The 69,213-nt window shown below is 55.6% G+C and overlaps 2 protein-coding genes across 2 annotated transcripts; one reads left to right on the top strand and one right to left on the bottom strand.

The window, feature by feature from the left end:
* The first annotated feature begins 34,081 nt into the window (after positions 1-34,081).
* MRPS22 (mitochondrial ribosomal protein S22) lies at positions 34,082-46,425 on the top strand. Its single transcript, XM_041004218.1, has 8 exons — positions 34,082-34,275; positions 35,005-35,168; positions 36,117-36,281; positions 41,171-41,314; positions 41,836-41,919; positions 43,341-43,486; positions 45,683-45,791; positions 46,296-46,425. The coding sequence occupies exons 1-8, from the start codon at positions 34,104-34,106 to the stop codon at positions 46,389-46,391; spliced, it is 1,080 nt and encodes a 359-aa protein (XP_040860152.1). The 5' UTR covers positions 34,082-34,103; the 3' UTR covers positions 46,392-46,425.
* A 356-nt stretch (positions 46,426-46,781) lies between these two features.
* COPB2 (COPI coat complex subunit beta 2) lies at positions 46,782-68,807 on the bottom strand. Its single transcript, XM_041004207.1, has 22 exons — positions 68,718-68,807; positions 64,583-64,720; positions 62,259-62,345; positions 61,974-62,100; positions 61,208-61,356; positions 60,301-60,447; positions 58,924-59,023; positions 58,112-58,254; positions 57,672-57,871; positions 55,998-56,108; positions 54,618-54,706; positions 54,435-54,541; positions 53,374-53,517; positions 52,157-52,287; positions 51,724-51,931; positions 49,831-49,941; positions 48,784-48,998; positions 47,756-47,848; positions 47,490-47,670; positions 47,263-47,331; positions 47,118-47,177; positions 46,782-46,993 (listed from the first exon to the last, which is right to left on the bottom strand). The coding sequence occupies exons 1-22, from the start codon at positions 68,718-68,720 to the stop codon at positions 46,898-46,900; spliced, it is 2,709 nt and encodes a 902-aa protein (XP_040860141.1). The 5' UTR covers positions 68,721-68,807; the 3' UTR covers positions 46,782-46,897.
* Between the last annotated feature and the right edge of the window lie 406 nt (positions 68,808-69,213).

The following is a 69,213-nucleotide window of genomic DNA, read 5'->3' as shown; positions in this document are numbered from 1 at the left end:
TGTCCTGGGCTGCAGGTGTCTTTGAGACAAAGCCCACTGTGGGCAGGACTGGGCTGGACAAGCGCTCAGCTGTGCACCTGCTCCCCCAGCTGCTCTGAGACCCGGGCCAGGGTCTCTGCTCACTCTCAGCCTCTGCCCTGGCTGGCCAGCCTCCCCAGAGCTCCGCTCGGAGTGGCATGCGATGGCAGAGATGCAGGGCTAGGCAGGCAAGCATGAACTTGCCAGGGACAACCACCAAGGCAACAGAACTTAAAAAAATTTCATGACACAATTCCTTAGGCTCCCCTCCCCCCTCTTCTCCCACTGCTTTCCCCTGTTTTATGGTAGTGTAGTCCTTCAACAGCAGTCCCACGCCCAGCGTTATCCTGTTTAAGTGTATCATGCTGTAGGTGTGAGCAGTGGTGGAGAGTTTACTCTGTTTAAGTGTATCATGCTGTAGGTGTGAGCAGTGGTGGAGAGTTTACTCTGTTTAAGTGTGTCGTGCTGTAGGTGTGAGCAGTGGTGGAGAGTTTACTCTGTTTAAGTGTGTCGTGTTGTAGGTGTGAGCAGTGGTGGAGAGTTTACTCTGTTTAAGTGTATCGTGCTGTAGGTGTGAGCAGTGGTGGAGAGTTTACTCTGTTTAAGTGTATCGTGCTGTAGGTGTGAGCAGTGGTGGAGAGTTTACTCTGTTTAAGTGTATCGTGCTGTAGGTGTGAGCAGTGGTGGAGAGTTTACTCTGTTTACGTGTGTCGTGTTGTAGGTGTGAGCAGTGGTGGAGAGTTTACTCTGTTTAAGTGTATCGTGCTGTAGGTGTGAGCAGTGGTGGAAAGTTCATGCCTATGGTCAAGACATGTTTAGCAGTTTCATTGGGATCCCCGTTTTATTCAGAAGCAGACTTATCTTCACGATATACTAGGCTCCATTATACAGTTCCTCTAGATAAATATGCGTTTATATGTGTTTACCTATGTATCTATTATTGATTTTTGTATTTTACGTGAAGGTTAGAATGCTGAGCAGTCATTGCTGCCTGAGCCTTTAGCGTGGGGTCCACTCAGCCCTGCCCAAGAGGTTGGTGGAGTGGGGAGCCAACAGAATGTCTTCCAGCCAAACGGGGTGCAGACTGCTGGGACAGCTAGGAATGGAAGCCCAGGTACTGGAGCCAGCAAACGTCCCTTCATGTTGCAGACTGCTGTCCCAGTTGTATCTGTGAGGGCCTTTGATCTGAACCGGAGCCTAGACAAGGAAAGCGATCAGCTACAATCCAGCACGTGGCAGAGGAGCCGAGTGTGGCCCACAGGCTCGAGGCTGCCAACACGGCTCTTCCCACTGCTGCTGTCCTGCTCTGAAGGCCCGAGTGTCCAAGCAGAGCCAGGCAGCAGGCACCTAAGCCTGCATAAGTAGCCAGCTGTGTCCCTCTCAGGCCCCAGAGATGGCCAGAGTGCTGTGGGAGGCATTGTTTGGAAGAAGAGAGGAGCCCAGCATCTTTGCTGAGGCTGTGAGAGCAGCCAGGACCTCCTTGGTTCAGTGAGCCCTGTTGAGCAGCATGCCCAGGCCAGGGAGACAATCACAGCCAGACTCTGTACCACAGCAGGAGGAGGCTGTCAGGCCAGCTACACCTCTCCTTGGGACTTCACTCATGCTCTTTCCTCTCTCACTAGATCATTCTATCCCTTGCCTTCCTGGGAAACTTCTGGGCAGCCTACAAATCTCAGTTTAAATTTCACCTCTACCCAGAAGCTTCCCTAAGCATTTTTGTCTGCTGTGTTATAAGGGCGGCAGGCCACCTGCCACTGCTCTGTCAGCCTGCAAGTGAACAGAGCCCGGCTGTAGCCCAGGGCTGGCCTCTGGTCACTGGCCACCTGACGTTCATTCGCAGATAACCTTCGCACCCCCCAAAAGGAATACAGCGGGAGCTTGGGATACAAGCAAATGACAAAGGCAAATCATGAACCAGCACTGATGGCCTTCTGCACATACTCGTACAACCAGTCCCAACAGCGCTCCCCTGGGCAGGGGCTGGAGGGACTGGGACATCCCGGGGCTGTGCATGACGCACAGTGTGTCCCTGTCCACTGCGAAGTCTGAGGACAAAGGCAAGCTCCACCCCCAGCCCAGAACCCAGCCCCACTCAGCCCTGCATACCCACCCCCAGTACCTGTCCCCGGAGGGCTCTAGCCTTGGCCTCCACACTCATCCTGCCGCAAGCCCCTCCCTTTCTCCACCTGGCCGTGGGAGCAGTGGCGAGAACCACTTCCCACCACTCACCTTGGATGTGGGGGGACCGTGGGCAGGCCTTGTCATTGACCGAGATCCAAGGGCCTCGTGTGGTCCCTGAGGTCAGTGTGGGCACACGCAGAGCAGGAGTCTGCAGCAGTGCCCACAGTGCTGCCCACAGTGCCGCCTGCATCCCTGTGACCACAGCAGAGGCCAACGGGGCCCTGAGGCTTCTTGCACCCCTCCTGACCCTGCTACCTTCTAGCCTTGGGATACTCCCCCACACCCTTTTCATAGGAAGGTGAGATTACCGTCCAGTTTGCAGGAGGACTCTGTGGGTCAAGTAAGGCAATGTTTAGCCCACAGAGGTGTCCAAGTACCCCACCTCTTGACCCACTGACACTTGGAGCAACAGCCCTGTTCCTGGTGGCCCCTGCAGGTTCAGCGTTGAGATCAGCCCATCGTGCTGGAGCTAGGGCTCAGTCCAGCACGCTGTTCCCCCAAGCAGCCCTTAGCCCAGTGCCATGGTGTAGCGTGGAAGTCAGGGAGATTCCGTCAATGCACAGGCTCCCAGGGACCAACCCGTAGGCAGAAGGGGCTGCCTGGCTTCCGGGTGAGGCTGTGGCAATGCAGAGCAGTGCTGGGGAAGGACAGCCCGGGAGGGAGGCCAGTGCTACAAGCGGCTCAATCAGACTGAAGCCCAACGCTGGCCCTCTCGGTCTCCCAGGATGCTGGCTGCCGACTAGCACTGCTGCTGCGACTAGAGAGCTTGTGGGAAAGGCCAAGTGGTCCCAGGTCTGTGCAGACTTTGCCAATGAGAGGGAATGCAAGGGGTGAGCACAGGACCAGCATGACACAGGCTTGTTCCAGGTTGGGACTCAGCTGTGGCCAGAGTCCTCCCACAGGTGGCCTCCCCTTGTCAGAGGTGCCTGGGGAGTGTGGGGGCGCAGCAGGCTCCCTGGCCCCACATCTGAATAAGCTCCGGTCACCTCTCCTCCCCAGGCACGCTCCACAGCTGCACCTCTTCCTCCAGTCTGGCCGGTTTTTGGCCAAGCTAGTCCTTGGATTGTCTTTGACCTCCATTGCAGACCAAGCTCACTCTGACAAGCCTTTGAAGTCAAGTGCCTGAGTCTCCCACGCCGGGGCTGGGCCCAGCCCCAGCTGGACGCAGGCTGCATGCAGGGGCAGAGGTTGGGGTGCGCACACCCGGGTGCGGGCTGCCGCGGCTTGGGGAATTGCAGAGCTGGCAGTTAAGCAGAATCGGACAGCAGTGGGGTGCAGTGTCTGAGGCTGGTGCCCAGGGCTTTGCCCCGGAATGAGCAGTGGGTACTTCTGGAAGGGCTAGTCCCGGGCAGTTTTCAGGAAGTGCCTCCCATGTGGCATGTGCTGACCTCTGCCAGTGGCTCTCAGAATCCTGGGTTACACCACAGTGCCCTGTAGCACATGTAAGAATGTGCATCGGGGGGCTCCACCTGGGGGTGGCCAGGGTCCAGATTTGCATTTCTAACCCAGCGAGGAGTAAACACTGCTGGGTGGGGTCACCACTTCCTGGGGTCAGGAAGAGGCAGGCTGATTCCACAGAGGAGTCCAGGGCATCTCTGCCTGGAAGTCATACTGGCCAAAGCTTCGATGGCTCCAGTCACCGCACCTAGATTACCATTGGAATCCTTCCTGGGGAGCCTTAAAGGGGGGCCTTTTCACACCCATTTTAGAGAAGGATAAACTGAGACAGGACTGAGTCACTCCAGGAAACACCTGCTGGCCAGTAGCCGTGTGGCCCCAGAGCCCATGGACTCCATGGACAGAGCAGCCGACAGCAGCCACTGCAGAATCAGTTCAGACCCTGGGAGCCTGCCTGTGCCACCGGAAGATTAGAGGGAGCGCCCGGGTACACTCTGGGGCAGGGTCAGACGGTGGCCTCTGCAGGGACTGAGATGGGGCATGCCCCGCTCTGTCATATCTGAGAATCAGCACTGTTGTGATGTGGGCAGCTCCTTCTCTTTGGCCTTAAAGCTGCTCGGCATCTCCTTCCGCTAGACTTTACTCTTGAGTTGAAAGAGCTCCTCCTGCCTCCTCCAGCTCGTGTGGCTGTATGGTCCTGGCCGGAGCACTCACTTCAGCCTGCTGTGTGCGGGGGGAGCTGGCGCACGTGTGAGGGCCTGTGCTGTATCCGCTGTGTGTCTGTGTGCAGCTAGGGCCCGCTGGCCCTGCTTCCCAGATGGGCACTGACCCCTGACTGTGAACACATGTGCCCCGCGGGGCCAGGCAGAGATGTAACTGCTTGGCTGCAGGAAGGTGGCTGATGCTGGGCCCCAGAGAGGCACCTGGAGCACCTTGACCCAGCAGGGAGCACCTATGCCTGCCTGTGTGATCACTGCCACACTGACTGTGGGGGAGCCACCAGGCCACCAAGCACCATATCAGGGTCCCTTTGAAACAGCCAGGGCCATCCATCAGGCCCATGGGGGAAGCAGTGCGCATGGGCTCACTCCATGGTGACCTCACCCCTTGCCAGCTCCTCTGGCCTCTCCGGCCCTTGCTCTCCTGTCTGTGCCTGTGATGACTTCTTCCCTGCTCACCCTGCACCCTTGTAGGGGCAGGAATGGCCCCTGGCAGGTGGGCAGGAGGAGGCGAGGGACAAGGGGATGCTGCAGAGGGAAGCTGCTGTCCAGCTTCTTCTGGGTGACATCTCCCTCCTGGGCAAATGACAGAAGGTGAGGGGACATTGCCGAGACTTCACAGGGGGTCAGCCCACCCTGCAGTGGCCAGAGCCCAGCATGGCGCCTGGCACACACAGCAGACTTCTGCTTCCTGGTATTTGCAGACCTTTGAATGTGGGCTGAAAGCAGAAGGGGACCAAAGCTTGCAGAGAGGGCTTGATGGACAAGAAGATAAGGAGAAAGAGGCCAGAGAAGAAAGCAGGAGCCCAGGCTTTGCTGGCTGGGAGAGGACCCCAAGGAGGACAGTGACAGGAGGGGTGAGCTCGGGAGGCAGTGAGCAAGGTAGGACCAGAGGAGGGGACATTGGTTCCCAAGCCTGAGGTCAATACCTGCAGGCTCCCTAAGGCTTGAGCTCTGCTGCCCCTTGGTGATGGTGGGCACTACGTGGTAACAGAAGGGAGCAGGTGCTCAGGGAGAAAGCTTCAGAGAACACAAAATCTGGCACAGAGAAGACAGAATGGAGGTGATGGCAGCAATGCGGTTGGGAGGCCATGCTGACATTAGGAAGAGGGAATGGGCCAGGGTGCCCCCATGTCATCACAGCAGATCTGATCCACCCTACAGCCACAGAAACCAAAGCTAAGAGGGGCCAGGGTGGGGAGAAGAAACACCCAGATGGGCTGCCTTGATGCTGGAGCCCGGGCTTGGAAGGCTTCCTGGAGGAGGAGTTGGAGTGGCTGTGATTTCTTGGAGACTGTGTGTAAGAATCAGTTGGACAGAGAGGTACAGTAAAAGAAACCCCTGTGTTTTTGTCATCAGAGAGACATCCCGTCTCGGGCTGCCACGGCTGCCAGCCCGCACTAGGCTGCCCTCAGGCCCCCTGCATGGAGCAGGGCAAATTAGAGCCAACCCATGAGGGCAGCAGCTCCTTCCCGGCAGCCGGTGGCTATGCCTGTTAGGCAGCCTGCAGCCTCCACAGCCCCATGCCACAAGCAAATGGCTCCTAATGGGGACCAGACCTACCACTGCCCTCCCACCTGCCCGCCGGCAGGCTCTGTGCCTGCATGTTGAGCTGAGGCTGTGGCCCCTGGGATGCTGGCCCTGGTCAATGAGCCAGGGCCCTACAGGGCAGGAGAGCTGGGAGTACTGTAGGTGGCCCCTACTCTGCAGAAACAGCGCAGCTCCAGTTTGGGGCTGGGGAGGGTTTAGCTCTGCCCCTGCCATTCTAACCGCCTCCCCAAGGGCCCAAGGAGTCTCTGTCTGCCCGTTGCCAAAAGGGACAGGGGGTGCCTGGGGCTGCAGGAGTGGTTCTGAGGCTCTAGAACCCCATTTCTCTGACCCTGGCTTGGGCCTCTGACAGTTCTCACATGAGGTGCTGCTGCCAAACCCTTGCAGCCTCATGGCATGCCACTGCTGCCAGGCGTTCTGCAGTGCCGCGTGGGGGCTTCCCTGCCTTCCCACCCTCCGTGGTTCTCACTGTCTTCCTCTCTCCTGGCCACTTCTCTCATCTGCTCTGTCCGACGAGCCACAGCAAGGGTGAGATGGGTGAGATGCCCACCTATCGGGCACAGACACTTAAGGGGCACCAAAACCCTCAATAACCACAATAAATACGTTCAAAAGCAATATTTTTAAAACCCAAATTAATGCCAAAAACCCGTGGGGAGCCAAATTTCAAAATTCTGAAGCTGTGAACTGTCAAGGCAGCCCTGGAGGGGGGGGGGGGGCGAGGCCCGCGTAGCCCGCCTCTCCCTCCCTGCCTGAGTGCCAGCTTTGATCCCTGGCGTGGATTCCAAGTGGCCGCTGGGCAACTGGGCCCCTCCACCTACCAGCCGCTTTTCCGTGGAATCCTCTCCCATCCTGCTTCGTGGGAAGCCTGACGCCTGCGCTCAGTCTCATCCCTGGTACCCCTCCCTTACTCTTTGGAGTGAGGACAGTGGTTAGGGGTCAGGGCTGTTTCTCTGTCGCTCCCTTCAGCCCCAGTGGCAGCCCTACTCTGCCACCCTGAGCTCCAAGCTGCCCCGTCTGTGGCCGCTGGGGGCCAGCAGACCGGAAGTGTGACCTGCTCACTTCCGTGCCCTGCAGACCCATGGTGGGGCGACACGTAGTTCCCAAGGGTGGGTGACGGAATGAATGAGCGAAAGGAAGGGCACTTCAGCCATGAGTCCTATCTCATTTCAGCAAATAAGCGTTGCTAACAGGAGCCCTGTGGCTCTGCAGCTTGTGGATGGAGGGCGGACGCAGGCCACTGCTCTGCAGCAACATGGTGCCCCAGCCAAGAGGCTCTCATTTCAGCAAATATTGACCATAGAGTTTTCTCTACACTTTTAAAAGCCCTCTCTTTTTTTATTTTTCTCTTTTTTCCCCATGATTCACTTGTTCTAACAGATTACATAAAAAGGAGAAAGCCAATGCAGGCGAGTTCCTTCCAAATAAGGCAAAACCCAAATTTCTTTATTTTTAGCCACGCTTTTCCCAAAGTGCAAGAAGGCACAACTCGATGAGCCAGTCTGACAGAAAGCCACCAACTTCCAGGAATGTTTCAACAACCTGCGATGATTGGCGAGTGGCAAACATGCACTGACCCCCATCAGACCAGAGGAGGGCCCTGTCTCCAGGGTAACTCCCCACCCGGCCAGGACAGGGGGACCCTTCCAAGCAAACCCACCCCTACCGACTCAGGCTCATCCAGCTCACCCTTGCATCCCACTGGGAAAATGCAGTTCTGCTCTCCCATTGGTGCGCCAGCCATCACAGACATGTCCCTGGGAAATCTGCGCAAACCCTAAGGAGCAAGAGGCCCTCCACTAAAAATCTCCCTGTGGCCTTTTGTCAATTGCTGGCTGTATCTCCACAGCCCTGTGGCCTTTTGTCCAGCACTGGTTGCATCTCCACAGCCTGGAACCTGGTTCCTTTAGTCAGGGCAGCAGCCTGTAAGACAGGCTGGTTGAGGAGCTGATGCCGTAATAAGCTAAGCTAACTGGCATCCCATGTGGGCGCTGGTTCTTGTCCTGGGTGCTCCACTTCCAATCCAACTTCGTGTTTGTGGCCTGGGAAGGCAGAAGAGGACGGCCCAAGTCACTGTACCCACTTGGGAGATCCAGAAGAAGCTGCTGGGTTCTGGCTTCAGATGGACTCAGCTCCAGCTACTGAGGCTTTAAAGTGCATTAGCAGATGAGAGATTTTGTCCTCTCTCTCTCAGTCTGTAACAATGCCTTCCAAGAAAAAGAAAAGCAGGCTGACTGGAGCCCAGTGCCCTGGCTCACCCTCTGGTCAGGAGCCCTATGCCAACCAGCTTCCCCGTGGGATGGGCATCATGTCAGGCTAAGCTGAACCACTCGGGAGCCGGAGAGTCCACGTGCCTGGCCCTCTCCCTGTTTCCAACAGGACTTGTATGGCCTCCACCAGGTCTCCTCACAATCTTTGTCTGCTGCCGGGTCGTTTCTTCTCCACGGACTCCGCTGTGCCTGACTAAGAATGTTCCATTTTCCCTGCATTGATCAAGTCCCTGGAAATCCCTGACGCCCATTCATGTTCTTTCCAAGGATTAGCAGAACAACCCTTGCTTGTCTTTCATCACGTTCCCTCCTCAACACAGAGGAAAATGACAAGTGAGCAGGGAGCCCTGGCTAAGCCATGCCCCAAAATGAAGACTTTGGCGCAACTTGCTTGCCTGGGTTAGGGCTGAAAGGCAAGCCCGACCATCTTAAATGATGTGCAGAAAGAGAGGGGCCTGACCACATGGGCAGATGGACACAGCTGTTAAGGCAGCGGCCGCTGATCCAGCAGCCCCTTGAACGCTGCCTGGTGGAGCCGGGACGTTTCATTGTTGTTGTTGATCGTGCCTTTGAACTCGGGTCATTTAAGTATACAACAGATGTTCCTCTGTTATAAAGTCAGAACACCGAAGGGACCTAATGACTTGCTGGGGGTGGTACTTTAACTCCTTTCCATGTTAAACAAAACAATGACGCAATTTTATGCACCATAAAACCTGTCAAAACAATCCCCCCGGGCCACGGAGGTCCTTTCAGTCACCCTTCCTCTGAAGGGACTCCGAGGGCACGTGAGATGGGCACTGTGGGCTTCTCCGAGCAGTCGCTGCCGCAGCCCCGAGTCATCGAGCGAGGCTGGACGCCGAAGGCAGAGGCACGGCAGTGAGCGGCAGGGCACCTGTGCGAGTCCTCCCTGCAGAGTGGGGCCGGTGGGCGACTGGCAGCCCCGCCGACAGGCTGACAGCCCCCATGCTCAGGAAGCCCCTCCGCCATCTGCCCTCACCTATCAGATGGTATACAGTTTCTCCATCAGGCCCAGCACAAGTACTTACTGCAGTTTTAGAATGTATTTGTTTATTTTTACACTGTGTCTGGTCCATTGGGAGTGAGCCTCCTCTGAGGATGCTTCATGCAAGCACGGCTGTCTTGGAGTGCAGTCCCAGAATGGGGCAGTAGAAGATGCAGGTTTGACTGGGGGGAACTAGAGGGACGGAGGGAGGTCCCAGCCCTGCTGTGTATCAGCTCTGTGACCTTGAGTAAGGTCATCTGCCTGAACCTGATCCCCCCATTAATGAATGGGAAATCCTCATAACCCAGGAATGTTGTCAGGCTCCCATGAAAGAACTTAGTGAAAATGCCTGGTAGGGTTCCTGGCATTCGGAGGAAGAGAAAGGCTTGAGCTGTGCCCAGGTATCTTATAAACTATCCAGGCACACCAGAATCCCAGCGAGACCTTCGTGGAGCGGCAGGAACCATGCTAGCCCTTGAAGCAGTCAGTCCTACTCAGATTGGTGTTCCATGATTTGTCCAGTCCAGGGCCGGGAAAAATAGCACTGTGTCCACACCTGTGCTCAAGGCAGACATTGCTAATCAATTTCCATCCTGAGACCAAGTGGGAAGAAGTTTGGAAGCTGTTACAGGGTTCTGCAGGGCCAGTGAGGAAGGCATGTCCTGGGCGAGCAGCCCATAGCCATGTGGGAGCCCGGTCTCCCTGCATTTGCTGACACATGGGGCAAAAGGTGGGCTGGAAGTGCCCATCACCTTCCTTCTGTGTGGCTGCTTCTGCCGCTGCTGTGGCTGGGAACCTGGGCGTCCCGGCCCTGGACGTGGGTTCCTGGTCCGGAGCAGTCTCTGGCGCCCCCTGTTGGATCTTGGGTCCGAGACTGAGAGCTGCGCCTGGAGGAGCCCTGGGCTGCAGCCAAGGTCGGAGGTCACCCCAAGCCTGGCTGCCAGAGTCCTGGCCTGAGGTCAACCCGTCGGTGGGCAGCCTGCAGTTTCCCATCTGTGCCCGCTGGTGGCATCTCTGACACACATGACTGTTTATAAAGGAATTTGACAGGCTTGACCAACTGAGTCAATCCTGGAGGATGGCCAGGGAAATAGAATGCAAGCCTGTTTGGCACTGCTACAGCTCCCTTCCTGGTGTGCATGCAGGACCCACACTGATCCACAGAGAGAAGTCGTGTGGCCACTGAGCCAGGGCCAACCCCACCCTCTGTGGAAGTGGGAGATACGTGGAGCGTTTGCGCAGTTAAGGTCAGTTAGCCACCCAGAGGCAGGAGCAGCTCCGTCCTTCTTGCCTGGAGAAACCTCTGGGACGTACAGCCGAGAGGATGGCAGCTCTGGCTCCGCCCTGCCAGGTGCCAGCTCCCAATCCCTTCCTCCTGCCATAGGCTGCAGCCCTGCCCACTGGCAAACCCCAGGCCTGGCCAGCCTCCACATCCGTGGTCCTGCAGCCCTGCCCCCTGACAAGACCACAGCCTCCATGATGGCGGTCCTGCAGAACTGACACAGCCTCACCCACAGCCTCCCTGCCCCTGGGCCCCTCCCCTCCAAACTGTGGCCAGGTGCTCAACGTAAAGCGTACCTGTGAAAGTGGAGGCTGCTGCGAGTGCTGTCCGCAGGCTTTGCGAACTCTTCCCATTTTACAGGTCAGACCCGTGTTACGTGTTGTATCAGTAAGCACCCCTGCTCTTCGCCATGCTCATCCCTGCTTCTTGCCCTACACCGTGTTTGGGAGCCCCTCTTGCTGTCACTGGTGGGTGAGGCTGGCCGCATCTGGACTGGTGCAGGTGCACGCTCAGGCGCAAGGCCCCTGCCTGCAAGAAGCCAAGGGTGCCGAGGCCCAGGTGAGACCATTGCACTGTTGTCTGTAGGCCTGCCTGGCTCAAGGCATCAGAAACTAGTCCAAGTGTTGTCTGCCTCTTTGCACCAGGCAGGGCGTCCTACAAGGTCTTCTAGCTCAGATCAGATATGGAGAATTCCGGTTCTCGGGCTCGTTGGTGCTGACGCATGCTCTCACTGAGCACTGGGAATGCCACTCCCTCCTAGTCTCCCTCGGTGAGGGCATCCTGCCCTGGAATAGGGGTTCCCAATGCTCCCATGATTGGGGTGTTCCTGAGAGCCAGGGTAGTATTAACCTAACCACCCCACTCAACCTGTGGCTGCATGCCAGGCCTGGGGCTGCACCCTGGCAGGGAGGCGACAACTCGGAGCCTTGCTTTTTCTCTCTGCCCCCATCCCAGGGAGAGGGCAGTCTGTCCTGGTCGCGCTCCGACCCTCTGCCACCTGGAGTGTACACTGACCCCTGGTCACACCCTTGGAAAACATGTGCAGGCTGAGTCATCACAGCCCCTACCCCAAGCCCCCAGCCTCCTTGGCTGCTGCTCAAGCGTATTGCGATTGGCGTCCTTGTAGCCCAACTCGCTTGGTCCGGGCCGTGTCTTTCTGGAGCCCCTGTGGCAGCAGCCACAGCCGGAACTTTGATAGCCACCTGGTACAGTGGCCTTCAACCCCATCCCGTGTGTGTGTGTCCAGCCAGCCTGCCTGGGAAGAGCCTGGGCAGAGGAGCAGCAAGTGAGGGCCAACCTGGGCCAGACAGGTGGGTGAGCAGCCACAGGCGAGCACCTGCATTTCTCCCGCATTCTCGCTCTGCAGACAGCAGCTGTCTGCATCCCTGCAGGTGAGCAGGTGTGCACGGGCCAAGGCCAGCCAATACCGCCATGGCAACGTCCTCTGCTAGGGCTGAGTTTGTGTTAGGTACCCTTTCAAAGGTAAAAATCTGCTAGCTTTGTGCACTCAATCCATGTGACCCCTTGATGGACCATCTCCTGATTCCCATTTTGCCAAATATACAACTGAGACTTGGTCATAAAGAACTTGCTTGACAGCATGCTGTGAGCATGCGGCAAAGCTGGGATTTGAACCAAGGCAACTTGACCCTAAGTCCTGAACTGCCAGAGAGAGGCAGTCTGCGGGCAGTAGGACCTACAGTTAAAGGCTGCTGTGTGGCTAATGAAGCTGCAAGGGCCGAGTGCCCACAGGTAACAATGTCAGAAGTTCTATGGTTTGGTGTGCAGGCCCAGCACACTTCCCAAAGATGCTCAAAGTCCTGTATTTCATGGGAAAGTGACTCCTAAGGATAAGGAGGCTGCTTGCAGCTGACAGTGGAAGTCACCCCCTGGCCACAGGGCAGCAGGACTCTGACTAAGGCCTTGTCTGGCCCAGGCACTGGGCACAGCCCGCTGAAGTCGCCATATTCTGTCATCCCAAAGGTGCCCGTACAGGAAGAGCCTTTAACATGAGCCTACGCCTTACCCAACAATGCCACTGTTGGGAGGTCGCCCTGAACTGTCTGAAATGCAGGTAAAACTGCTCTCTGTCGCCATTTTACAATACTACAAAGGAAGCACAGACTGGCCAAACCCAGCGCAGGAGAGGTACTCAAGACCCAGGCCCAGCTGAGGAAAAAATGACCTTGGCAGGCAGAACAGAACTGCAGCTGACAGCAGTTGACAGCAAGCCAAGGGGTCAGGAGGGAATGAGCTGAGTGAACAACGAACAGGTCATGACTTTTAGGATGTCCGCTGTGCAGACAGAGCTGGGTGGAACTGTAGGGCTTGTAGGAGCCCGACCACGATGCCGATCGCTTCCGTAGTAGCCAGTGTTTGTGACTTCTCTGCAGACTCGGTTCCCTCTGTGTCGCTACAGAAAGCAAGCAGGCACCTCACAAAGGCAGTGCATGAAGGGAGCCTTCCTGATTGGTGCCTGTCCACACAGCCAGCTCCTGAGCAGGTGCCGCAGGCCAGGGACAGGTCAGAAACTCCCTGCTAGGCACAGGGGCCGCCTGCTTGGGGGACACCGCTAGGTACGGGGGCCGCCTGCTTGGGGGACACCGCTAGGTACGGGGGCCACCTGCTTGGGGGACATCGCTAGGTACGGGGGGCCACCTGCTTGGAGGACATCGCTAGGTACGGGGGGCCACCTGCTTGGGGGGACATCTGCACACGGTAGCTAAGACTATTGGCGCTAGAGGACAGCGCAGTTTCACCAGCCACCTAGTTGAGCCCTGAAGGGAAGAAGTGGCCTCAGGCGAGGAGGACCCAGCTCACCCAGAGTGGCTACCTCCTCAGGCTGGCCTTCATTCCCTCTACCCAAGCAAAGTCTGCGTTGCTGTGGGAAGATCCTGGTGCCTGGAGCTGGCAGGAGAACGCACAGCCTGCAGGTCAGAAGGGAGCCGAGTTCCGGTCTGCGTTTGCTCCGGAGAGCTCATACAACAGAAGCCAGCTTGTGTCCTCAGCTCAGAAGCTGTGCACATGGCATGCCTGCCCCCCCCCACCCCAGCGTCCGCCTGGATGCCCGCTTCTGGTGCCCACTGGGGCTTTGCCAGTGCCTGCGAGATACTGCTCTCCACAGCGGCAGGGCTGGGGCCAGCTGTGGTCCACGCTATGTGCGGCACAGGACCCCGTTCCTGGGTTCCTCGTTTTTGTTTGGTTTCTGCACTTTATTACTGTTTCTCAATCATACTAGGCCAGTCAGCGATGTGGCTCGGGGGTGGGAGGAAGAACTGGCTGTGGATAGCAGATGTACTGGGCAATCTTTCCGTCTCCCCACTATTTCTTGAGCACTTGCTGTGTATGCCAGCCTTTGCTGTATTTTCAGTATTTCCTCAAGTCCTTAGGATCACCCTACGAAGTAGGTGCTGTTGGATCATCCGTGCAGCCCACGACTCCGATGAAGCATTGCTGGCTGCCAGGGCCCCAGGGTCGTTATCACTTCTGCTGTCAGTCACAGAGAACATGACTTAGAACAGGGTGTGTGTGTGTGTGTGTGTGTGGTGCTGAGAGCACCTGGGTGACTGGAAGGAAGCAGCAGCAGAGACCGAAGGCCTGGAGACTGCAGGAGATGCTGCTGTTCCCCAGGCATTCGTGTTTCAGAGCCAACACAGCCAAGCAGTGAGGGCACAGGTACGGCTGAGCCTGCGTTTGGAATGATCCCACTTATGCCATCTGACTTGACCTTCTGCCACACTGTGGTGAGGCCCAATGGCTTAGTCCCTTCAGGGTGTTGTCACGGAGTACTGCGGCCTGAGTGGTTTATAACGTCAGGAATTCCGTCTTGTGGTTCTAGAGGCTAGGGGTCCAAGATCGGGTACGCTGCAGGTTGCTGCCGTTCGTGGTGTGTCCCTGAAGAGGGAGCTCATGAGCCAGCTCTCCTGCCTCTCCTGGTTCAGCAAAACTCCACATGCAACACCCAAATGAACACCTCACACCATCGCCTAGCAGTTGAAGTCCAGCCCTTAAGAGTGGGCATTGGGCATAGCTGTGAGACGCAGCTTGTTGACCCGGCCCTGCCTCCCACTCCAGGAAGCAGCAGGCCACAGCTCACCGACTGAAGTCCCTCGCATGGCACGAGAGACCTGGGTGAAGCTGTAGGTTCCTGGGTTGGGCCTGGTCCAGCCCTGGCTGTTGCTGATATTCGAGGAATCAACCAGCAGATGGAAGAGCTCTCTCTCTTATTAAAAATTAAAAATAGCTTTCAGCAGGATTATAAGAAACACATTTAGTTTATAGCATTCAGACTGTCCCCCCAGTTCAACCCAAATAGTTCTTGGTGGACCCATATCATGTCCTTGGACCTTGGTCAGCTGCTCCAGGGAGGAGAGAGACGGCAGGACACACACAGACACAGACAGATGGACAGAAGTTGTGTTCTAAGACAAGCAGTTTCAATCCAGACGAGGTGACGACATCAACACCACCTCTGTGTGTGGTCGCTGGGTGACCACAGAGGACTCCCTGGAGGAGGCAGCATCTGTGTGGGGTCCTAAAATAGGGTTGACATCCTGGAAGAAGACAGCTTGACAAATGGGGGCGTTAGAAGCATGGCTGTTGGGAGTGAGGCCGGCCTCAAACTGTGTTTGCAAGCTCTCACCGGGACACTCCTGCCCACAAGGAGAAGCAGTGGTCAGCATCCAGGTCACGGGGTCCTGGCTTAGCCTCCTGTCGTCACGGTGGCCTTGGACACGACTCCGAGTCTTGTTTTGTTGGTGTTTTTTCTGAAGATTTATGTGCTTGAAAGGCAGGGTTAGAGATTTTCCCCATGTGATGGTTCAGTCCTCAAATGGCCACAGCGGACCAGGCTGGGTCTCCCTCGTGGACATAGGGGCCCAACACCTGGGCCATCCTCGGCCACCTTTTCCTAGGCCATTAGTGAGGCTCTGCATAGGAAGTGGAGTGGCCGGGCCTCAAACTGCTGCCCATACGGGATGCCGGCGTGGCGAGAGGTAGTTTAACTTGCACCCCACAGCATCTGCATCCAAGCCTTATTTGTTCTCAGCCATCTCAGAGGAGGAGAGTTTCCGATGCTATGGAGAGGCCCTGGGCAGGGGTGGGGCTGGCCACTGCGAATCCCAGTGTGTCAGGCTCAGACTCAGAGAAGCTCTGTCCGGGAACAGCTGAAACCCAAGCCGTGCTTCTGTTGCGAGCTCTAATCCGGCGTGCGGCACGGCGACTCTCAGCTCGTCGCCCACTTTCCCAGGCCTCACTCACAGACAGGTGTGCCTGGTCTCGCCCCACTCATCAGCCGAAGCGTGTGATGATATGCCAAGCGGGAAGCCTCTGACTGCTCCCAGCAAGGAGCCAGCTCTCCGGAAAAGTGCAGTGCATTCTGTTGTTAATTACGAAATGTATGAACATGCGCAGTGATTGTGCAAAACTGTGAGCTCAAACAATGCAGCCAGGGCCACCCCCCCCATGTGATAACTCCCATACACACTGGTGGCCCACGTTAGAGACCCTGGCTCAAACCCTGGCTTCCGAACCAGCTTCCTGCTAACACACCCTGGGAGGAGCAGCCCGTTGCTCAAGGACGTGGCTACCTGCTTCTCAGAACACAGCGGTGGAGTTCCAGGCGCCTGGTTCAGCCTGGCCCAGCAGCGCTCCTGTTGCAGGTGTTTGGGCAGTGAGCTAGTCAATGGAGAACATCTCTCTTTTTCAAATACATAAGAATAAGCAAAGTTTTCAATATTATCAGGTAGCATAAATAGCAACTTTTCTCCTAAAAAAAAAAAAGTGTGAGCTAGCTGAAGAAAATTGTTAGATCCTGAAGGGTTTTACAAAGAATCATTCCCTTGGAGTGTTCGTTCTCAGCTCTGCTACCTCAAGACACATCCACCGATCCCTGCCTCCAGCGGCCTCTCCGGCTTTTAGCACTCCTGCCCTGGGCCGAGACCACGGTGGGCACCCTGGGGACTCTGGGAACGATTCTGGTGATGCTGAAGTTGGCAGGCTTTCATGGCCCTTGGCCTCCAGGAAGGCAAGTCTGTGACTCATGCGCAAGTTGTTGGCACTGGTTGGAATCTTAATGAGAAGAATTGTCTGAGGATAGAAGGGCACAGCAGGGCAAGATCCATCTACCCACCTGCCCACCCACCCATCCAACCATGCACCCAGCCATCTGTCCACATGTCCGTTCAGCTGCCCTTCCTCTTGTCCATCCCACCCCTGCCCACTCACCCACCTGCCTACCCATCCATCTATTCATGAGCCATCTCCAGGCACCTGCTGGGAACGGACCATGGCCAGTTGTATTTTACAAGCACTCAGACCATTTGTGTACTGATGTTGCAGTGTGACAGCCATCCCCTCTCCCCGTAGGCAGGGTCCTATTTGCTCCCCTGGAATCCCGATGGGCGTGTCTGACTGTTCTGGCCAGCAGAGGGCGGTAGACGTGATGCTCTCAGACTGGTTACAGATCCCTCTCTCCTCTCATTCCGACTGTGTCAGGATGTTTGCCCTTAGGACCCAGCCACCACGCTGGAGGAAGCAGAGGCCCGACCTGAGCACACAGCCCCTGCTGTGCTATGCTCCTGCCCTCTGGGCACCCGGCAGGGGAAGGAGGCTCTAGTTGTGGGATCATTCTTATGTGGCAATGCACAGCAAACACACCGGTGAGAGGAGCCTGGGCCCACACAGGGTGTCTCAGGGTCTCTGGGAAAATGTCTAAGTGAGCCACCAGGGAGCCTGCCTCCTCTCCTGGGGCAGCAAGCAAGGGGCAGTGACACTCACCTGGTCCAGAAGGCTTAACGCTCACAGGGAAGCAGGGGAGAGGGTCCTGCAGGGGCAAAGCCTGGACCAGGGGCTGGGTTATGCGTCGGCTGTGCTGGGGACAGGGGAGCGGTTCTCTAGCTCTCCTTTGCCAAGAACTTCAGGTCCCTCTGAGAACAGCTGAACCTCAGGATCTCACCCTGGCACAGCCCCTGACCTCTGCCCTCAACGATGACTGTGGCTCCAGAACCCTTGCTGGGATGAGGAGGGAGGCGGCAGCTGGGACAGCAGGGGGACATGTCCCAGAGTGCATCTTTCTCAGCAAGTTCCGCACAGGCCCTGCGCAGGGAGAGGCATTGTGGGTTCCAAACACTGCAGCTGATGCTGCCTGGCCAGAGCAGCAAGTCCTGGCCCCTGCAGGCCTGCAGTGCTCCCCTGACTGCTGCCGGTGGCATAGCCCCATGGAATGGGCAGCCCATCTCTGGCCACAGCTCTGCCCTGCATTTCGGGCCCCTGGTCACACCCTCTTGCTATTTTCACCTAATTCCTCGCCTCCTCCAGGCAGCTCTCCATGTATGCGGTGTACACATTTATGTCTTTCAGGACCTCTGTGCTGAACTGTGCAGGTTGCACTGGGTGGGGAGTTCGGTGACCGTGCCTCAGTGTGCATGTTACCCTGGTCCTGAGGCCCCATGCCCATGACTACAGGCCTGGGTGTGGGGTGCATCTGGGCAGATGTTCCCTGCAGGTCGAGGGCAGGTAGGGATGGCCCCACATCCTCGCCCAGCCCAGCCCAGCCCAGCAAGGGTCCCTGTGGCTTTCCCTGCTGCAAGTTCACGGTCATGGCACAGGCACAGCCCAGGGTGCTGCCCGCACGGTGAACCCCTGCCTGGGTGGCATGCACGTGGACGGGGCCAGCGTCTCCTGGCCTGCTGGCTGCTCAGTAAGGAATGGATTAGAAATCTGGGGCGGGCAGCATCTGCAACCAACTTGAGGAGAATAATTGTTGAGCGAGTTGAAAGCAAAAAACTGCAGCAAGGCACTTCAATCCGGCCAGCCATCCGTGTCATTAAATTAGGCTAATCTGAATCCTCAGAGTCTCATTTCGCAGCCTCCGGGCGAACCCTGCGCGCGGCTCTCCGGGGTTCCCGCGGCAAAGTCTCCAGCAGACATGCTCTTCAGCGGACAGTGGCAGTGACCTTGCAGCCCGGGGACACAGAGTCTGTGCCAGGCACCATTGCTCCTCACGGCCGGGAGGAGACCTCTGCAGCCCGACTTAGCACTTGGCTTAGCACTCCAGGCCTCACCTGCTCCCGTACCCGGCCAGCACAAATCCCAGGGGCCCAACACAGGGAGGGGGTGTGCCCGATGGGAAGGGTGGGGAGACCAGGATGAGACCGGGTGGCTCCATGGTGGACACCTACCGACAGCCACACAGAGGGGTCCGTGTTTTGAAGTCTGACTTTTGAGGGGACAACACAGAATTATTCGTCCAGTAGCCCTCTTGGGTTCATTCATTCATTCTTCCATCCACTCATTCCCGTCTCCCACCCAAGCCCTGTGTCCGTGCTTTTTTTACAGACCCTGGGTGCTCCCTCCTGCCCCACTCCTTCCTGTTCGCCCATGCTTTAGGGGATCGCCTGGCACAAACTCATCCTACCAACAGACTGTGGGGTAGAGAACTTGGGGTGCAACCGTCCCTGCCTTGCCGCTGCATCTCTCCTAAGCTGACCTTCTGTCAGCACACACCCCACCCCGCCCTCCCTGCTCCCCTCACTCAGGGCCTTGCGGGCTGAGGGTGGGCTGCCGGGAAGTGGGTGCCGCACTGACCTGCTACGGGGAAATGGCAGAGCTATGTGGCCTGGCTCCCCTCCCCCTTTGATCAAAAGCCTCTGAACCCCTGATGACATCCCATGGCGTATTCCTCTATTAATCAGAAAAGCCTTGACAGATGTAAGCAATTTGTCTCTGGAGCGGCCTGGAGGGGGGTGCGCGGTGAGGAGCAGGGCTCTGTGGAGGACAGGGTGGGGAAGATGCTGGGGGCAGCCTTGACAGGGGCCGAATACATGCATACTAAGCAGGCGGGAGCACGGGGAGCCGGGTGGATCAGAGAGGCAAGCGTTTTCATTTCAAAGCATATTTCTACCCTGATTGAATACCCAGCCCTCCACCACCCAACCACCTCCAAACCGTGGAGGCTGGGATGAGGCTGGGATGCAGAGGTTAATCCCACACAGACCCTGGCAGGGCTCAGATGCCGGGCGGGCACACCTTCAGCAGGCCCCTACGCCCTCAGCTGCGGCTCTTGCCTGCCCTGGGGGCAGCAGCGCTCAGCTTGGAGACAGAGTCGGCCACTCCGGGACAGGTGCAGCAGCTCAGGGCCTGCCAGGTTCTGGAGCTGCAGGTGAAGAGCAGCTGCGGCAGCTCCTCACAGGCTTAGACCAAAAGTGGATGAATCACCCTGGATACAGGGGGAGGGCGATGGAAGCAGTGTGCAAAGCGGGTGTAGGCATCAGGAAGAGTAACATGGCAGAGAACGCCCAGGTGCCTCACGGAGACGGGCTCTCCCCGCTCCGTCTCTACTCGCCCACCAAGTGGCCCCTGCTTTGCTAGCTCTTCCTCCTCGCTCTCTCTTGAAATCAGCAGCTCCGTCCAGTTCCTCCTCTGTGTCTCCAGTGCCCAGGGCCTGGCAGAGTGCCAACACATGTTGCCCAGAGGAAGTTGGATGGCACGGCACACGGAAGCCTGGAGGCAAATGTGCTGGCGTGGGGTGTGCAGAGAAGCACACGTGTGTAATGGTGTCAGGACTGTGTCTAAAGAATGCCGTTCGTCTGTAGTGAAATAGAAACCTCAGTTGTAGTTCCTTATCTTTCTGTGAAGTTTATTTACTTCTTTGTTAAGCAGAGCAACAGGGAGAGAGAAAGAAAGTGAGAGATCCTGCATTGGCTGGTTCACTCTTCAAATGCCTGCAAAATCAAGTCAGGAACCCAGAACTCCGTGTAGCCTCCCGTGTGAGTGGCAGGGCCCAGGACCTGAGACACACCGTGCAGCGTTAGCGGAGAGCTGGCCGGGCGTGGACATCTGCTCCAACATGGGCGAGCCAGCATCGCACGCAGCATCCACGCTGGTCCCTGAATCACATTTCTTGGTTCTCATTCAGATTTCTGGCACCATACAAAAGCAGCCGCAAGCTCTGCCTCCAGCAGGGTCTTCTACAATCTCACAAACAACAAAGGCGCGCTCCATGAATCAGATTTTAAAACTTGCTCTCGCGAGGTCCAGACGCAAAGCCAAGGCCAACGTTTTGATCATTCATGTCCTTCCCCTTCCAATAAACACCTAAGACACTTTGCCAAGGTTCCTCGGGTCGGCCTGTGTAGATCTGTGACTCACCCAAGCGAGCCAGGGAACATGAAAAGGTGTCACTGGGGAGAAATATGCAGGGAAGGATGGGAGAGGTCAGTGCCCCCCCGCCAGGACAGACTCCCACAGCTTTTCCTAATAAACAAGTTTCCAGGCCCTTTGAACTCCTCCAGGGAGGAGTAGGGCGCTAGCTTCACATGGAAGAGGCACATCCCGGACAGCCTCCACATGGGCTGGGAACCCCTGACGGGGACAGCCACCAAGGCCAGGCAGGAAGCAGGGCGGGGAGGCAGGCTGGCATGGCGCTCCCCACGGCACAGCCATCCTCGAGGACTTGCTGGATGCCTGACTCGGGGGTGGCCGACTGCAGGACTGCTGTGCTCGGCTCAGACTCACGGCCTCTCTTGGTCTTGGAGGAGAATTTCTTCTAAGTAGGGCTGATCCTTCTGCCCACTTCTGCCCACTTCTGCCAAAGTCAGGCCAGTCTTCCCTCAGATCGAGACAGCTATGGGCGCGTGATCATATCAAGGCAGCTATGGGCGTGTGATCAGATTGAGGCACCTTGGGGTGTGTTCAGATCGAGGCACTTGGGCATGTGATCAGATCGAGGCAGCTATGGGCTTGTGATCAGATCGAGGCAGCTATGGGCGTGTGATCAGATCCAGGCACCTTGGGGTGTGATCAGATCGAGGTACTTGGGCGTGTGATCAGGCTTTCTTAGCAGGGAGCTTGGTGGTGATGACTTAAGTGTCAGGGAGCCACCAGGGTAGTCAGTGCAAGGTTCATGGGAGACCGCACAAAGAATGGGAGCCAGGACACCAAGCGTCTCATGATGAAATCAGAGGAGACAGACCAGAGCAGAGCTGTAGCGTGGAGGGCAATGCGGGTGGCCATGTGAGGGTGACGGTGGGGGGAGGAGGCTGCGAGTTACGGAGCACTTCCTGTCTGTCACACTCCATTCTCACAGGCAACCCACGGCAGCCCTGCTGTTAGCTGACTGACACGGTGACAGCTTTATTTCCACATGCCGGCGGGTAGGAGAGCTGAGGTGTTAGGACATGGCCTGGGCTGGGAGAAGGGCCTGGCATGGCGCAAATGCTGCAAGCCTCCTTTCCTTCTGTGTCACACGTCCATCGGTCCACTCTGTCAGGCTCCTCAATCACCCTGGCGTTCGGGGACACAGCTGGGAATAGAATACACGACACCCCAAGAGTGAGGAAAGCCACTGACCAAGCAAGCAACCAGTGAGAAAGTTGTCAGATTGTAGCCTGGAGAGACACCGTGAGTACCAGGAGATGCAGCCTTGTGTACACGGTGGGTACATGAGCCTTCACTGCGGAGACGGAGCAGCCTCGGGAAGCTCGGAAAGGGGGCTGGCGTGTGGCACAGCGGGCCGAGCTGCCACCGGTGGTACTGGTATCTCCTCCTATCAGCTCCTGATGCTCCTCTAAAAACCCAGCTCCCTACCAAAAGGAAGAATAAAGTTAAACAAACTAAAAGGCCTGGGAAGGCAGTGGCAGATGGCCCCGATGGACAGGGCCCCATCACCCGTGTGGGAGTCTCGGAGGTCATTCCAGGCTCTTGCCTGCCTCCTGACTCAGCCTCAAATGTTACAATCATTCAGGGAGTGAGCCAGGGGGTAAATAAATCTCTCTATATATCTTCTTTTCTTTGTTACTCTGTCTTTCACATAAAACAAACCTTTACAAGAAAGGCAAGCTGGAAGAGAGGAGCTGTAGGAAGGACACAGATTTGATTGGTGGGCTCACTGGCCAAAGACTGCCAGGGCAGGGCCTGAAGGAGGCGGGCAAGGAGCCTGGGTCTCCACGGTGATGGGAGACTCCATGCAGCATCTCCACCTGGCAGCCACTTTCTGAGTGCTCCTTCTGAACAGAACTGTGCCCTGCCAGCTCTCGGTTCCACAGGATCCAGCCTTTTCTCCATCGGAAAGATGCAGGCCCCTTGCACCTGCCTGAAGCCATCAGGGCTGGGCTGTCATGGAGTCCAGCTGCCAGAAATACAGTTCTGCTAAGCTCCCTTCTTTCCCAGGAGAGACCTGAGACCAAACGTCCCAGGTGGCAAGTGCAGCATGAGGACGCCCACCTGCCCCAGGTGCCTGGTACCCCTGTCTCACAGAGCCTGGGGAAGGCCTGGAGCAGAGCAGCCGTTTCCCTCCAACATGTTTCTCTGGTGGGCGGGGCGGGGGCTGCTCTGCACACCGCCTCCCACACAAGCTTGGGAACAGCCCTGGGTCTCATTAGTAGGGGGCTGTCAGATGAGCTCAGCATCGGGAAGGTCATTCCGCCAAGGAGATCTGATAGGGAGCAGACGTGTGTGCTGGGGGTGACCCAGTGAGCAGCCACCCCACACCCCTTGCCTGCCAGCCGGGGGCCTCCAGCACCCCCAACAAGGTGCTCTGCAGGGTTCAGCTCTGAATGCATGAAACATGAGGCCATCTCCCATAATCAGAGCTGACTTCTGGGAAAATTAAACCCAGAAGGACCCACCAGCCCCGGGGGGGGGGGGCGCCTCCTTCCCTGCCTCCCCGGAGGCCCCAGCCTGGCTCTGACCACCTCCAGGGAGAGAGGCAGACCCTGCTCTCAGGCAGAGCCGTGACCCTGGCATGGCGCCTGCGACATGAGACATTAGTACCCCCTGAAAAGGGGTTGGGGAGATGGCCGAATACCAAAGGAAGGATGGGGAGGTGCAATCTCTGGGTCTCTGAGTCCGCAAGGCCCGATGTCACTTACTCCTCGTGGGTACTCCAAGGCTCATGAAGTTTTTCCAGGTGAGTCAGTTTGTGTATTACCCAGCTGCTTCTAAAAGCAACAGAAGGGAGTGCAGAGTCAGCTGAAGGCAGTGGCTGATGGAGACCAAGGTGGACCAGGTCAGAGTGAACAGTGGATCTGAGCCACAGGGGAACCTGGAGGAAGCTTTGCAGGGGCTGATCCTGTGGAGGGGAGCCTGAGCTGGGCCACAGCTCAACCCCAGCATCACCTGCCTGGGAGAAGGACAGGCCTGACATCCTCTCTCCAGAGTTGCCTTGAACTTGCACAGGGGGCTGGCAGCAGGGGGTCACTGAGCTAGGGCTCTTCCACATCACCCTAATTGTCCAGAGAGTCATTCGAAGGCCACAACGGGCTCCCTTTCCACTTGCAAAGACCCTCTTCTCATTGGGATTTAAAGCATATGCCTGGCTCAGGCTGTCAGAATCCATCACAGGGATGGTTCCAGAACCACAGCCAAGCACCTCCCGTCCTGATCAAAGCACAGAAGACCAGCTTCCCACAGCCCAGGGACTGGAGTGGAGAGAATTGGGGACTCCCTGGGACTCCAGGCTGCCAGGGGACCTGGCCAGGAGCCATGGACTGGTCAGGCACCCGAACGGACCCAATGACCCATATCTGTAATTAGATAAGTGGCTCTGCTGCTCCAAAGCCACAGTGGCTTAAGCCAGGCCAGGCAGGGTGGGATGGAGAGAGAGCATAGAGGAGGGGACCATCTGCCACAGGGCTGGAGCAGGCACCCACATGGAACAGAGGCCTTTGCCCAGCAGGTGGGTGGAGGAAAGGAGACTGAAACAGCCCCACTCAGGGAAGACAACCCCAAGTACATCAGCTCCTTGCTTGACCATTGGCCATGCGCCTGGTACCAAGCCAGGGCTCCAAGGGGCTGTGTGCCCTGACCAGCCTCTGGGGTGGGCGGGTTGAGTACTTTGCAAGACTTCACACAGCTGGCTGTTGGTGCAGTTAGAGTTTGAACCATGTCTGCCCCTACTCCCTAAGGGTATCATGGCTGACTCAGCGACAAGATGGAGCGCAGCCCTGTGCCCTAGGAGAGATGAGAGCCTGGGATTCGGGGCTCCTCGGGGAGGGGGGCACCTCGAGGGTCATGCCTGGCGGCTACACTCCACAGCTTCCCACCCCGAGAAAGATAGAACAAGGTGTGGCCAATCATTGCAGGTGCCGACGGCCGCCCCCAGCACGGCCTTGCTGGGGTCCTGTCAGGTGCCCCTCAGACCTCTCAGACTTTGGTGTGGTTCCTGGGACGAGCAGTGTCCTCATCTCAGCCTCCCCGGGCACTGACGGGAAGCTCCAGCCCTGAGCAGGGCGAGGTTTTCTGAGGGGCTGGCTGGTCATCCGGGCTGCTATTCTCCTTTGTCCCCATCTGCTCTGCGACTCTGCCAGCCTGAAGGGAGCACCCCAGGGAGCCTGCAGGGCTCCGTGTCCATCCCCCATAGCATGCTGCCCCAGCCTAGTGATGCCCTGAACCAGCTCACTGTCTTGCACACTCCCAGAACCCTTGCTTGCAGACACTACTGAGAAGCGTAGGTGTCAGCCATGCAGGTCCCTCCTGTAAGGGTCCTGTTTGTTTGTTTCTTTTTAAGATTTATTTCTTTTTATTGGAAAGGAAGATTTACAGAGAAGAGGAGAGACAGGAAGATCTTCCATCTACTGGGTCACTCCCCAAATGACCAAAGCAGCTGATCTGAAGCCAGGAGCCAGGAGCCTGTTCTGGGTCTCCCATGCGGGTACAGGGTCCCAAGGCTTTGAGCCATCCTCCACTGCTTTCCCAGGCTACAAACAGGGAACTGGGTGGGAAGTGGAGCAGCCAGGACAAAAGCCGGTGCCCATATAGGATCCCAGAGCTTGCAAGAGGAGGAGTAGCCAGTCAAGGCATCTTGGTAAGCCCAGGCTCACCTACAATCCAGACCTAGGGTCGCCTGGTGTTGGTGAGCCCGAATCCAGGCCCAGGGTCGCCTGGGCTTGGTGAGCCCGAATCCAGGCCCAGGGTTTCTGTGGTGACTCCTCACTTGCTGATTCGCCCTGTCGTCCTTCTTGGATGGCAGCACAAATCATGCACTTGTTGTACAAATTGGCTTGTATTCTTATTGGATTGCGTGAATGTCTCAGCGGATTCCTGCTGCCGCTGCTGCCTCCATGATCTCCTGTCCTTGTAGTTCTTCCAGTGCTGGTTAATGGTGCGTGCACATGAAATTCCCAGGGTCACAAAGGTGTTTGCCCCCTCCCGCTGGACACAGCTGCCTGAGCCTGACTCCTCACTCACTAGATGGGGACATGGGCCCCTGTAGCCACGTGCGACACCTGGAAGAAGCCGCTGGCTCCTGGCTGCAGCCTGGCACAGCTCTGGTCATTGCAGTTATTTGGAGAGTAAAGCAGCAACTGGAGGTCGATCGCTCTGTCTGTGCGTCACTGTCTGTAATTCTTTCAAATAAATTAGAAAACAAATTTAGAAAGGTACCTTAAGAAGTTCACGGAGGTTGGAATTGATACATGTTTATTTTGGTGAAAAAAATGTGGCATTCTCCCACGTGGCCATGCCCCTGCTGGGACTGCTGTCCAGTGCGGTGCTGACATGAGCCGTGCTGGCTGGACCATCTCTGTGCATGGGCTCCTGGAGGCCCCTGCCCGGGCAGCATTCCTGGGGCACGGGGAATGGCTTTCTCCAGTGGCTTTTGGAGCAGTTGTACTAGATTAGCCTCTTGCTGGCAGGCTGTGACATTCCCGTCGCTGTGGAGCTTGCTGACAATTGAGAGGGTACATGTGTACATTTCATATTATCATCATAGATTTTCTATTACTGCGTACACATGTGGCATGGTTTGGCATTTTACTGTCTTTTGGCTGTATACCACTGGGAGCCTGCCCTGTGCCATCCTACGTGTCCAAGCCCCTCTCTGCTCCAGATCTCCCAGCTTATTCTCCCCTCAGGCCCAAAGGCCCCAGTGGAACGAGAACCCGCTCTTCCCCTGTATGCCCCAGTACTGCAAAGTTGGGTTGGATGACTGAAAGTTGGTTGGAAGTTGGGGTGTTTCCGGGAGGTATCCACGTGGGACTGGAAGAGAAGCCAAAGCCCAGCAGGGCCCAGGGCTTCTGGGATGGCAGGAAAGAGGCACCTGCTTCGTTAACCTTGCCTGTCCCAGTGGGACACTGGACCCCAACTACAGGTTTGTCTGAGAGAACAGAACCCATAGAGTCATCGTCCCTCTAATCGCTCTCCATGTACACTGCTGTGGCAACAGAGTCCCTCTACACCCCTGTGACGGCAGAGACCCCCTCTACACCCCTGTGACGGCAGAGACCCCCTCTACACCCCTGTGACGGCAGAGACCCCCTCTACACCCCTGTGACGGCAGAGACCCCCTCTACACCCCTGTGACGGCAGAGACCCCCTCTACACCCCTGTGACGGCAGAGAGCCCCTCGCAGATCGAGAAAGGCCCTGGGAGCACAGAGGGAAGGGGTCATTGCCAGAGTCCCCCCAGAGCTGGTACCCTGAGTCCCTGCTCCAGGACTGTGAGGAAAGCTATACCAGCAGCCCCTCCAAAAACCCCAGTGTCTCCCAGAGGCCCTGGGCAGTGGCCAAGGGTGGGGCAGGATCTGAGAACCAGGGCGGAGGAGAACTGAGGAGCCCTGCAGAAATGAAGAGATGTGGTTAAGCTGCCTCCTGTGACACCAGCACCTCACATGAACGCCAACTCAGGTTCAGTCTGTTATGCTTCTGACCCAGCTCCGTGCTTGTGCACCTGGGAAAGCAGCAGCAGAAGGCCCAAGTGTCCAGGCCCCTGCAGCCACGGAGGAGACCCAGATGGGGTTCCACTGGGGAATGAATCAGCAGATGCAGGAGCTAAATATCTCTCTCTCTCTCTCTCTCTCTCTCTCTCTCTCTCTCTCTCTCTCGTGTGTGTGTGTGTGTGTGAGTGTGAGAGAGAGAGAGAGGCCCTTACTTTCAATAAAGTAGATAAATCTTTTCAAAAACAAATGAAGGGCTGCTGCTGGGGTGGGGTGGAGAAGGGTGTCAGGGGAGTTGAAGAGAGGATCATTTTGGATGCTGTAATTCCTGCTCCCCATCTTTCTGGGGGTGCTTCCCACACTGCATGTGCAGGACACAGCACTGAAGCCTCTCCGCCTGGGACAGTCCTCCTGTGAAGCAGTGGGATGGCCAGACCAAGTACAGGGTGCCCAGCCAGACCTGAGCCTCAGGCAACGCGGGTGGGGAGACACGCGTGCTGAGATGTGCGGGGTCTGGAATCCCTGCTCACCCAGGCACCGTGTATTTTTTTTTAAGTTTTATTTTATTTTTTATTGGAAAGGCGGATATACAGAGAGGAGAGACAGAGAGGAAGATCTTCCGTCCGATGATTCACTCCCCAAGTGAGCGCAACAGTCGATGCTATGCCGATCCGAAGCCAGGAGCCTCTTCCGGGTCTCCCACGCGGGTGCAGGTTCCCAAAGCTTTGGGCCGTCCTCGACTGCTTTCCCGGGCCACAGGCAGGGAGCTGGAAGGGAAGCGGGGCCGCCGGGATTAGAACCGGCGCCCATATGGGATCCCGGGCGTGCAAGGTGAGGACCTTAACCACTGCGCCACCGCGCCGGGCCCCACCATGTATTTTTAATTGCTAAATCAGGCACCCTTCTAAAAGGTCTGTTTCGCTTTCATCCCCATGTTCATGGAGAGGCTGAGTGGCTCCCCCAGAGGGTGCCCGGTCAGCATGGAGCACCCTAGTTCCAAGCCCTGGCCCTTGTCACTGCACACAGCTGCCACCTGCGAGAGCTAATTGCCTGCCCGGCAGAGCCCGTGTGAGGCCACCACAGAGCCGGCCTGCCCTTTCATCAGGCCAGCGGAGCTGCCGGGGCCCTGCCTTCAAAGGCCACCCTGCCTAGCACTGCCCCGGCCACAGCTCTCCAGGTTTGCTTTTGACTTCCTGTGGCTGACTCTGTGTCGCTGGGCATAGAGGCTCACTCTAGGAGTAAGAAGGCATTGCCTCTTTGTCCCCACTTGGAGGGGAGCACCGGGGAGGAGCAGGGGGGAGCATCTTCCCGGAATGACACAACGCCCTCTCTCCTATGCCATCACATCTGCCTGCCAATGCTCACCGCCACTCCACCACACGCCTTGTCCACTGCTGTGCCCATACTGCAGACGGGCACATTGAGGCACAGAGCCTCATGGCACGGTCCAGGTGGCACGAGTCTCAGGCCTTGCCAGGTTGCCATGAGGAGGGGTGGGGGGAAATGCCGTGACACATGCAGCTGCCCCTGGGTCCCAGGACATAACTCAGTCTTGCTGGGGTAGGACCCGACACCCCAGGATCCTCTTGTCTCAGACCCTGCCTGCTTCTCCATGGAGGAGGACGCTCAGGTAGCACGGCCCTGCACCAGCGGTGAGCTCACGCTGCAACCCCCGCCCCTCTGCCCTGCCTGTGTCTGTGCACTGTGTTGGGGGCCCAATGAGTCCCATCTTCTAGAAACCCAGCGAGGGTGAGACAGCTGCAGCCCTCCCACTGCTTGCCACAGACAGAAGTCAGAGGAGCCGCTGCTGTGGTGTAGTGGGTCAAGCCACTGCCCGCAGTGTTGGCTGTTGCAGCTCGGGTCCAGCTCTGTGCTCATATACCTGGGAAAGCAGCAGAAGGTGGCCAAGTCCTTGGGCCCCAGCCTCCCGCACAAGCGCTCTGGAAGGAGTCCCAGGCTCCTTGCGCAGTGCTGATCATGGTGACCATTTAGGAGATGGAAGCTGTGCAGGGGTACAGCAGGCTTCCCCTCCCACCCACGCTCATCCTCAGGAGGCTTCCTAGTGGCCCAGCCTTGCCAGAGCAACACTGGAAAGCCAGCTCCCTAAGGCGCAGTGCTGGGCTCAGATCCGGCCAGGGCCAGTTAGGCCCTGTCCTTTCCTCCCTCCCCACTGGCCCACCCCAGGGCCTGCACCTGGCAATCGCTGTGCCCACAGGAGCCCCACCCTGACCCCTCCTGAAGCACACCGGGCCCACCCCCGTCCCTTCTGACATTCACTGCCCACGCCAGCCACTGGCAAGGCATCCCCAAGTATTCTTTTGCTTGACGTCTGCCTCTTTCAGGTACCCCGGGCTTTGCCAAACGAGAACCTCCCCGAGGCCAGCGCGGGGGCTCCTCTCTAGGCAGAGCTTCACCCAAGAGCCTGCCCCAAGGTTTGGGAGCACTGAGCCTGCCCTCCACAACCCGCCACTTCCCTACCCTGCCATGAGAGTCCCAGGCAAAGCCATGCCCACGGTTTGGGGTGGCCAAGTGCCATCTGAGACGGCACTAAACAGACTCAGCCGCCACTTCTCCAAGCTGTACTTGAAGAGAGCGAGCTTTGGACAGGGGGCTGTGTGCCCAGATGTGGACTTTGGACTATGTGACACTTCTGTCTGCGCCCAGCTCCCGTCCGGCCTGGCAGACCGCAGCCTCGGGCGGGGCGGGTGGACAAGGCAGGCCGAGCTGCGTGCACAGAGGCCACGCACCCGGACACCCACCTGCCGGGCACCCCAGGCTCAGCCGCGGGCAGGAGCCGCGGGCAGGAGCCCCGCCGCAGCCCCGCGGCGGTCCAACAGCTCCACCTCGCGTCGCACCGGGAGCCTGCGCGTGCTGTCGGGCGAGCTGGAGCGGCGTCCCTGGGCTCCGCTGCCCCATGTCCACTACAGCCCGCAAATCATCTTGGCCCTCCTCTCTACGGTTGTAGATCTCAGCCCCGAGATGCTCGCGCGCTCTGAGGCATCCCCAGAATAGGGATAACGGAGCCTGTTTTACAGGAGATAGTCTCAGACCTGAGGTTTGCCCGTGGGTCCCCATGCCCACCCCCAGCCGGGAAGCCAGCTCTAGTGTCCTCCTGTCTTCCTCCTGCGGAAAGGGCATCAGCCCGCCTGTCGTGCAGATGTGGGTTCAAATCCAGCGTGTCACTCAGCACCTCTTTGGTCCAAGTCAACGCACTGCACAGCCAGCTCTGGCACCCCTTCCCCAGGAGCACCTCTGCTCAGGCCACAAGGTGAGTCTCTTCCTCCAGGGAGGCCTCCTGCTTGATCATACAGCTCCCCTGATCTCCTGCAGCCGGGTCAGGAGCCCCAAATCATGTGCCAGCAGACTGAGTGACAATGTCTGGTCCTATCCCCACCCATGCCCGTATCTCCCTTATGCTCAGCCACGCTGGAGTCTCCTCTGGGTGCACAGTGGTCTGCAGGCCACAAACTCTACACTCACCTCCTGCCTAAAGTGGACGCTGAGCCCCTCTTCCTTCACACGGGCCGGCTGAGCGACGCGCTCAATGAGTACAACCTGACGCTGAGTGCTTTCCAAGGCCGGGGTAGACAAGGTGGCATGGCTTTCGCTGGCCTCTCCTCTCTCCCTCCCTCTCATTTCCTCTCTCTCTTTCTCCCCCTTCCTCCCTCCCTCTCAAATTAATTTAAAATGTGTTCACACATAGACATGCACATGAACAATCTTAGAGGTTTATCCAAAGTTGCCAAAAATTTGAAGCAACCAGGATGTCTTTCAGTAAGAGGATGGATAAATAAACTGGTCATCCAGACAGTGGGATGGGATCACTGCTCCAAAGAAAGGAGCCACCGAGATGCAGAGAGGTGTCACAGTGACGTGGTCAGCCAAGTCGGCCGGAAGAGGCTACCTGCTCAGCTATTCCAGGAAAGATGGGACAGTGGCTTCCAGGAGCTCAAGGGAGGACAGGATGAAGAAGTGAGGCTCGGGGATGTTTAGGATTCTGAATGATTCTGATACGATGGCTACTTCATGTTGCATATTGAAGACCCCTACAAAGAATGAACTTTAATGTGCACTGTTGCCATTAGCTAACAGGAAGGTATCCGTGATCACTCAATGACATCACAAACACGCCACGTTCACACCACGTGTGAGGAGAGAGGGGAAAGCAGAGACGAGACGTGGGAAAAGTGAGCTATGAGAACTGTACTTCCTGTACAATCCCTGTGTTGCACAGAGAATACTGTTCTAGAGTTTTAACTGATTAAAAAAGACAACAGACATTTATCAGCACAAAAATACACAAGATCACTTAAAAAGAAGTAGTAACACTGAATTATAGTTTTTTTTTGAAATTTGCATGAAAATTAAAATATATGGGATCAGTGCTGTGGTGTAGCAAGTAAGGCCGCGGTCCGGGCTGTGATGTCGGCATCGCACATGGGTGCCCGCTGCGGTCTGGCTGTGATGTCGGCGTCGCACATGGGTGCCCGCTGCGGTCCGGGCTGTTTTGTCGGCATCGCACATGGGTGCCCGCTGCGGTCCGGGCTGTGATGTCGGCGTCGCACATGGGTGCCCGCTGCGGTCTGGCTGTGATGTCGGCGTCGCACATGGGTGCCCGCTGCGATCTGGCTGTGATGTCGGCATCGCACATGGGTGCCCGCTGTGATCTGGCTGTGATGTCGGCATCGCACATGGGTGCCCGCTGCGGTCTGGCTGTGATGTCGGCGTCGCACATGGGTGCCCACTGTGGTCTGGCTGTGATGTCGGCATCGCACATGGGTGCCCGCTGCGGTCTGGCTGTGATGTCGGCGTCGCACATGGGTGCCCGCTGTGGTCTGGCTGTGACGCGGTTGGCATCACACATGGGTGCCCGCTGCGGTCTGGCTGTGATGTCGGCGTCGCACATGGGTGCCCGCTGCGGTCTGGCTGTGACGCAGTCGGCATCGCACATGGGTGCCCGCTGCGGTCTGGCTGTGATGCCGGCGTTCGTGCTGTCCCTCTGCTCATAGCTCCTAAGGACCAGTGACCAGTGCACCCCACGGCCAGGGAGCGTCAGGACACTGCGCTCACACATCCGAAGTGAAATGATGCTCAGGCCCCTGACCGGGGACTGCACGCAAGTCGGGTCAATGAGATGCCCGGGCCTCCCATGAAAGGAGTCCCTGCCAGGCCTTTAACCTTTGGGGACACCAGCTATCCATCTAAAGGACTTCCCAAGTCCAGACTGGACTGAAAAACGACCTCCTGACAGACCACCCGGTTCCAAGCCCATGGGGATTACTTTCAACCCAGGCCAGCGCATCCCTCAGACAAACGGTCCCACATACCAAGCCTGACAGCGGCCAGCGCTGGAGGGAGTGGAGAGCCAAGTGCTGTCTATCAAAGGCCATTTCCCCGACGGCTGTGACATGGGGCGGTCGCTCCGGCCTGTCACTGTGGGGGCAGTGAGGGTGACAGACAGGGAGGAGCCAGGCCTGGGGCCTTCCACCTTCACATCCCTGCGCTAAGCAAGGATGGGTCGGTCTGTCATCTCAGCCTTGGCCTCTGCGATCCCTTGCTGCTCTGAGGGACCGTCCAGCTGAGGGGACAGTTGAGGGTTACCGGATGCTGTCAGGAGAAAAGAGACAGTGTTGTGTGGAAAACAGATCAGCTGATAACTCGAGCTGGAGGAACTGACTCATCCGCCCCCTCCATGTCCTGCTGGAGCAGGCTGGCTTCCCCTGTCCTTCGGGTCCCAGCCTAGTGCAGAAAGCTGTCTAACTTCTGGAAATCTCTGTGTTTTTCTTCACCCTGTGGAAGATGTGTGAACCTAGGCTTTCCCACTTATCAGCTGCCAGGAACCTCAGAGTTTAGGCTCATCTCTGCATGGAACAAATCGAATGGTCATGGACAAAACTCTGTGTGTTGGAGCCTTGACTTTGCACACAGACCTCAGCGATGTGACTGCTGGCCAGCAGGGGCCTGTGTTCTCTCTGCCATTCCATGTTCTTGCCCCTGCAGAAGTAAGAATTCAGTGCAGAAGCATAAACACGGCCACAGCAGCCCCTGGGGTTCATCCCCGTTAAGTGTGTTGTCTCACCTAGTCAGGGAAGTGCTAATTTAAAAACACCACCATGACCTCCTGTCCTTTCCCTCCCCCTCCTCCCCTCCCTCCTCCCTCCTCCCCTCCCTCCTCCCTCCTCCCCTCCCTCCTCCCCTCCCTTCTCCTCCCTGCACCCTCTTTCTCTGCAAGGAAATCTTTGATTCACAAGAGAAAAAGCGTGGCCCGGAAACAGCTGCAGGCACCACAGGCTGTCGGCAGGTGGGAGAGGCAGTGCTGGCAAGCACAGGGCCCTGTCGCAGCTGGAGCAGCACCAAGCCCAGGCCCTGGCCTTCCCCTCCCAGAGAATGAGCTCTTGGTCTGGGGCGTGGCAGCGGGCGAAGCTAGCAGGTGAGCCTGTCCAGCTAATGCACAGGAGCGTTAATGACCTGCTGCCACACCGTGGGGTAACTGCCTCCCCAGGCTCGGAGCTGCACATCAGGGCCATTGGGAAGCATTCACTCAACAATGTTTGCTGCGCACACTGAGGTCCAAGGCTGTTACAATATAACAATAAAATATGTAGAATCCCTGGGATGAAAAGTCAAGCGGATCCACGAGTGAAATGATCTCAAACTGAAAAGGCTCATGCAGGAAGGACTTCAGTTGCGAGAATCAAGTGTAAACATTGATCATGGTAGTCGTGGTGCTCGGCAAAGTTCAGCATCAGGAATTGCATTTGGGTGTTGACTAGAGTTTGAACGCGAAGTTGAAGAGGTATTTGGATTTAAACCCGGCGACAGAGAAAAGCCTGGGCAGAACGTGGAAGTTGGTTACGTAACGGCGGGCGACTCTGCGGCCAACCAAACTACATTTCCCAGAACGCAGCACTCCGCGCCTGCCCGGAAGGCTCTGGGGCCGCTTCCGGCGCTCTTCGGTGCGCTTCCGGCGCTCTGGGGCCGCTTCCGGCGCTCTTCGGCGCGCTTCCGGCGCTCTGGGCCGCAGGTGAACATGGCGAGCGTCAGGGCTCCAGCGTCGTTGTGGAGCCTTGCGCTGTGTCGGCGCGGCCCGAAGCGGGCCTCCCTCAGGGCTCGCGCGCAGCCCCGGCAGGGTGGCCTGCCGCAGCCGCCGCCCCGGCCCCTGGAACCGGGGCTGCCACGCCGCCTGCTCAGCTCCGGGCCGGGTAAGTCGGAGCGCGGGAACGCGGAGCCTGCTGCTTCGGCTTCCTCGGCTTCCTTCGGCTTCCTGCCCCGATGTGGCCCTTCCGTGTCTTGTGTAGTGAGCCGGGCCTCTCCTGCCCTGTGGAAGGCGTTGCCGGGCCCTACGTGGCCCCTTCTGTGTCCTCGCTGGTGAGCCAGGCCTCTCTGCTGGCTGAAGCCCTCAGCCTGGCGTTTCTTCCGCTTTGTTTCTGTGCCGCGCTGAGGCAGGTGAAAGCTGCCTACGACCTGCCGTTTCTTCTCTGAGCCGGCTCCTCAGGCTTCTGCAGCATGGCACTGCGGAGCACCTTTGGAGATGATCTAGACGCTAGACCTGGCCCTGTGTCTGGCCGGTTCTCTCTGAGCAGGCTGCAGCGTCACGTGTGAAGTTGGGTATTGGTACCTGGTTTGTGGTTGCTGGTGTGTGCTGGGTCTGGCATGTTGGAGACACTCTAGCTGGCACCAGTTGCTGCCGTCATGGTGTGAATTGCTTCTTCCCCCAAGGCTTCCCCTAATAAACTTGCGGGCAGAGCCCGGGCCTGTGTCCCTACACGAAGTTTTAAATGAAGTGGAAGCAATGAAAGGACCTCCCAAGTGCAGCATTGCGCAGTGCAGGGCAGACATGCTGCGAATGGTGTTTTGTGTTGACTTTTCTGCTTGGAGGTCTTACTTGCCAGTTGTGCTAGCTTCTTAAATACTGAAATCCATTTTCACAGAACCTGGTAGCTCAGCGATCAAGAAACCCACGTTTATGGATGAGGAAGTCCAAAGCATACTTGTTAAGATGACTGGCTTGGATTTGGAGAAGACTTTTAAGCCAGCTATACAAGAACTGAAGCCACCAACCTATAAGTTAATGACCCAGACACAGCTGGAAGAGGTGTGTATGTGGGAAGGTCGCTAAGTACCTTTGCCAAGGAGACTTAGAGCCACTCTTCCACACATACTCCTGAAAGAGAGGCAGCCACAGGAGCTGGGAGCGTGGCTGAATGTGTGGGCTGGGGCATGGGGTCAGGTGTGGACAGTCAGAGGAGGTTGGAGCGTGGCTGAATGTGTGGGCTGGGGCATGGGGTCAGGTGTGGGCAGTCAGAGGAGGTTGGAGCGTGGCTGAATGTGTGGGCTGGGGCATGGGGTCAGGTGTGGGCAGTCAGAGGAGCTGGAGGGCTAACGTGGCTGGGCATGGGTCAGGTGGGCAGTCAGGAGGTGGAGCGTGCTAATGTGGGCTGGGGCATGGGGTCAGGTGTGGGCAGTCAGAGGAGCTGGGATCGTGGCTGAATGTGTGGGCTGGGGCATGGGGTCAGGTGTGGGCAGTCAGAGGAGCTGGGATCGTGGCTCAGTGAGTGGCTGGGGCATGGGGTCAGGTGTGGGCAGCCAGAGGAGCTGGGGGCATGGCTTAGTGAGTGGGTTGGGATATGGGGTCAGGTGTGGGCACCAGGTCTCCGTCCTCTGCCCAGCCTGGGCATTCTTCCTTTTGCCCTCCCGGACAAGTCTTTCTAGAGGAACTCGCGCTGCGAGTGTCTTGGGCTGAAGCTTTGCAAGGTTATGAGATCTATAGCACGGCCTCAAACTGCAGGACCCGTGGCCTCCTGCAGCCGCAGACACTGAGGCCTGAGTGAGTTGAATGTCCAGTATTGGAACGTCCCTTTGTCTGCGTCAGTGAGTGCCGCTGGACACAGCGAGGCCTGAAGCAGGGTGGTCGCTGAGGAGGGACGTGGGCCGTGCTGCCGGCTTGCCGCAGCATCCTGGCAATTTACTCAACGCTTTCTCTTCTACAGAATGCAGGCAGTGACAGTGGTGCCCAGCTGACAGATAGCTTTTATTTCATTAGGCTATGAGACAAGCAGTTGAGGCGGCGAAAGTGCGATTAAAAATGCCTCCGGTTCTAGAAGAGCGAGTGCCGATCAGTGACGTCCTAGCTGAAGACCAGATCTTGGAAGGAACAGAGACAGCCAAATACGTGTTCACTGATATATCCTACAGCCTGCCCCACCGGGTGAGTAGATAGCTGATGGTAGAATGGCCTGTGATGGCGGTGGGCTGGCGGGATCAAGTGGTGTGCCCGTGTCTGAAGCTGCTTGAGACCCTTCTAGAAGATGCATGTCAGACAGAAATAGGCAAGTCTTCATGTCATCGTCGCCAGTACTCTGTGGGCTGTGACTCCGGATGTTCTGGGCTGTGCAGAAGCCCACCCCCGGTGACACAGCAGGGGGACACAGGGAGAAGCCCACCCCAGTGACACAGCAGGGGGACACAGGGAGAAGCCCACCCCAGTGACACAGCAGGGATGCTGATGCACAAGGCAGTAGGAGGAAGCAGTTCTTATTGCCTAAACCTGATTTCCTGGGCTGAAACTTTCTGACAAGGTAGTCCTATAAATTCCTTGATGGTGCCAAGAAGCTCAGACATCCCAGGGATTTTACTTTCCAGAATTTTCAGTAAGGGTGACAGATGTTTCTTTTGATGTTCGGGCCACGGCCACCTCTTCCTGGTGGAGATCCAGGAGAATGGTGATAGCTTCCCATGCCGCCCCTTCCCGCCTGCTTGTCCCACCCTCCTTGCTTGTTTTGTCCCTAAGTTGTGCAGTGGATTATTTTGATTTCATTTCACAGTTGTAGGCTTAACACTGGCTATTAGCTCATAGCAAGTAGGAAAGAGAAGAAAACGGCCTCCTGCCCCGTGTTCCCTGGGAGTGTAGACAGAGGCTCTGAGCGGAAATCCAGGGTTGCAGTCTTGTTCATGTAGGTTACTGTTTGTTTGTTTGTTTCAAGACTTATTTGTTTTTATTGGAAAGTCAGATACACAGAGAGAAGGAGAGACAGAGCAAGATATTCCATCCACTGACTCACTTCCCAAATGGCTGCAATGGCCAGAGCTGATCTGAAGCCAGGAGCCAGGAACTTCTTCCAGGTCTCCCATGCGGGTGCAGGGTCCCTAGGCTTTGGACCGTCCTCGACTGCTTTCCTGGGCCACAGCAGGGAGCTGGCACTTGGAGCGGGGGAATAGCCAGTTGAGCCCATTTCTTAACTGGATTATTTGTTTTGTTGTGTTTCTTGAGCTCTTTATAGATCTTAGACATTAATCTCCTGTCAGTTACATAGTGTACACTTTGCTCACAGTTTCTTTGCTTTTATCCTGATGTACTCTCATTTGTACTTTGGCTTTGAGCACCTGTGCTGCTCGGACGTCAGAGGAAGCTCCGGGCTGTTCGTGTGTCTGTAGAGTGTCGCTGGTATTTCCCTCTAGTAACTTGGTGGTATCGGGTCATAGTTCTAGAACCTTGAGCCACCTAGGTTTCATTTCGTGTAGGATGTGAGGTAGGGGTCTGTTTTCGTGTTTCTGCACTCAGACGTCCAGTTTTCCCAGCAGCATTGTTGAAGAGGGCGCTCTTTCTTCCTGGACGGACTTTGCTTTCAGTTTGTCAGCCGTTGTCTGTAGGTTCGTGGCCTTGCTCCGTTCTGTTCCTGTACGAGTCGTGCTGCTGTTTCGATTATGACTGCCCTGGAGTAGTGCATGCTGCAGTGTGTTGCTGTGATGCCCCCAGCTTTGTTTTGCTGTTTAGGCTTACCTGGAGGGCTCATCCTGGCTCTGGTCCCGTGGGGGACACCTCCCACCCTTCCCGGTGTGACGCTGGGCTGGGATCTCCATGGTGGCTAGCTTGGTTGTGCCGAGGCATGCTCCTTCCGTGCCCGTCAGAGGCGCTCTCCCTCCAGTGAGACACTCGTGTGCTTTTCATTGTTTGGCTTGTTGATGCGGTGTGTCACATGAGTTGATTTATGTATGACGCCTGTCCCTGCGTGCCAGTAGATCCCACTTGGTCCCAGGGCTGATCCGTGGCCTGGGGCTTAACTGCCAGTATGTTGTTGAGCATTGCTTCATCTGTGTTCCTCAGCTGCTGGCCCTTAGTTCTCCTTTCGAGTTGTATCTTTCTGGTTTTGGAGTGAAGCTGGCCTCATGGGAGGAGCCTGAGGCTTCCCTTTCAGTTGGTTTGCATGGTTTTAGGAGAAGTACAACTAGTTCTTTAAAAGCTTGGTAGATCTCAGCAGGAAGCCATCCGGTCCTGGCTTTTTCCTTGTTGGAAGAGTCTTTATTACTGCTTCAGTTTCCTAGTTATTGGTCCGTTAGGTCTCCTGTGTCACAGTGATCAGGAATTATCCATTTCTTCTAGATTTCCTCCTCCTGCCTGTTTGAATTCTGTGTGCTCCGTGTAGAGGACGCCCCCGTCTTTCCCACCACGTTAGGTACGCTGTCACCGACTAGGTCTTCTAGTCCATTCTTTGACTCCGTTGGGAATTCCTGAGACACACGAGAGAGGCTGTTTGAGGGCTAACCTGTAAACCTTGGAGCTAGTTTTGATCCTTCTCGTTTCATCTGGTTTTTAGTCTGAGAGTTTTCTGAAGATTGACAGCTCTGAGAGTCTTGCTTGTGCCTCACCGAGTCTGTTGTTAGGCTCTCACTGTAGTTTTTTCTTTGGCACGTTGACCTTTTCGTCCTATTTTGTTTGAATTCTCTTACAGACATCATTGTCATGGGAAAACTCTCACCCACGTGTTTTAGGCATCTCCTTAATTCATGCATTTGCTTCTCATTTTTCAGTAATGCATTGTCATTTTTTTGAATTCGTTTCAGGCATGACTCGGTCCCTGCAGGGTGTGCTAGGCGTGGGTGCTGCTGTGTGGGCACAGGGAGGAACCAGCACCTCACCTCTCGAGGTTGCCAAACCCTGAGGTTCAGAGGCTCCACTGCCACCCACCCCAACACACAAACCACACAGCGATCCGCGCGGTTCTGTGTGTACCAGAGGCCCAGCTGTGCGCCACAGTGTTGCACAGCCACAGACTGCCCAGTCTCTGTGCACAAGACTCCGCAGTCACCGGGTATTGGAAAACTCCCCTTAGCTCAGGAATCCGCCCCAGCTGACTGTGGTGAGCAGCAGCGCTCCCAGCGCCTCCCCTCAGGGCTCCCCGATGGGGCGGCTGGTTTCTCAGTGCCTGATGCGAGTTCCACCCCTGCAGGCCTCCAGCTCCAGGTCAGTGGGGGGGGGGGGGGCGCCACATCACATGTGTCTGCAGAACCAGGCACACACCGTGGCCACTGGAGCCTTACCTCGTGCCAGAGTCCTTCCCGGGGAGCCTGGGAAGCTCTGGTCCACCTTCCTGCTGTAGGCTTTCCCTGCTGGTCCGTGAGCTTTGTAGGAGAATGGGAGAAAGGGGTGTGCTCCTCCCTCATGGCGGAAACACACCAGACCCCTTGGCTGTGGCTTACATCCAACCCAGAGTCATTGGGTTTGAGATTCTGCTCCAGGCAATGCAGTCTGCTCCCACCTCTTTCTCCAGATCCGCTGTTATTCCAACCCTGGCTCGGTTCTGTTAATCGAGGTGGTGGTGAGCTGTGGCTGGCTGATGTGGCTGCTAGCTGCCCTGTGCTTCCCTGCCCTGGCTGGCTGCCCTGGCTGGCTACTGGCTGCCCTGCCCTGGCTGGCTGGCTGGCTGCTGGCTGCCCTGCCCTGCCTGATTCGCTGCTGGCTGCCCTGCCCTGATTGGCTGCCCTGGCTGGCTGCTGGCTGCCCTGCCCTGCCCTGATTGGCTGCTGGCTGCCCTGATTGGCTGCTGGCTGCCCTGCTCTGCCCTGCCCTGGCTGGCTGCTAGCTGCACTGCCCTGCCCTGCCCTGCCCTGCCCTGCCCTGCCCTGCCCTGGCTGGCTGCTGGCTGCCCTGCCCTGCCCTGCCCTGCCCTGCCCTGATTGGCTGCTGGCTGTCCTGCTCTGCCCTGCCCTGGCTGGCTGCTGGCTGCCCTGCCCTGCTCTGCCCTGGCTGGCTGCTGGCTGCTCTGCCCTGCCCTGCCCTGCCCTGCCCTGCCCTGCCCTGCCCTGGCCGGCTGCTGGCTGCCCTGCCCTGCCCTGCCCTGCCCTGCCCTGGCCGGCTGCTGGCTGCTGGCTGCCCTGCCCTGCCCTGCCCTGGCTGGCTGCTGGCTGCCCTGCCCTGCCCTGGCTGGCTGCTGGCTGCCCTGCTCTGCCCTGGCTGGCTGCTGGCTGACTGCAAACTGTGTTCCTAAGCTCTGTCCTCTGGTCCTTAGGTACTTGCAGTTTCCGTTGTCCTCTCTGAGAATCTCTGTCAGACTTTTGGCAACCAAGTCCGTCCGTCCTTTTCATTTCCCAGAGCAGCTCGGGTCATGTGGCTCTCCCCTATTCAGCCATCTTGGATTGCTCCCTGGGTTTGTTCTTTTCTCTCAAAAGACTTTAAACATATTTCATAAAGTAGTAAAATTGTTGGGACTTGGCCATGAGGAAGGGAAACAATACGGAAATATCTCAGCACACGCATGTCTCTCCTTTAAGTGGAGTTCATGAATCCCACTTGAGCGTTTAATTGAAGTGTTTTATTGTTGCTCAATTTTACTTTAGATTTCTGATTGCACAGTGATTAGTGAAGTAGCAGACCTCAAAGTCTTTGAGGTTCCTAGTAGGATTTTATGTTGTTGATTACAGTTTTTTTCCAAGATTTATTTATTTTTATTAGAAGGCAGATTTACAGAAAGGAGACAGATCTCCCATATACTGGTTCACTCTCCAAATGGCCTCAGTGTCGAGCTGAGCCGATCCGGAGCCAGGAGCCAGGAACTTCTTCCAGGTCTCCCATGCAGGTGCAGCGTCCCGAGGCTTTGGGCCTTCCTCCACTGCTTTCCCAGGCCACAAGCAGGGACGGAAGTGGAACAGTTGGGATTAGAACTGGTGCCCGGATGGGATCCCAGCGCTTGCAGGAGAAGGACTAACCAACATGGCCATTGAACTAGGCCTGATTACAAATTATCGTTTCCAGGTCATGATGGGACACGGGGACTCAGAGTAAGGCATCATGCACTCATGCTTGACTCTCCTCCATTTCAGCAACGTTTTATTGTTGTCAGAGAACCCAGTGGCAGACTACGCAAAGCCTCTTGGGAAGAACGGGACCGGATGATACAGATTTATTTCCCAAAAGAAGGTCGTAGAGTTCTGCCCCCGGTGATCTTCAAGGAGGAGAACCTGAAGGTAGTGTGAGCGTTTCTTTGTAGAAATCGTTGGCTTTGGCACTGCTGGACAGACAGGTAGACGTTGCTAATGGTAATGTCTTTTGGGTTCTGTTTTTTTTGGAGATTTATTTATTTTTTACTTTTATTGGAAAGTCAGAAAGACCCTCCGAACAGAAAGACTTACTCCCTATGTGGGTGCAGCAGTTGGAACTGAGCTGATCCAAAGCAGGAGACTCCTGCAGGTCTCCCATATGGCCATAGGGTTCCCAGGCCCTGTGCTGTGCTCCATTCCCAGGCCATAAGCAGGGAACTGGAAGGGAAATTGAGTAGCTGGGGTAATAGCTGGCACCCACATGGGATCCTGGCGTATGCAGGGCGAGGGCTTTAGCCAGTAGGCTACTGCGCTGGGCCCTGGATTCTTTCTTGTAACTGGCTTAACTGGACACAGATGGGGCCTCTGTGTGGCGGGTGGCACTGTGGCAGGTGGGTTCTCAGCTCAGAGTGTCTCTCACCTGATTGCATCTCTGCCGTGTGGTCCAGAACATGTACAGCCAGGACCGGTACGTTGATGTCCTCAACCTCTGTGTGGCGCAGTTTGAGCCAGACTCCAGGGAGTACATCAAGGTGAGTGCGTGTCCCGCTGACACAGGCTCACGCAGGAGTTGACGTTGCTAGCTTAGCGCAGTGAGCTTGTAAGCTTTACCAGGGAGGCAAGGGGAGGGGGCATCTCTGGCGCCTGCGGAGCACGGCTGCTTTGTCCTTCGGATCATCCGTGCGGTTCCGGGCACTGAAGCTTGGACAGTGAAAGAACCAAAGCTGCCTGCCCGTGCAGTGGTCGGGTGAGAATGCGAACGTGACGATGGAACCCGTTCTGTTAGGACTGGTGTATCTGAGCTCGCTAGGATCTTGTGGGTGTGGAGTATTCCCAAGGCAGCTCAGCGAGGTGACGCCATGACTGAGGCTTTGTGTCACGGCCTGCCATCCAGAAACACTGTGGGAGCAGGCTCAGGGGTTAGGCCGGTCATCACCGGCACAGGCCGGCTGTCAGACGTGAAAGGAGGGTTACAGAGTGCTGCTAGAAAGATCCGTAGGGTGTTTTTTTTTTTTTTTTTTTTAAGATTTATTTATTTTTATTGCAAAGGCAGATATACAGAGAGGAGAGACAGGAAGATCTTCCGTCTGATTGGCTCCCCAAGTGAGCGCAGTGGCCGGAGCTGTGCCGATCCAAACCCAAGAGCCAGGAACCTTTTCCAGGTCTCCCGCACAGGTGCAGGGTTCCAAGGCTTTGGGCCGTCCTCGACTGCTTTCCCAGGCCACAGCAGGGAGCTGGATGGGAAGTGGAGCTGCCGGGATTAGAACCAGCGCCTATATGGGATCTCAGCACGTTCAAGGCGAGGACTTTTAGCCATTAGGCCACCGCACTGGGCCTCTCGAGAGGACCTCCTAATCAGGGTCCTGGAGGGCGAAGCGTGGAGAGGCAGGTGGAGGCGGGTGAGTGGGCGAGCTGTGTGAGCAGATGACAGACAACACCGGAGGAACGAGTGACCCTGCGTGTGTGTGCTAGTGTGCGCGGTGGTGGGAGAAGAAGCTGGAGAAGGTGGGAGCACATCCTCTCAGATGCCACCAAGGGGCCGGGCTGAAGGAGGGCCAGCTGACCGGAGGGCGCAGAGGGCAGGGGTGAAAAAGACCTGATTTCTTTTCTCTCGTGACCCAGAAATGGGGGCATATTTCTGACAGTCTGCATATATGAGTAGGTATTTTAAGTAGTCCCTGGCTCCTGGCAGTCAGCTTAGCGCTGTTTTGGCTTGCCGCAGGCTGCCACCCTCCTGCGGCCAAGGCTGTCATTGGGTGTCGTTAGGACAGCTCGCCTTCGTGGGGCCGTCTGTCCACTGTGGGCTGCACAGGGCCGACCTACACCTGCTAGTTAGGGAGAGTGGATGCGGCTGGGACCAGGGCTGGGTGTGTGCACGTTCTTGTGCAGCACACGCGTGAGGGCGTGCCCACTGACGCTGCTCACGTGGGCGCCTCCTGCCTTTCATGGATAGGTTCACCGGCAGACCTACGAAGACATAGATCAGCACGGGAAGTACGACCTTTTACGCTCCACAAGGCACTTTGGGGGAATGGCTTGGTACCTTGTAAATGAGAAGAGGATTGATGGCCTGCTGGTCGACCAGATCCAGAGAGATTTGTAAGTATGTGACAGCCACGGACGTTCTTGCTCTGATGGTGGAATCTCTGCTCAGGCTCACAGCCGTGATCCGTTGAAGCTGTCACTTGCCTCTTCGTGTCTGTTATTCCCCTGGCATAACCAGGTTCCCGGTGGAGTTTGGTGAAGAGCTGGGACAGCATTGCTGTGTAGCAGGCAGCGCTGTGCCCCAGGTCTCCAGCTCAGCTCGGGCCCTGCAGCTCGCTGTGCTTCAGACCCAAGGCTCACGTCCCCTGCTCTCAGCAAGGACTCGCACTTCTAAGAGATAATGTGCTATAAGCTTACTGAAGCATCATTTTATGTGCGTTGGGAAAGCACACAATTCCTGCTGACTGTCGCGATAACTCTGGTGGGGGTCTGCAGGAGACCTGAGTTGCCTGCAGTGGTTTTGTGTGAAGAGAGAATACTGTTTTGGTTTAGAAAAGGTAAAATGATACCTACAGCCAGGCTACAGTAAGAAAGGAAGCCCCCCAAAGCCTCGTGGGCGCCCCGAGTCTCAGGGATCACCTCCCTTCGCACACTGTGGGTGCGCACCTGTGGCCTGAGGGTTCCACACCTGTCTCTGGCTGTGCACGCACAGCGGAAAGCAGATGGCCCTGCTGCAGACACACACCCCAGTGCTGTCTGGGCTAGCCTGCCTCCCCCGGCGGAACAGAGGTGCCTTTGGGGCACCACGGGCAGGGCTGCCAGCCGTGACTTTTCTCCTGGGAAAGTTTCTTGCCGATTCTGTACTATGACAAGGGCCATTGCTGAGGTGTCCTCACGTAGACCTTACAGTGTGGCCCGTGTCTCTGCCGCCAGCTCCGTGTCTGGAGCAGGCCCTGCCAGAGGCCAGCTGTGAGCATGGGGCTGATTTTCTGCGAGGATTGAGTGCGGAGCTGCCTGCAGCGCTCTGGCCGGACAGTGGAGGGCGCCCCACCGCACCAGGGAGCCCAGGTCAGAACCGGGTCTGTGCAGTGATTGCAGACTCAAATCCACTGTGCTATGGTATTCAGATCCTTTAAAAATCTTTTTGTAAATGTGGATTTATTGCTCGTTTCAGGTTTTTCTGTGAGGCCCAGGCATTGTATTTTAACATCTTAATGAAGTCCTACTGTGATTCTAACAGAAACCCAGTTAAGTTTTTTGCAGAACCACTTACCTTAGCTCTAAAAGGAATTATTCTCATCTTTTATTTGGGGGAGATATTTTGTTGCCATACCTACTGGATTTTGTTAGGGAAAAACAATGAGTTTGTAATATTGAAAAAAGATTTGTGTCTTTGAAAAGCAGAAGAAAGCTAACTTGCATGTGCTGGTTCACTCCCCAGATGGCCACAGCGGGTCTGGGCCAGGCAGAAGTCAAGCAGCCTTGCACGTGGCAGCAGGGGCCCAGGCGCGCGGCCGTCTACACCGCCTTCCCCAGCATGCCGTGTGAATCCGCAGCAGGAGCAGAGCGGCCAGCAGCTCAGGCGCTGTGCCGAGGAGCAGCCCCAGCCATGAGCTTCTGGCTCCCTGCGTCCCTCAGAACAGAGCTGTGCCAGAAGCGCCTTTAGGGTCAGGCTCTGTTCTCCCCGACTCAGTCACAGAGAAGCAGGGAGGGCTGGGGTGTCTGCCTTCACCCCCATTACCCGCCAAGGACACCCACACAGCAGAGCCTCAGGACGAGGACTTTGGTACACTTCCGCTTGGTCAAGCAGAGAGGGAGAGGTTGACTGGGAACGGGTGTGCGTAGAGAAGGTTGCACAAGTTCTAAGAATCACCCAGGCTTTTCTGGAAGTGTCTAGCAGCCATAATTGAATCCTTGTTATGGCTTTATCATAAGTAGTTATGATACGAACGATGGACAGATTTCTGATGGAAACTTTGATGTGCACAATTACAAATTTGCTTTATTGGGATTTTAACGTGTTCATGTTTTGCTGGGAATAGCCAGGTGGTCTGGATCCTGGGCCATTCACCCACTAAGCCATCTGCTGCTTGTGTGGGACAGAGCTGCATGGCACTGCCTGGGACGTGGCCGACTTGGAACCCCTGAAATAGTGTGTGCTGGGGTGTGTTCAGTGCCACCACAGCTGCTGGCGGAGCTGCTGGGAGGCCCGAGTGCCCTCCCTTCTCCGTGAAGAACCTGAACGGTAATTCAGTTCCATCACACCCGCTTTTAGAGGAGTCCAGAGCTAACGCCGGGCTCTCTCCCCAGAGTTGACGATGCTGTGAGCTTGGTGCGGCTGTATCACATGGTGCATGCTGACGGCCACTCAGCCCGGGAGGCGCACGCGCAGGCGGCTCAAGGAGTCAGTTTAATTAAGGTAAGGGGCTTTCTCCCTGCCCTGCTCTGTGCTGGAGTGGGATGTAGTTGGTGGGGACTAAGCAGGTTTGAGTGCTGTGTTGACTGAGGTGGTGGGGTAGCAGGTGAGCTGGGGGCTGGATCAATTCAGCCCACTTGTTCTCGGGAACCCTGGCGAGGTCGCAGGCGAGCAGCCCGGCCTCAGAAGAGCTGCTGTCCTTCACTGTGTCCAGTCCCCTCGGGAAACGAGCAGGCCTCACCAAGGTTTCCCAGAAAGGCGGGGAGAAGCAGCGTGTACGCTCATCTCCCGTCCCACCTGGCCAAGTGGGGGGACAGTGGGATGTGCCCCAGGTCCTGTGACGAGTCACACTGACCTAGCAGGAGCAGCAGTGTCAGGATGTTTCCCTAGCCGTGCCGTTAGAACCCTTTTCAACCTGTCTGCTATTACAGAAATGCTGCTTGACATTTGAAAGCATAAATACTCTATGTCCTATTGCTTTCTAACTTGATTTATTTATTTGAATAGGTCTTCGCAAAAACAGAAGCGCAGAAAGGGGCATATATAGAACTAACACTGCAGGCTTACCAAGAAGCGGTCATCAGCCATTCTGCAGCTTCCTGAAAGTAATTTAAAATATACTCTATTTACTAATTCACGTTTGTTTTTGTTAATTTTGTTAATATTGGTTAAATGCTTAAAACATCAAGTAAGGTCTATTTGTAGTCTTCTGTAAAATGTCAAGTGGACTGTTATGCTACTTATTTGCTAGGCCGCAGGGGGCAACACCCGAGTGGCTGGTTACCAGGGTCTAACTCGAGCAGCCCACGGGTGACACGCCGGGCCTCGGGGAGCTGGCTGCCCGAGTGCGACGAGGGCTCTGAGGGACCAGGCTGAGGACAGGAGGACTTCGGGATTTATTTCTAGATCATGATGATATTGGAAGATAGTTTGTCCTCAGCCTTGTCAAATGGGAAGCCTGCTTTCATAATTCACAAAGGAGACTGAGGCATCTTCATTAATCCAAAAGGTTTTATGAGCTGTGGTCCAATGACAGTATGACCGTTTACTTAACAAGGAAAACGGCGGTTAAATGCTGCACGTAGCTCGGCTTAGGACGGCCGCTCCGTTCAGTCCTCCAGGATCTCTTCATCCAGGTTGATGTCCGTCGTGTCAATGTCCTCTAAATCCAGATTGTCCAGGTCCACCTCTAGTTCGAGTACACTCTGAAACGGGACAGAGGTTAGAGTGCTCCGCTGTAAGTACTCGTGAGTCGGAGTAAAGGATATTTTAGCACGCTGCAGACATTCCGGGGGGAGCGGAAGGGAAGTTGGGGGCCAGCTGCCCTACCTTTTCCTCCTTGTTGGCTGTGACAACTGGAGTAGGAGAAGCAGGTTTCCCGTTGAGTTCCTGAAAGCCCAAGCGGAGACACGTGAGAAAGGGGAGGCTGAGGCCCTGCCAGCACCAGCCCCCGTGCCTGCCGCGGCCTACTGACCTGGGGGGCTGCGGGCCTCGGGGGCCGGAAGCCTTTGGCCTCCTCCATGATGTTTCTCTCTTCATTCGGCTGTCAGGAAATACAAATCGTAATTCATCTGTGAACTTGGCCTAGGTCCCACAGATGCGCTTTTCCTGGTATGCCGTTGACAGTGGGAGCTGTGGATCTGCTTCCCTCCTAGCCATGGCAAGGGTAGCTGGACACCCGGTCCCACCCGGTCCACTTACTGTGACAAGTGGGTACTGCTTGGCTGGCCATAGGTCCGCGTGTGTCTCCTTCACCCATTCTTCAGCAACAAAGGCTTCTTTGAGGCCAGGGAAAAGATTCTCATACTCTGTCGGGTCAGCAAGGGACTCTGCTGCTTTCTGATTAACTTTGGAGAGGTTCTCTCTCCAGAGTTGGACCACCCTAGAACAGATACCAGGGAAGCAGGGACGCTAGGTGTAAGTACGCTCTTTCATTATGTCAAACACCTCTGAAGGTAAAAGCATACCTGGACACTTGGCTGGGCAGGTAGGTGCGGGCCAAGAAGGCCGCTTCTGGCAGCCGTCCAGTTCTGATGAGGAGTTCCAGGCAAGCGTCCAGCCTACAGGTGGAGGAGAGGCGGTCACCCAGGCGGCACTCACCCGCAGCAGCTCAGCCGTCACCGTCCAGGCTGCGCTCATCGCCCGCCTTGCCGAGTTCCTCCTGTGAGAACCACTGAAGGCTCTTGCAGGAGGAGCGGGGTGAGCAGGTGGAGGCCTCGGGGTCCAGCAGACCCGGCCACCGGCTGCACAAGGCGCACCTTCCACGCTGCCTGGACCCCCAAAGACCCCCGGAGACCAAGAACCTGTTGTTCCTTGGGAGTTTCTCAAGACACACAGTAAAGACTCTTCACTCCTGCTGGCCTTTGTCCCAAAGCCACAGGCGTTCATGCCTCTGCAGCAACACGTGCCGAGGCAGAAAGCCAGCTGAAGAAGGTGCAGTGCCAGAGCGCCAACCTGGCTTTGCCAGCAAGCATTTTTGGGTTATGGATCTATTTTTACATGTATATAAGTATGTAAATACATTCACATTGCGCTATATATTCAAAGCTTTTATCCTGGAGTTGATAAAATTGTCCTAAGTAAGATTACTGAACATTTGTGTGTTACAACACAGGAACTTGTCCAAATCAATTATTTTGCATAACATTTATTATAGTTGGGCTCAAATTAAAAAACTGGTACCCTTATCCTCAATTACTCAGTTAACAGATCAGAATTACTCAGTTTGGGTAAAAAATCCACCTGCCATCCAGGCACCGACTGGAGCAGCACCGCAGCTTCCTCCAGTCACAAAATGGCCTGGCTGTCGGCCGGCAGGGCCGCTGAGCGAGCCTCTCCAGGACGTGTGTGCCCAAGGGCCCTAGGTGACAGCCGCCAGCCCCTGCCGTCCACCGCACAGCCTCCCGTGAGTCCTAACGCCGTGCCAGGTCCATGCACAAACAGCTGGTGCTAGCCGCTGCTGGCCAGCAGCCTCGGGCCTTACGATGACACTTACCTGCCCTGCAGAAAGTAGCTCATGAACGCCACGTTGTTTTTGCCATCTCTTTCCGCGCCCTCGGCCAGCTTGTTGACCATGTTGGCGTTCCCCGAGGCGGTGGCCAGAAGGAGCAGACCCCCGTAGTCCTGGGCATGGTGCAGGCATTCCTGGGCCAGGCCAAACTGACACTTACTGATGGCAAGCTCGGCCAGCTGCTTCCATTTCTGTTCTGACTGTAAGACAGAAGTCCCGAGTTAGAATCTCTTTGGGAACAAGCATTTAAATTTCCAACAGCAACGTCGTAATATTAGTGCTGTGCTGACAATGGGGCACAGTTACATAGATGAGTTGTGCTAGTTAAATTGGTTCTTTCTGAGTAGGAATGGTACAGAATGTGACAAAATAAAATTACTGTGTATACACAATTTAAATCCAATCCGGTTTGATGCGTGAATTATAACCCTGTTTTATACTGCAACAGAATCATCTAACTGAGTCTTAAGGGAATTCTATTGCAGTTATTTTAAGGAGTGATTTAATATTACTTCTTTGAAAAAAAAAATAGTTTCCTGTACTTCTATTTAACATCGTCTGTCATTTGCAGCGTCTCCCAAATCACTTCATGTGACCTTCGGGTGATGGAGCAGAGTGGACTCTGCACACCCACGCTCACGACCCGTGGTCCTCCGCTCTGCACACCCACGCTCATGACCCGTGGTCCTTCGCACACTCCCAAGGCATCAGGCCCCTTCTCAGCGACTCACTCTCACTACACTGGGTTGTTGGCAAATTTGGATTTTCAGAGTTTGGTTACTATCTTCTGTCTTTTCCTACTATTGCAAAATAAATCTCCTATACAATATGAAAATAATTTTTCTTTGAGTTCTAAGATTATCTCCAATATAACCAGCTTAACTTATGTGAAGATTAACATAATACATTTTCAAAGACTAGATCACTTCAAAATATTTGCATTTGATAAAAGTTCAATAACAAAACCTACGCACACACAGAAGTACCTATTCATTTTCCCAATCAGATATGAAAAAGAAAATCGGTACAAACCTCTGCTTCTACTGCTAACTGGTATGCAATTTTTAACTCTCCAAGTTGGAGAGCAAGTTCAAAACAATGTTCGGGGTCTGTGGACACTGTGAGCGCTTGCTGCTTGAAACCCTGCAACAAACAAAAGCAATTATGCATGGAAACGTGCAGCGCGCGTACATGGTGGCTGCACATGCACAACTGATGCGCCCCTGCCCGACATTAAGACAACAGAATCCCTGTCCCTGAAGACAGAAAAGCCACGGAGTAACTAAGCTAGGCAAGAGCCTATATTCTGGCCAGTGGCACAGTGGCTAACTCCTCGCCTTGCACGTGCTGGGATCCCATATGGGCACTGGTTCTAATCCCAGCAGCTCCACTTCCCATCCAGCTCCCTGCCTGTGGCCTGGAAACCAGTTGAGGACGACCCAAGGCCTTGGGACCTGCACCCGCGTGGGAGACCAGAAGAGGCTCCAGGCTCCTGGCTCGGCTCCGGCTGTCACATCTCTTGGGGAGTGAACCAGCGGATGGGAGATGTTTCTGTCTCTCCTCTCTGCTAATCTGCCTTTCCAATGAAAATGAATAAATCTAAATCATTACCTTAAAGAGCCTATATTCACTTGGATAATGCCAACTGCGTTTTTCTTTTAAAAGATTTTTTCCTATTTTTATTGGAGAGGGAAAGAGGTAGTAAGAGACAGACTCCCAGAGTGCCTGCAGCTGCCTGGCCGCAGCGCTGAGCCCACAGCCTCGATCCCTCACGTGGACCCAGGGACGTAGACGATTGAACCGTCACCTCTTGCGTCCAGGCTGCACGTCGGCAGGGAGCCAGACTCGGAGTGGAGACCTGAACCCAGGCCCCTCAGGGCAGGTGTCTCAAGGCATGTCTTAACCGCCACGGCAGACACCTCAGACACAGGAGACGGGGATCCCCATAAAACGACTCCTCAGCATCTCCGAAATGAGGGGCGTGAACTCCGCTCCAAGGAGTCGGCTAACGCCTGTCGGGTCAGCAGCACCATACAGTAAGACGCACGCCCTTCCCCAGGAAAAAATAAACCAGGTCATACACCAGGATTCAGGAGCGAAAATGTTCTAGGCCAACACCTAGAAGATCAAAAGGCAAGGGAGTAACGCCTCCAAAAAGGAACCAAAAGGATCTGCAACCTTGAGTTCTTCAGCTGGTTAACAGAGCAACAAAATAGTAATTCCACAGTCACAAAAGTTTACCTCCCGTTAACTTTTCTCGGGAAGCTGCTGGACATGCTGCCCACAGTGAGGACAGCAGGACAGAAGTGAGGTTACAGGACGGGGGTGCAGGCAGAGGCGAGCCCCAGCCCGACGGTGGGGGCACGAGCGGAGCAGAACCCCAGTTCAGTCTGCAAGGACACTGGAAGAACGCAGTCATGGAGTCACAGCGCAGACCAAGCAGGATGCCAGGGCTCAGCCAGTCCTGACCACATCGAAGTCGGGTGCCAAGGACCCCCCCGGAGCCCAGGCTCGGCACGGGGCGGGTGTGTGGTGTGTGGGGCGGGGTGAGGGGGCGGGACGAGGCCCAGCAGAAGTCGAGCGAGGAAGTCACTGCTGTACCGCATGTCACCGAGAGGCGAGACAGACTGTCCCAACAGCTGGGGACTTAGAGGAGCAGGACGGGAGGGGAGAGCTCTTCGGCCTGTGTGCCTGACTAACACAGAAACGGAAGCAGCTAGACTCTACAGAAGCACGTGGGAGACTGACAGCGTCACCCTGCAAGGGTGTGCGCGCCAGTCGGGGAAAGTGAGCCGCTCGAATCCCAACACAGGCCATCCGAGTCCCAACACAGGCCATCTGAATCCCAACACGGGCCATCCGTGCAGATGAAGAAATAACATTCTTTCAAATTACCGATCAAACACAACACAAAAAACTTCTTACTTGCTTTTCCAAAAAGTGTGCCACTCTTGTCCTTTGCTCCTTGGGGATGGTGGGCAGGACCTTGTCGGCCATGCTGAAGTCCCGCCGCATGACGGCCGTCTGGTACTCCAGCACGGACACCAGCAGGGAGTAGCTGACGATGTTGAGCTCTTTATCGCCCAGGTAAAGCCTGTTATCCTTAGGGATATAGCCCAGGAGATACATGGTCCTACAAAAGAGCCAAAACGAAACGAGAAGCTCAAACCTGCGATTACACAAGCACACACACACACAGCCCACTGCTCAAAACCCTTCCAATTTGACTGAAGCAGTTTGGAAGAGTAAAAAGCAACCTTCTGAAACAGAAGTGAAAATTCAGTGTCCACTGCTGCAAGCAGATTCTAGTTAGAGAGCACACTGCTACAACTGCTTAACAGAAAACGGAACACGTTACCTGTCCAGGTGGGCAATGGTGACTATTTCTCCTCCAACGTAATAATTTAATCTGTTCACAGAGCTTGTGTAAATGAAACAGTCGCCCACCCACAGCCCCGTTTTCACAATCTCCTGAATCTCGCCAAGCACCTGCAGCAAGACAATGAAAACCACGTCAGCTTATCCGGCGTGAGGGTCCGTCACGTGAGCGCTGAGGGACACGGATGCACTCAGATGCCATTTCAAGGGAAAAACTCTTTCCTTGGAATCTTATCCTCTGCATTTACGGGCAAGTTCCTGCGGCTGGTGGTGTGGCACACCAGGTCAGGCTGCCTGCGACTCCAGCGTCGCCTACGGGCAGCCCGAGTTCCTCCTGCTCTGCTTCCCATCCAGCTCCCTGCTGAGGCACCTGCAGAGCAGGGTGGGCAGCCCGTGTGCTGGAGCCTGGGATGGGGCTCTGGCTCCTGGCTCCAGCCCAGCCCAGCCTGGCTCTCTGCCGCCCTTTGGGTGGTAAGCCGTATTCATCCACTGCCTCTCATTTAAGCAGTGTCATGCAGTACAAGCAGTATATAACACAAGTCCTTAAAACCATTTTAGAGGCAGGAGTATAAACAGATCTCGCTTGGTTTCCTGCCTGAGTGCTTGCAATGGCCAGCCCGGCCCAGGCGGAAGCCGGGAACAAGGAATTCAGTGCTACTCTCCTGAAGAGAACGGCAGCCCGCTGTAGCAACACTGCTGCCTCCCAGAGCCCGTGTCAGACGGCAGCTGCGCCCACACGCAGCAATCCCATCAGACGTCTGCAGAGAGCTATGGCACGCTGCCCCGATCGGAACCTAAGTAAGTTGATGACACAAATGCCAGCAGGGAGTACCTGAACAGTAAATCAACTATTACAGCGAACACTTCCTGAGTGTCTGGAATGCAGCGTTTCCCTGGCTGCGCCGTGACTGGTGCAGGATTAACGCAGAGCCTCTGACGGCCAGCAGGAACGCCCCGCGCCCGCGGCCCCGCAGTGGGGGAGTCAGTTACAGCACCAAGACAATGATAAATTCCCTTACAGAAGAGAAGCAAAACTACGAATTTCCTACAAGCACAAAATTCTTTTAAAAATGTTTGTTTTCAGACTCATTTTCATTTTCCCATGTTACCAAAACCTCCTGAGTGGTAAGCGTCCCCAACGCTGCGTCCCAGAGCACGGGGGGCGGGCACGGGCGGGCACGGGCGGTGCTGCCGTACCTCGAAGGCGTCTTCAATGCCGTCCTCCGTGACGCCCTCGTGTGTCTCCTGCGCAGCCAGCACCTTCTCTGACAGGTACTTGAGGATGAAAAACGACTCCTCGGTGGCAATGCACACCAGCTCTCCCGAGTCTGACCAGAAGATCTGCAATGAGGCACACGGAGGACCTGACCAACTGCACGTGCTTAACAATCCGTACGGGGCGTTTATACACGTAGCTGGGTGGGCACGCAAGGTGGCAAAGCGAAGGGAGACAGGAAGGGGTGCTCAACAAACAGCAGCTGCAGTCTCGAGGGGCAGCACCGTTCCTGCTGTCCCCCTCATTACCGGCCAGCCCCTCAGGAGCCGTCTCGTTTGTTCCCCCAATTGCTTGTCCCAGTGACAGTGTAATAGCACAGATGCACTGTGTCCCCGTGGGGAATGCACAAGTGTGCACGCGTGTGTGTACAGGGATGTGTGGTGTGCATAAATAAGGATACAGAAACACATACATCTGTGGGAATGGCACATCACACAGAGCGTAAGATTAAGTGTCCCTAGGAACTAGTTTTAAGTACATAGCTAGTAAATGTAGAACTGTCTAGAACTAGTTTGTAAGTTAACAGCCTCGTACATAAGCCTGTAACTGTGGGTATGTGCATGCTAACGGGCCATCATCAAGCAGGCAAGGCTGTGTGTTCCTGCGTGACCAGGAACTCCATTTGCCTCTGCTGAGACTCCACGCTGCACAAGGCAGAAGCCCAAGGGGGGTGTGGCGCAGAGCGTGCGCTGACGGTGGCAGCTGTCGGGCAGGCGTGGCATGGTGGAGCACCGTGTTGGCACAGGTTCAGCATCAGCGGCTCACGCGTGGGCTGCAGCGCAGAGCACGCTCCCACCTGTCAGGACATTCAGAAGGAGGCGCAGCATCTGGGATTTGAAAGCACTCGCTGCTTACTGCCTCCTTCAAATACCAGCGTCCTGGCTTCTGAGTGTCCCCAGCTCAGCGGAGCAGGGACAACACCGGGCCACCCCCCGATCTCAAGAACCCACCCCTTGTCAAAAGCAGCAGAGGCAAAGCTCACGTGTTTGGGCTGGATTTCAATCCTGCGTATGAGCTCCGTGTTGTCCCAGTCATAGAAGGCCAAGCCGCTGACGGATCTGACGCCCAGCAGGAAGCCCCCGTAGATGCCTGCCACGACACGGGAGCTTCAGCGCAGCGTCGGCCACCACCAACCGCCCTCACGCGCACCGTGCCCATCACTCACTCTCGGCTCCAAAGTCGGGCTTAAATGACTTTTTTTCCTTAAAGTTCTTAAATATCTTTACAACACTGTTGCTCTCTCTTATTGCGTATCTGGGAGGAAAGAGAAGCCAAACAGCAGTTACACTAAAATGTAACTCCAGTAATGTTAGAAATATTTTTGAGTAATTCATTATACAAACATAAAATGAGTAGAGACTGGATCTTGTATTTTTTTAAGAGCTGAGTGAAATGGACCCTGAAAATGGTACACTGTCTTACACAAATTACACCCCAGTAAAGGTCATGAAGGGAAGCCGACGCACGGTCCGCAGCCATGCTCAGGCCCTGTCCGGAGGGGCAGCCTGGCTGTCGCGGTACCCGACAGCTGAGTGCGCTGCTCGGGACAGGGAGACGCCAAGTTCACCATCAAAGGGAAGGGCCTTGGGAAAGCGAGGCCCGGCCTAGGGACGGCCCTGCTTCCAGGTGCCCTGTGCTACACACACCGTGTATGTAGGATAGTGCAGGAATGCATGAACCCAGGAGAGGGCGTTACACGGGGCTCACCCGCCGCCTGTGTGCTATGGGAACAAGAGCACAGCCCAGTGCCACTCAGTTCTGGGGTCTGAAGGCACTGATGTTAATCCACGGGACAGGGATGTGACAGCAGCCGAGTCAGGAACTAGTAAAACAAGAGTTAAATGACTTATTCCTGCATTTAATGTTTCATGAACATGTTGAATTCACACAAAAATGTGTTAAATGTCATAGAAACCAGTTTTCAAAAGACTGAATGGGGTGTGGTGGGTAGAGCTGCCTGCAAAATTGGCATTCACACTGTGGCTGTCCCACTTCCATTAGCTGCCCGCTAACAGCCTGGGACCAGCAGTGCGGTACTGCCCAAGTGTCTGGGCCCCTTCCCGGGGAGACCCAGATGGAACTCGTGGCTACGCCACCCTAGTCCTGCTGCTGTGGTCATCTGGGAAATGAACGAGCAAATGAAGGATTTCTATCTCTCCCTCCACGACTCTGTAACTTTCAAATAAATAAATACAACTTAAGAAAAAAAACTCAGTGCAGCTCTTAGCTCATCAAAGCACAGCACCTCGCCCTGGCAGCGGCAGCGCCTTAGGGCGCCACAGGATTAGGAGGGCCAGCCAAGGGTGCGCAATTACAAGGCCCAGGCACCGTCCTGCGTGGGTCCCGGTAGGGAAATGGGTGCTGTTCCCCAGCTGGTGGGATTATCAGATCAGCCTCGGGGACGCCACACGGCCACTTCGGACGCGAGCCTTCGGGCACACTTGTCCAACTGCAGTGGCGCAGCGCGCCGTGCCTTCCATCCCTTGGTCCGTCAGCCGTGGCAGCCATCTGCCCCGTGGCAAGCCGGGTGGCAGGCAGAACTCACTCTGAAGAATCGTGGGCCCACGCAAACTCCTGGGCAGACCCGAAGCTCTTGTTCCTCAAGGCCATCGCTGTGTAGATGATGTACTCCCCGTCGCCACACACCACGACAAACCTGGATGACAGAGCACAGAGTGATAATCCACCTTGTGCTAAGACAACTGCGAATGGCAAACACGACTCAGCAATCAGAATCTGACCTTTGAAAGTCATACACTGCTTTGAATACAAAGCTAGATAAAATATCCCATCAATAAATCCTAAAGCAAACAATTCTGGAAACTGCAGTGTAACGGGCACCTCCACCAGAGGACGGGGATGGTGGGAGGAGGGCTGGGTAAGCAGGGGAGATCCCAGGCACGGGCCAGGTTAGGCACCAGGCCCCGGGACTGGCCCATGGGCACTGGCCAGGCACCGCCTCACCCTACGACTCTCTCCAAAGGAAGAAAAACATACCAATCCAGTTTTTAATGACTTGTTACATTTTTCAAAGTATTTTAATATTTAAATAATAAACTGTGGGCCCGGCGCAATAGCATGGTGGTTTAAGTCCTCGCATTGCACGCACCGAGATCCCATATGGGCGCCAGTTCAAATCCCGGCAGCCCTGCTTCCCATCGTGCTCCCTGCCTGTGGCCTGGGAAAGCAGCCCAGGATGGCTCAAAGCCTTGGGACCCTGCACCCACGTGGGAGACCTGGAGGAGTTTCCTGGCTCCCGGCTTCAGATCGGCATAGCATCGGCCGTTGCGCTCACTTGGGGAGTGAATCATCAGACGGAAGATCTTCCTCTCTGTCTCTCCTCTCTGTATATCTGACTTTACAATAAAAATAAATAAATCTTTAAAAAATAATAACTGCGTAAAATTTTGCCAATACATAAAACAACTTTTAAAATCAGAATTTAGAACACTGTAAGGACAAGATGCAAAGCTTACCGCTAAGAATCTTTCAGATATTAAGGAAAAAGAACAGTGGTCGGCCAGTGCAGACCGAGCCTGAGCGTCAGACGTGATCCTTGCCTTCCAGCACGGCAGGTAAGGCCCACAGTGCTGTACACCCAGACTCTGCTGCATTTACTCACGACTCATCTGCATCTACTGAGATGACGCTGTGGTTTCTGTCATTCTGTCGATGTGATAGCTCATGCTTACTGATCTGCCTATGTTGAGCCATCCCTGCACCCTGGGATAAACCCTGCTTGACCAGAAGCGAAAAGAATAACAGTACTACTTAAATCTTAAAATCTGTCTGGCACAGAACAAGGTCAGGAAGGCGGATATCTGCATGCCAACTGCATCGAGCAGCAGGCCCGCGGCAGCTGTGCTGAGAGCTGAGGCCAACGCCACGCCACAGCGAAGGCTGGGCAGAGATGCCCCGCACGGGGCAGAGCACGGCAGGCCGTGCACACGCAATGGCGGGCTCACACACAGGATGTACACACAGACAGGCTGTGCTCACACTGCGGGCTCTCACACACACACGGGCTGTGCACACACACGGCGGGCTCTCACACACACAGGCTGTGCACACACACTGCGGGCTCTCACACACCCTGTGGGCTCTCACACACACGGGTTGTGCACACACCCTGCGGGCTCTCACACACACACAGGCTGTGCACACACCCTGCGGGCTCTCACACACACAGGCCTGAGGACAGGCCCCAGCAATGCCTTACCGCCCGTTAGGATTATGCTGAATGGTCTGCGGGTATATCTCGCAGCTGCCCATGTCCTTCACCGCCAGCGGCAGTCTCTCTCCGTCTTTGATTTCAGCATCTCCCATGGCCTTCAGGTTTGCCTGCTGGACTTCTGAATGCTTGGCCCAAATTATCTTTCCGTTGGCGTCCATGGACATGGCAGGTTCCTCTCGACCAAGCTGAAGAATGACAAATGGCTCTTAGCGATGGAAAGGAATCAAATGAAACCACTACAGAAGCAGGCACTTGTCCCCAACAGCAGGCTCTTTCCCTTCGACCTCCATGTCTGCTGCTTCGGCCCTCGTGCTTAATAAAGTGCCAGTTTAATGCAGTCGGTGGTGACTTGAAGACGACAATATTAAGATGCAAAGAAAACCCGTCTTGTCTAGTCCGCCCATTTAGAGAAACAGCACAGATACCTTCACAATGATGCTGCCTTCGTCGTAGCCCAGGGCGACGTTGTTGGAGCCCCTGAGACTGGCCACGCACCACACCCGCTCCATGCCGTAGTTCAGCGTGCTCTCCAGCCGGTACGTGCTTGAGTGCCAAACGCGCACGGTTCCTACAGAGGACGACGTGAGCATTCAGCACGAACACAAGCTCCAAAAATGTGCCCGCTGGGTAAGCCATGTGAAGACTCTATCAAAAACATGCTGGAAGCTTCATGATGTGTTAAAACAGTATTCAACTGATTTTACAAAGCAGTATAAACACGTGAGGTGGGCGAGTGCCTGGGTGCCCCCTCAGACCCGACGGCGTCACAGCCTCCTGGCCAGCCCATCGCAGCTCCAGCCGCTCCAGGCAGTCGGGGTGAATCAGGAGACGGGAGGTCTTTCACAACCTCCCTTTCAGATGAAGTGAAAAGCAAAAAGAACTACAAAACTAAGCCATCTTTAAAACATTACTGGGTATCCCAGTAGGCGGCTTGTTCGACACCACAGCTGCTTGCTTCCACCACGCAGTGTCTGTACTGTTTGACACACACGGGACTCTTCCTGTTTCTAGGTCATCTGGGTGTCCTTACATAAGTAAAATAATCCAAACCCATTAGAATGATGACGGGGTTGAGAATAATAATGTCTCGTTATTCTATAGCTAAAGTCTATAGGTTGGTATTTTTATTCTAATAAAAACATCAAAGTCCTTCAAAATTTCCAATTATAATGTAGAGACTCCAGCTGCGTTAAACACCAATGAGAAATGACCAGACTCTATCGCACTGGGGACTCACCGTCTTCTGACCCTGTGATGATGATGGGCAACTCGGGGTGGAAGCTGGCGCAGGACACGTTCTGGGCGTGCCCCTCCAGGGTCTGCACACACGTTTTATTCTGTAATCAAAACAGAACAGTTTTACTAGTGAGAAACAAGTTATATATACCTATTCTTTGGCTGCACGGATACCTTGTAAGCGATCCTGGCTGGACCGGTGCTGTGCTGTAAGCAGCAGCGCCACTGCCCGCAGCACTGGGAGGCCACATGGGCGCCAGCTCAAGCCCTGGCTGTTCCACTTCCATCCAAGTCCCTGTCTACGGCCTGGGAGACCAGCAGAGGCAGCCCAAGGACCGGTCCCCTGCCCCATGTAGGAGACCCAGAAGCAGCTCCTGGCTTCAGATCAGCCTAGCCCTGGATGCTGCAGCCATTTGGGGAATGAACTAGCAGATGGAAGACCTCTCTCTATCTCAGCATCTCTCTAACTCTGCATTTCAATAAGATAATTAACCTTTAAAGAAATAATTGTGATAAAAAGTTAATATTTAATACAGAAATTATTTACTCCCCAAATGGCTGCAGTGGCTAGAGCTGAGCTGATCTGGAGCAAGGAGCCAGCAGCTTCTTTGGGTCTCCCAAGCAGGTGTAGGGTCCCAAGGCTTTGGGCCGTTCTCGACTGCTTTCCCAGGCCACAAGCAGGGAGCTGGATGAGAAGTGGAGCTGCCGGGATTAGAACCGGTTCCCATATGGGATTCCCCCGGGTACAAGGCGAGGACTTCAGTTGCCAGGTTACTGTGTCAGACCCCCTCCTCTGAACATTTTATAACCAAATCCTAGTATAATAAAATTTTCTTCATATTCATAATTAGCACCTGTGGATTAAACAATGCTGCTTTTTAGCTTTTAATATTTTTATTATGGATTTAAATACAAGTATGAAAAAGTTTCAAAGTAAAATGCTTTCTATAAGCTTTACTTTGTTAGGTTATGGAAATTGGGAAACACAGAAACAGGAGTTTAAATATCGGAGACAAAAAGCATAGTGACCAAAGTTCCTAACTGGGTTTACAAACATCTTGTGAAACGGCCGTTTTCTGGCTTTCGGGATGTTGTCCACCGATCCACAAATCTGATATAAACGGCAATCATCACCGAGAATGCTGGATGAGGATGCATAATATTTAAGTGTTAAAATGTCTAATTTCTACTAGTAAATAAAAACATGCTTGTAATTTGCTGCTAAGATATTTACATATCTGTGTTCCTTTTAATGGAGAATTTTAGAGCCAGGTAAGGATAAAGAAACCTTACGTCATTAAGGTCTGAACAGAACTCACACACATTCTCTCCTTGGGAAACACGTCAACTGTGCAGCAAGCAGGGTTAGCACCCGTACCTGGTAATCCCAGAGCTTCACCAGGCGGTCGTCCGCCCCGGAGATGAGGTACGGCTTGTCGCCGCCGCTGTAGTAATCGATGCAGTTGACGCCTTTCTCGTGTCCCTCCAGTGTGAAGTTTGGCGATGACGACCCCAGCTGCCACACCTGCAGGGAGCAGGGGCATCTACCGGTCAGGGCCGGCCGGGCTGCTCGGGGGCAGCTCCAGTGACCGCGGTCAGGGCCGGCCGGGCTGCTCGGGGGCAGCTCCAGTGACCGCGGTCAGGGCCGGCCGGGCTGCTCGGGGGCAGCTCCAGCGACGCCAGGGAGACAAAAGCCAAGGACTCATTCCCTTCCCCTTCCTGAGTTTGCTCTTTCTCACGGGGCAGAATCACAACAGTATTCCCTGAAAACGCCGTCCGCAGAGGAAGGCGAGTGACCGCGGCCGGAGGGGCCGCCTCGCAGCGTGAGCCTACACTAGTCCTGGAACATGTGCGGGCCACCCGGGCATCTGGCCATGGCCCTTCGGTGCGGAGCTCAGCACATGGAACCCTATGCTGTATGAACCTGGTAGCTTCTATGAAGAGATGAAATGAAAGTGCAGGGACGAAACTTAAATACAAAGCAGCAGAGGTCAACAACCGACGCACTGAAGCGAGAGGAGCGTCTAGGAAAGATGCCAGGATTGTCCTGATTCTGCGTTTTCCAGGGCAAAAAACCAAAACCAAAACAAAACAGCACACACGCTGCTTCCACAAAGACATTCTTAGGGTCACTGAGACGCTAACGGGACGTGTCCTTCCGGACCAAAGCCACTTGCAGCTGATTTACAGAGGAGGTTTGGAGTGAACCTGTACGGCAGGAGCAGCTTTGTGGCAAGCCTGCAGTAACACAGCACCTGCGGCCGGCAACCCAGAGCGAGGCTCACCTTGACCGTTCTGTCCAGCGAGGCGCTGGCAAACTGGTTGTTGTCCTTGGGGTTGATGACAATCTGCATGACGTAGTGCGTGTGTCCTTCGAACACCTGCGAGCACGCCCACTTCTTGTCCCAGTCCCAGAGCTTGACGAGCATGTCATCTAGGCACAGGGGCAGACCCCGTCAGGCGCCCGTCTCCGTGAGAGCCGACAGACTCTACACTCTTTAAAGGCACAAAACTGAAATATTTTCTGTGGCTTATATGTAAAAATAATCAAAACTGAACAGAATTTTCAAAGTTCTTATGTAACCTAAGAATAAACAACATTGTTTAGAACAGTAAGAAACTGAATAGTAACAAATACAAAAATTGTGACACATTTTCAGACAGTGAGGCTTGAACAACGCCGGACTGAGCAGACCGAGCGCCGAGGAGACTGAGAGCCGAAGTGACCGAGCGCCAAGCAGACCGAGCGCCAAGCAGACCGAGCGCCGAGGAGACCGAGCGCAAGCACTCGCTTTAAAATTGCTCCTCAGGTTTCAACGCAAAAAAATTCAACGAGCTGTTACCATTTCAAGTGCTACTTGTTTTAACTGCTGACCAAAACATCACACCCAATACCAAGAAACTAGTCGGAGTATGCAGATAAAACAGACTAGGATTTGTAGCAAGCTGCCCAAAACTCACTCATGGGCATGTGACAGCTTTCTCAAGTGCACGTGTTTAAGTCAACGCCAGATGCGGCCACGCGCGGCCACGCGCACGGCGCCGTCTTACCGCTGCTCGTCAGGATGAAGGGCTGCGTCGGGTGCACGGCGATGCAGCGGATGTAATCCGAATGCGCCTCGAACATGTGCACTCTCTCCAGGGTGTTGTAATTGAACACGCGGATCTGCATGTCATCCTACAGACGGGGAGTTGAAAACGGTCACCCCTCTGGCTAACGACACCGCGTGGAAAACTGTATCACAGGTTCCAGGGGTGCAGATCCACGCCTGCCAGGACTGCACACACTGGGAGTTACAGGGGCAGGGCAGACAAGCGCTGCCCACTCAGACTCACCGCTCCTGTCACCACCCAGTTCTTCCTGGCGATAAACTTGGCCGCTCGGACGGGAAGATCACAAACCTCGAACGTCTTCACCAGCGTCTGCGGTTTAACAACACGCACGCTGAGTCAGAGGAAACTGAAAAATTCACGCTTAGAGCGGTACAGCACTTTCGATTTAAAAATATTCTCAGACAAAAATATGAAAGTTGAACATTCCAATTTTAAAATGGCCAAACCTTCTTTTAATAGTTTTAAAAGAGAAAGTCGGTATCTTTATTTCGGACAAACACAGCAGCCCCAGCTCGGCCAGCAGGCCTGTAGTGTGGCTTCAAATCCTAAAATGATGTGTTCTCTTTTTAACCCACTGTGTCCACCACCTACAAGCATATGTAATATCTCCTTATTTGAAATTCAAGTATATTTGAACAGATTTCAAAAAGCCTTTTTGGTTCACAACATACATGGGTCACAAATAATTTGTCAGTGGTAAAAGGCGGGGGGGGGGAGCAGGTGGACCCAAAGATGCATCAGTCACCATTTCAAAGACAGACGTAGCACGAGCCTGATGCTGTGCCCGAGGCGCCTGGGCCCCGGGCAGCGTGGGAAGCAAGCCTAGACCACTGACTGTCCTCACAGCGCCTCCGCCCTACAGGAGAGGGGGGACAGCTGTTACCAGCGAGACGAACTATGAAAGGGAAGGCACAGAGAGGTGTAAGAGGCAAAATGGATGGACAGCTTGGGTGAGCAGAGGTGTATCCTGAGAAAGTCCTGGGCAAGGGCAGGGAAGGTCATCTGAGTTGCAGATCACACAAGCATGACAGCTCAAAGAAGGAAAGGGAGACTCCGAGCCATTCGGAAAGCGTAAACCAGAAAGCTCTGAACCTCTCGACGGAGAACCGGATGTCTCCCACACCCAAGGAAGTGCCAATGAGTACGCACTGTGTGTGGTTCAACCCGAATGAGTTCATATTGAGTGTTAAAATTGCAGAATACAGAAATGTGGAACTGGTGATAAATGGAGCTGTTCCTAGTCCAACAACAACTGAGTAATCACTAAATGTGAGTTAATGTTACAGGCACAGGGTACCGCGAACAACCAAATGTGCAGGAGCGGCAGCCCAGGGCCAGCGGCAGCCTTCACCAGGGCAGCCCAGGGCCAGCGGGAGCCCAGGGCCAGCGGGAGCCCAGGGCCAGCGGCAGCCTTCACCAGGGCAGCCCAGGGCCAGCGGCAGCCTTCACCAGGGCAGCCCAGGGCCAGCGGGAGCTCAGGGCCAGCGGCAGCCCAGGGCCAGCGGGAGCCTTCACCAGGGCAGCCCAGGGCCAGTGGCAGCCCAGGGCCAGTGGCAGCCCAGGGCCAGCGGCAGCCCAGGGCCAGCGGCAGCCTTCACCAGCGGCAGCCCAGGGCTAGTGGCAGCCCAGGGCCAGCGGCAGCCTTCACCAGGGCAGCCCAGGGCCAGCGGGAGCCCAGGGCCAGCGGCAGCCCAGGGCCAGCGGGAGCCTTCACCAGGGCAGCCCAGGGCCAGCGGCAGCCCAGGGCCAGCGGGAGCCCAGGGCCAGTGGCAGCCCAGGGCCAGTGGCAGCCCAGGGCCAGCGGCAGCCTTCACCAGCAGCAGCCCAGGGCCAGCAGGCTGTCCCCACCGTTTGTCAGTGGTGAGGCTGAGAGTGTTTTAGGCTCACTTCCGACCCTTTCTCTCTTTCTGCTGATTCAATCGGGAATTTAGCCAGGAGCTCAGCTGTTGCACATAACTGGGATGCACACATCTACCTGTGCAATACAGCACCGCACTCCGCACTGCGAAAGAAAATGCTAGGCAGTGCAGGAAGCCCAGGAAATCCGAGCAGCTGACCTGAGGGACAGCACACGCTTCGAGTCTGAGGAAGCACCACGGCAGCTTCTAGGAAGCATCCTCCGTGTGTGCGGTTCAACGCTGACTAAAAGCACTTCCTGACATAATCCATCATCATCTAAAATCGACATGGCTGATTAAAACTTACCTCCATATTATTACACGAAACATTTGAAGAAAAAATAAATTTACAATTCTTAAGAGAGTCAATACATGACACATGTTAACTGTTCAATACTCGACCTAGAGCAGCTCTCGCTGGACTAGCCTGCTTCCTCAACTTCAGAAACCTAACACTATCTCGAAATATCACACAGATGCCCAGAGCAGTTTCCCCCGAAAGCTGCTTGCTCTTTATTTAAAATACTTGGTGCCGATTTATCCGAAGGCTGTGTGCTTGGAGCTACCAGCCCCGGAGAAGCACTTCTCTCTTTGCTTAGCAACGGCCCAAGGCAGCGCCCCGTCGCTAACGTCCTCGAGCCTTCACACCTGGGTCTCGTGATTCCAGACGCACACGCTGCCATTGTACAGGCTCGCCAGCATCCATGGCTCCGTCGGGTGCAGGTCCACACTCTTGACTCGGTCAGACCTGGCAGTCAGCTTCCTCTTGATGTCAAGTCGCAGAGGCTGCAGAGAGACAAGACTGTGAACTGCCAGGCCGGACAAAACAGGTGCAGGAAGGACGAGCCAGCAAGAGCGGCGGCAGAGCGGGTCGGGGGACAACGAGCTGGGCCTGCGCCGACGGCTGACAGCTTCAAGCCAAAAATTCACCAAAAAGGCAACATTTGGTTCATATCTACGTTTTATACCAGAGATGTCAAACATTTCTGTATCAGAATTTCTTCCCGGGTGGGTCTCAGGACGGGGCGTCTCATGCCTGGATCCCAGACCACAGCCGCCATGTGCACGTGGTGAGCTGTTCCGGAGCAGCCAATGCGCCATTTGGTGCCAGGCTCAGCCTGCTGGCCACCCGGCTGGGGAGCTCTGGGATTTTGGTTCTTTGAGTCGCTACTTAGTTAGCTCCAGGTTGAACCCATTGTGATTCTCGGACCTGAAACAGGCAGTAGCTCTTCCTTTGTAAAACTTTTAATCACTAACAATGCTGACCACCAAATACCAGTCCATGCAGAAGCCTGGGCTTGGGGCTTGTCCTGCAAAAGTAGCTCCAACAGCTGGCTAATGTGTCAACTGGTAATGGAACAGAGTAGATCAGGCACGACTGAGCAAACCTTAGCCCACAGGCAAAACTAGAAACCAGGAGGGAGCAGAGTTCATGCCAAGCTAGGCTCTTGTACCTACTGGTCTGCGTGAGCCAGGGACGCCAAGCCACAGTGTCTAAGGTAGCGTTCAGGACAGGTGAGGGGCTGTGCCAAGCTGAGTCAGAGCATCCACTGGCAGGCAAGCGATCTATGGCTGGGAACAGGCCCGGTTGGGGAGCTAAGGGGACAACCCTAGCTGGGTTGAGGTTCCCACCAAGAGGCGCGTGGCCTGGAATGGGGGCTGTGTTCTGATCTGGAAACAGTTGTAGTCTCCCTTGGCACAAGTGTAGACTGGGATTGGATGCACCGAACCAGGCCGGACCCCGACTCCCCCTGGTGTCCTGGAGGACCAGGGCAGATGTGCGATGGACTAGGCAAGGTCTCAACCCCCTACTGAGCCATGTGTGAGCCATACGTGGGTATGGACAAACCATGGCTGGGCTGGAACATCCAACAGCAAGAACCAGATTGGGTGGAAGGCCAGTCAGGAAAAGCCACAGTTCCTGCTATGACAGGAGGTGGACTGAGTAGGGCTGGCTCATGGACCCACTGGTAAGCGTGAAACCTGGCATTGGGAGAGGTTCTGATGGAGGAGCCTGGGCAACTCCTCTGGCAGGACACAGACCCGGCAGGTAAACACAAGAAATATGATAGGAAACAGCCCAGAAAAGGCCATGGAAAGTTTCCCACTGGCATACAATTGGCAGACGTGGGGGAAGACCAGGCTGAAGCTGTCCATGTCATCCACTGGCAAATCCAGGCACCAGTGTGGGTCGAGCCAGGGTCGGTCGCAACAAAGACTAGTGCACAATACGGAATGCCGAGGTGAGGTTGCCTGTACCAGAAGGGACCGCAGCGCCCAAACAGCCTGAGAACAAGGAAGGAAAGGGGCAGAGCCGGCAGGGGAATAAGGGAGGGTTCCTTTGCTGGACAGCTACTCTCCGCAGGAGAGCATGGGCTGGGATGGGGGCAGACCAGACTAGGCAGGGCTACCACACCTGTGCACCTCATGTGGACTAGATCAGGGAAAAGCCAGGCTGGGCTGATTATTCCTACTGGTGCAAACAAAATTAGAGTGGGCGAGGGTTGTTTGGGCTTAGCACAGCATCAGCTGGAATCTGGGAGTGGGAGAGGCCTGGGAGGGAAATAGTGGGCTCATCCCTCTTGGGTTACCACTTCCACAGGAGGACATAAAACTAAGATAGCGGCTGGGGTGGAATGGGTTGTGGGACAGACTGGATTACTGCTACACTTACTGGCAAACCAGGGTAGGGGGCGGGCCTGGTGGGGGTTATTGTGGGTCGCTCCAACTAGGCTGCAGCTCCCACTGGTTTAGGTGAGGGCCAAGTATGTGCTGGGCAGAACCAGGCTGGACTGCAACACCCATTGGTTCCAGTGGAAGTCGGGAGTGAAAACAGAACCAGCCCAGCAATTACAACTACCAGTTGATCAGGGCGATGGACTGTGCCGGGCCCTGTGCCTGCTAGAACATACAAGAAGTTTCTTTGGAGATCTTCCCAATCTAAATGCTGGACTCAGAACCCTAACGAAGAAAAGAGAGAAGACAGAACGGGTCAACCAACCATCTCAGCTATGATGGACTATGTCAATCAGTGGATTTTTCAAAGACCTCATCGTGCTTGGAGTGGCAAAATAGACAGCAATTCATAACTGTTGCAATATCAAAACCACTTGAGCAAGAACCTCAGAGCATGCCCTACATCTGGAACCTGGGGAGGGGGGGAAATTGGGTGGGCCTTCTCCCTTAATACCCCCCTTTAAACATGAAGGTAACAATATGGAAAACATACTAGTATTATCCACTTTCCTGTAGCCCTTGAACCTTCTTACTCTAATTAACTATGTAAAGATTGTCAAAATAAAAAAAAATATTCTGAAAAAAATAAAATAAAAAAAATAAATAAATAAAGGAAAAAAAAAAGAATTTCTTCCCATCCCTACATTTTTTGAGGTCACCAAAACAGCTTTTATTTCTGTACGTAAGCATCTGTTGATTATTTACCACGTGAAAAAAAAATCAAGACCTTAAAATACTTACATATTAATTCATTTCCAATGAACAACAATAAACTCATTACATGCTAACACACGTTTACAAAGGCAAAAGAGTGAAGCAGCCACATCTTACATTTCTGCAAAACACTTGAAATTCTGACTTAAGATGGTTGGTGTCTCCTCTCTGCTCCTGCCTTCAGGGGGCTGTGACTGCTGCTGCCAGGCTCTGCCGCCAACGCAGGTGCCTGCTTCGACCTGGCACACGACGACACCCCAGGCTGGAAGAGGCTTCTGCCTGAACCGCAGTCACCAGTGTCGCTGCCCCCGTCACCCCACTGTGCTCTGTCCTCTCCAGGGCACAGTGTGCACCTCTTCCGGTGCCCACGGTCCGTGCTCACCAGAGCAAGGTCACGGCTGACCTCGCCCTGCAGGACCCCCACACGTGCCTGGCCCCGTGTCCCAGGTCTACAGAGCCACACTGGATTCAAATCTTAATAAACTGATTTAACCTCCCTCTGGCCTGTCTCCTTTCTCTCTCTGTTAATTCCATTCAAAGCTGAGCAGGTGGCACTGCGCCTGGCCCACAGTCCTCACTCCACAAACATCTCCCACAGCTGTTGTGAATTAGACGGCAAAAGTGTAGCAGAAAAAAAGTGGCAACGGGCAAACGAACCTGCTGCGTTTTACACAAAGGATCCAAAATGCAGCAAAGAATGAGAACAATATTTTATCACAAACGGCGTTCTTAAATGCAAAGACCGCGAAACAACAGACAGACCAAGGGTCCCCTTCGGCACCGTCCACACGGACTGTCGCTGCCACGAAGTCTAAGTCACACCCGAGGCCCCCAACCCAGGGACCCAGCACAGCTCTGGACGAGGGCGGCTGCAGGGAGCCGCCTGCAAGCCCAGCCTTCCGCACCTGGTTTAAATCCGCCTTTACTCTCCCCGCAGCACCTGCCCGCCGCTGCAGAGGGGAGGACTGGGCAGGACCAGGGGAGGACTGGGCAGGACCGGGCAGTACTGGGAAAGACCACAGCAAGACCGGGGAGGACCGGGGAGGACCAGGGTAGAACCGGGGAGGACCAGGGCAGGACCGGGGAGGACCACGGCAGGACTGGGGAGGACCAGGGTAGAACCGGGGAGGATCAGGGTAGAACCGGGGAGGACCACGGCAGGACTGGGGAGGACCAAGGTAGAACCGGGGAGGACCAGGGCAGGACCGGGGAGGACCAAAGAGGACCGGGAGCACCGAGGCAGCAGCCGTCGCTCCCGGCAGCCGCCGCCCGCCCGCCGCCCTGGGGACCCGCACAGAAGCCGCCCCGCCGCCCCCGCGGGACCTGCACCCACCATAGCTCCGTCGGGTCGAGGCCGGGCTCCGCTCCCGCGGCCGACAACCAGGACCGGAGAAACCCAGCGCCCCGCCGACCGGCCGACAGACTGACGTGGAACTTCCGGGAGCCGAGTCTCGCGAGAGGCAGGGCAGTCCCGGCGCGTGCGCACACCCGCGCTAGGGGGCGGCTTGGTGTCAGGGCGCACGCCCCGCCCCGGTTTCCTGGGCAACGTGGGCCTTCCGGTCAGCGTGGAGCCGGCCGGGACGCTCCCGGGTTGGGAAGGTGGCCTAGGTCGCTTCCTGGGGCGGCTGGGCGGGGAGAGAACAAGACAAGAGTGGACAGCACGCAGGATAAGTCCCTGCTATGGTGGACTTGGCGTCGGCAGCTCCCAGCAGCGCTGTGGACAGAGGGGAGAGAGACTTTAGGAAGCTTTAGGGCTAGAGGGCCCTGCTGTCCTTGGGGGGGACCGGAGAGGCGCTGGCGTCCCGGACAGGGCACTGACAGGCTGAGGC

Source organism: Ochotona curzoniae, unplaced genomic scaffold, assembly GCF_017591425.1.
Source record: "Ochotona curzoniae isolate NIBS_2020 unplaced genomic scaffold, NIBS_Ocur_1.0 contig_1302, whole genome shotgun sequence".
In the NCBI taxonomy this organism is placed as follows: Eukaryota; Metazoa; Chordata; class Mammalia; order Lagomorpha; family Ochotonidae; genus Ochotona; species Ochotona curzoniae.
Note: the sequence above shows the minus strand (reverse complement) of the source record. Positions and strands in the feature narration are given on the sequence as shown.

Excerpts from the sequence above, each read along its gene's own strand:
- COPB2 (XM_041004207.1), bottom strand. Across the intron at positions 60,448-61,207 it reads CGCTGGACAGAACGGTCAAG|GTGTGGCAGCTGGGGTCGTC; the intron begins GTGAGCCTCGCT and ends TGCTCCCTGCAG. Across the intron at positions 53,518-54,434 it reads TTGAAATCCAGCCCAAACAC|ATCTTCTGGTCAGACTCGGG; the intron begins GTGAGCTTTGCC and ends GCCTCATTGCAG.
- MRPS22 (XM_041004218.1), top strand. The coding sequence starts at position 34,104 with ATGGCGAGCGTCAGGGCTCCAGCGTCGTTGTGGAGCCTTGCGCTGTGT. Across the intron at positions 41,920-43,340 it reads ACTCCAGGGAGTACATCAAG|GTTCACCGGCAGACCTACGA; the intron begins GTGAGTGCGTGT and ends TTTCATGGATAG. Across the intron at positions 45,792-46,295 it reads AAGGAGTCAGTTTAATTAAG|GTCTTCGCAAAAACAGAAGC; the intron begins GTAAGGGGCTTT and ends TTATTTGAATAG.